General features: G+C 40.3%; 1 protein-coding gene across 1 annotated transcript; it reads left to right on the forward strand.

Moving 5' to 3' along the window:
• The first annotated feature begins 7939 nt into the window (after positions 1-7939).
• TMEM9B (TMEM9 domain family member B) lies at positions 7940-54823 on the forward strand. The gene is made up of 5 exons (XM_053720603.1): positions 7940-8147; positions 13194-13285; positions 22340-22448; positions 29077-29211; positions 53280-54823. The coding sequence occupies exons 1-5, from the start codon at positions 8058-8060 to the stop codon at positions 53433-53435; spliced, it is 582 nt and encodes a 193-aa protein (XP_053576578.1). The 5' UTR covers positions 7940-8057; the 3' UTR covers positions 53436-54823.
• The last annotated feature ends 17266 nt before the right edge of the window (positions 54824-72089 follow it).

Consider the following 72089-nt stretch of genomic DNA (forward strand, 5'->3'; position numbering starts at 1 on the left):
ACATCTAGAAAATTAATGGTATCGCTTTGTATCTCATTAGTAAAGTGTATCCCCATAGAGTCATCATCAAGACTTTTTATGAATGTCTGTAATTCAGATTCACTGCCTCCCCATATAAAGAGGAGGTCGTCGATATAGCGACCGTACCAAACCACTTTGTCTTTGTGAGGATTCCCATCTCCATAGACGTGGGATAGCTCCCACCAACCCATGAACAGGTTGGCGTAAGAGGGGGCAAATTTCGCCCCCATGGCCGTCCCACGCCTCTGGAGAAAAAAATCCCCCCCAAATTCAAGGTAGTTATGGTTAAGAAGGAAGTTGGTAACTTCCACCACAAAGTTCACAAAGTTTGAATTTAGTCCGTATTGTTTTTCTAAGAAAAACCGGATGGCTTGTAACCCCTTTACGTGTGGAATGGAGGTGTATAGCGATTTGACATCAGCTGTCAGCCAAACATAGTGTTTGCTCCAGACTACTCTTGAAAGGAGATTGAGTACATGCTTTGTATCTGAGAGAAAGCTCCATAGAGCACTCACCATTGGCTGCAAGACATGGTCCAGCCACTCTGACAGGTGCTCCAGCAGGGATCCAATGCCACTCACGATTGGCCTCCCCTGTATATTTTCAGTGGATTTATGGACCTTGGGTAGGTGATTAAATGTGGGGATGGTGGGATTAGACACTAAGAGATAGTCCCGTGTCTTGGCATCAATAAAGCCCAACTCCACACCATCATCTACAAGGGAGGCCAATCGCCGCTGGAACCTCCCTGTCGGATCACCCGGTAGAGCACTGTAGTCATCAGTATTCCTTAATTGCCTGTAAGCTTCCTCCTTGAAGCTACTGGCATTCAGTACCACTATGGTACCGCCCTTATCTGCGGCCCTCACCACTATATTTTCATTGCTGGCTAGACTGTCTAGGGCCTTCCTCTGTAGTGCTGATATGTTGTTATGTTTGCCCCTCTCTGACTTGTAATATAACTTAGTGAGGTCCAATTCTACCCTCTGTTGGAATTTCTCCAAGACTTGGCCTCTGTTCTGGATCGGATAGAACGAGGACTTACACTTAAAGGTTGGAACCTGTACACTCCCAGCCTCACTGGCCTCATCCCCTAGTATCTCTAGAGACCTAATGTCACAGATTTCCTGAAAACTGAATTGAATGTCGGGCCCTTGGCCTACCAGGCCCCCTGACCTATTTCTGGTCATAGATGCGTGGCTCTCATCACTTTCTCCCTCTTGGGAATGGTAGAACTTCCTTAGTGTTAATTTCCGAATTAGCTTATTGACATCAAGTAGTGTCCTGAACAGGTTAAAATCTGCAGTTGGCGTAAAGGACAGTCCCAGGCTCAGTACCTCCAGTTCATGTTTGGTCAGCACCACATCTGAGAGATTCAGTACATTCTGTAGTTGCCTCGGCCTCTGCCCTTTCTCTGGGGGTACCTCCTTTGATCCTTGTATTGGTGGCTTTGATCCTTGCTGGCGCCTCCCCCCCCGTCTGGTGTTCTTTGGGGGACGTGAAAAACCTGTTCCAATTGTGCTCTCTCCACTTCTGTAGCCTCTGTAGTACTCGTCTCTACACATCTTATTTCTTCCCTATAGTGTGAGCGTGGCTGTGGAGCTTGTGTTTTTAGTATAGAGGGTGGTAGAGGTATTGAATTGTCCTTTGGTCTGGTCACTGGTGTCTTAGGTGGTATTTCTTCACCACCCGATGGTTACTCTCTATCTAAGTGACTTTTCCCTTGTTTTTCTGCTCTATTACGTGTATACGTGGGGTCTTGGCCAGACTCCTGGGAGGGTATCCGAAATCCTAGGTGGCATCTACACCAATTGAAGCTATTGGCACACAAACATTGTTATCAGCTTTTAAACACATATATTTTTTGTGTGAGCGTGCTTGCGGTCAGGTATGAGTGAAGGGGGTAGTACTGAAGTAGCTTCACTGTTCTCACTGAGGAATGCACAGGAAAGGAACACTGCTCCTGTGGATTATAACAAAGTGTTTTCCACTGACAAATCTCATTATAGCCTGGTTGCCCTATTTGAGGAATTAGAATTTCTACTCCTAAAAGAAAACAAACTCATTTGGGATATAAAGACTTTGACTAAGTATCAGGAATTGGGCATTATACCCAGGGGACTAAGGCTAAACAAATTTCCTACTTTTGTCACAGATGATAAGATATTCATTGATCTGTGGAATGGCCACCTGAGTACCTGCTCACAGAAACTTATGCAGCTGATCTGCGAATACAAACAAAAGTCCCTAGAGGAGATAACATTAAAAATTAAAGAGGTTCAGAGGGAACTGAACAATAGGAGCAAGGAACCAAGCTATCTAAAGTTTGACAGCACACTCCAGCAAATAATAGCAGAAGCGAAAACACTGCTATTAGAAATAAAACACAGTAAATACCTTAGGGACCAGCTAGACTACGACTTGAATCGTGTCTATGTATGGAATAAAAAGGATAGACAAACTCTAAGGAAGGAACAAAATAGAAATACATTTTACCCAAATAAATCAAGGGGGAACAATAGACACAGGCGAAGCAGAAGGAGAGTGAACTTTTTTGAAAGTGAAGGGGAATCGTGTGATGAGGGGTCTGGATCGGGTGGTGAAGAAATACCACCTAAGACACCAGTGACCAGACCAAAGGACAATTCAATACCTCTACCACCCTCTATACTAAAAACACAAGCTCCACAGCCACGCTCACACTATAGGGAAGAAATAAGATGTGTAGAGACGAGTACTACAGAGGCTACAGAAGTGGAGAGAGCACAATTGGAACAGGTTTTTCACGTCCCCCAAAGAACACCAGACGGGGGGGGAGGCGCCAGCAAGGATCAAAGCCACCAATACAAGGATCAAAGGAGGTACCCCCAGAGAAAGGGCAGAGGCCGAGGCAACTACAGAATGTACTGAATCTCTCAGATGTGGTGCTGACCAAACATGAACTGGAGGTACTGAGCCTGGGACTGTCCTTTACGCCAACTGCAGATTTTAACCTGTTCAGGACACTACTTGATGTCAATAAGCTAATTCGGAAATTAACACTAAGGAAGTTCTACCATTCCCAAGAGGGAGAAAGTGATGAGAGCCACGCATCTATGACCAGAAATAGGTCAGGGGGCCTGGTAGGCCAAGGGCCCGACATTCAATTCAGTTTTCAGGAAATCTGTGACATTAGGTCTCTAGAGATACTAGGGGATGAGGCCAGTGAGGCTGGGAGTGTACAGGTTCCAACCTTTAAGTGTAAGTCCTCGTTCTATCCGATCCAGAACAGAGGCCAAGTCTTGGAGAAATTCCAACAGAGGGTAGAATTGGACCTCACTAAGTTATATTACAAGTCAGAGAGGGGCAAACATAACAACATATCAGCACTACAGAGGAAGGCCCTAGACAGTCTAGCCAGCAATGAAAATATAGTGGTGAGGGCCGCAGATAAGGGCGGTACCATAGTGGTACTGAATGCCAGTAGCTTCAAGGAGGAAGCTTACAGGCAATTAAGGAATACTGATGACTACAGTGCTCTACCGGGTGATCCGACAGGGAGGTTCCAGCGGCGATTGGCCTCCCTTGTAGATGATGGTGTGGAGTTGGGCTTTATTGATGCCAAGACACGGGACTATCTCTTAGTGTCTAATCCCACCATCCCCACATTTAATCACCTACCCAAGGTCCATAAATCCACTGAAAATATACAGGGGAGGCCAATCGTGAGTGGCATTGGATCCCTGCTGGAGCACCTGTCAGAGTGGCTGGACCATGTCTTGCAGCCAATGGTGAGTGCTCTATGGAGCTTTCTCTCAGATACAAAGCATGTACTCAATCTCCTTTCAAGAGTAGTCTGGAGCAAACACTATGTTTGGCTGACAGCTGATGTCAAATCGCTATACACCTCCATTCCACACGTAAAGGGGTTACAAGCCATCCGGTTTTTCTTAGAAAAACAATACGGACTAAATTCAAACTTTGTGAACTTTGTGGTGGAAGTTACCAACTTCCTTCTTAACCATAACTACTTTGAATTTGGGGGGGATTTTTTTCTCCAGAGGCGTGGGACGGCCATGGGGGCGAAATTTGCCCCCTCTTACGCCAACCTGTTCATGGGTTGGTGGGAGCTATCCCACGTCTATGGAGATGGGAATCCTCACAAAGACAAAGTGGTTTGGTACGGTCGCTATATCGACGACCTCCTCTTTATATGGGGAGGCAGTGAATCTGAATTACAGACATTCATAAAAAGTCTTGATGATGACTCTATGGGGATACACTTTACTAATGAGATACAAAGCGATACCATTAATTTTCTAGATGTGACCCTCAGAGGTAGACAGGACCAGTTCATTAGCTCAGAGACCTACCGCAAACCCATTTCGGGCAACTCACTGCTACACGCAGCTAGTTGCCACCCGCCAGGAGTATTTAAAGGGGTAGCGAAGGGTCAGTTCATTAGGCTGAAAAGAAACTGCAGTAATGCAGAGGTTTATGAGAAACAGGCCAATGAACTGACCCTACGCTTGAAAGAGAGAGGCTATAGGAGTTCTGTCATCACGAAAGCGAGGAATATTGTTAGAGGAATACCTAGGGAAAGACTCCTTATGCCTAAATCCTGCACTCAGGAAGGGAAAGACAACAAAATTGTCTTCCTAACTGAGTACTCAAGACAATATAGGGAAATTTGCCAAATAGTGAGGCATAATTTCCATATGCTATCTGCAGATGACAAACTCCAAGGAGTGGTCAGAGATGGCATAAGGTATTCCTACAAGAAAAACAGAACAATAGGAAACATTGTGGCACCCACACGAATTAAAAAGACAGTACAAACCACTTCTTCATGGTTGAGTTGTAAGGGTACATTTCATTGCCACCATCGTACATGTGTGGCCTGTGAAAAGCTAGCCCCTGGAAACCAGTTCACCTCACTAATGACGGGTCAGAACTTCATGATAGATTCTTGCCTCAACTGTAGGTCCACATATGTAGTTTATGTTATTTCTTGCAGGGAATGTTCCCTTCAATATGTGGGCCTCACGACAAGAGAGGCCAGAACCCGTATTAAAGAGCACCTTAGTGATATAAGGGCGGGGGTACTCACTACAGCTTTGATCCAACATTTTGCTGGCACACACCAGAAAGACACCAGTTCATTCACATGGACTATTATCGAGAGGGTGGCTCCCTGCAGGGGTGGAGTTGACAGGGTCCGCAGGCTAGGGGAGAGGGAGGCCTTCTGGATCTTTAAACTCAGGACAAGAGTTCCAGAGGGCCTAAACTCAGAATATGACCTTATCAATTTTTGGTAGGGCCTATCCTCTCCTCTCCCCCTCCAGGCTTACCTGGTCCATACCATGTCACCCTAGGAGAATAGGAGCCTAACAGCACCAGGTACTTTAGTATGGCTTTTCGGGTCCCTGGTACTTTAGCTCACCCTCTAGATTCACTCCACTATGGCTAATAAGGTTCCCTGTTATAATAAGGCTACCTGCTGACCTGTCTGTTAAGGAATGCATATAATTAGAGCACTTTTTTATCTATAGACAATATTGACCGTACTATACATATATTTTTTCAGGCTAATAGCACTATTGGCATAATTATGTATAGTATGCCTAGGGTCTGGTCACTATAGCTCAATATTTATATAAGTTGTATAATCTGGTTGCAAACGACATTTATTCTGTGCTTAAACCACCTGTATATTTGTATTTTTGTTTCAGCAACGATGGAGCAGTTTCCCAGCAACTCAAATGTTTTCGGCTGGGTCCGGGGTCCCTTTATACTCTCTCTGGTCGGAATTGAGTATATCAACAATTATCATGTCATGTTTGCTAATCTAAATTGTCTATATCTATTAGATTTATGCTACATATAATGCATTAGAACTGTTTATATTTATATTCAAGTTTATGTTTATTTGTTTATTTATTTACATTTCTATTCTTGTTCCATACGTTTCACTGTGAGCCGTAAACAGTGCATATTTCCTTGCTGTCCTAGTTGATCATAGCTACACAATCCAATCGTTCCATTGGAGGATTAACTAATGGGAGTGTTCCCATCTACCAATAGGATGACTAGCTACTGTTTTTAAGTTCACCTCATTGTGTTTTAGTCAGGTAATGAGTAAGGCTGTAAGCTGAAACGCGTATACCTGTTTCTTTAAGCTAGTCCTATTGATTTTTGTCAGTATTTACCCCGGGGTGTGTTATCCCCTCTCACGATTTTGTTCTGTTTGACAAACGTGTTGTTTTTCTTTTCTTCACTTTGAGCGCCATGGCGCTATGTTTGGCATTTGTAAATAAATGTTATGTGCATTGAAACCGCTGCTTGTGCTCCTTTTTTCATTCCTTGTTCGCAAAAAATATGTGAACCCATTCAATAATAATAACAATATTCCATTAGGAATGAATTATATTTAAATAATACACTATATCTATTTATCATCTATCTATCTGTATATGTGTGTGTGTGTGTGTGTGTATATATATATATATATATATATATATATATATATATACTTACCAGAAGTCCCACTTTTACTGGGATTGTCCCGGTTTGGAGGCGATGTCCCAGTGTCCCACCCAGTTGTTCATTCTGTCCCAGTAGGGTTGCCACCTCGAGGTTTCAAATCATGTGTCCGGGTTTCAACCCACCTGAAACCCAGACACATTATTCAAAATGACTGGACTGTGACTCTCCAGCATAGATGGATGCTGGTACTTTGTTACATACAGTCCTGCTTAGCTTAACGTTCATGTCCTTCAAAGTTTACATTTAGTAATACAGTGAGCAGCATAGTTTTTTTTAAATTTTGTAGTACTACTTGGTTTATTTTTCTAAGAATTTAACACCCCCCCCCCCCCCGACCCTTGGTGTCATTGCCGGTAATACACCTTTAGGGGAATCATATGGGTATGACTAGGAAGTACAGACAGGCAGGATTTTTGGCCTGGATCTTGCTTTACTTCATGCAGGATAGCATTTTGGCTATAATCTTCCTGCATTATGGTGTAGAGTAGCCTCTTAAACAGCTTTAGCAGGTACTTACGTGTTTCTTTTTTACTTTCATTCAATGTTGTATTTATGCCTTATCAGTATTTGGCTCTGTTCCTTAATTAGACACATAAAACACATGTTACACTGCAGATACTAAATTGTGAAATTGATAATTATGAAAGTGATAATTATGCTTGATGTTTGGCATTATTTAGAATCTGAGATTTAGATTAATGATCTATTTGCCATGACAACGTAATGGTGCCTTTTTCACTAGGGGGTGGTGTTATGGTCTATTTAAACTGTGTGATTCACTTGTTTGACTGAGGAAGGGTAGAGTATCCACAAAACATTACACACATAAAAGCTACTACTTTAAAAGGATCGGTAATTGCCACGCCCCCTTGACCAGGCTCCTGACCACACCCCCACTGGCACCGCACCAGGTGGTCCCAGTTTCACCTCTAAAAATTATGGTAAGCCTATATATATATATATATATATATATATATATATATATATATATATATATATATATACAAACAACAAATGTTGTGCAAAAGAGATTTTCAGGGACATTTCCAGGGACAAAAAAAATCCAGGGACATACAACAAAATCCAGGGACTGTCCCTGGAAATCAGGGACTGTTGGCAACTATGGGTTAATGCCCTGTTATATTTTAAAATACAAGTTTCACGTTTTAGCACCTGCAGATTCTAAGACAGTCTTAATGCTCAATTTACAAAAAGAAGCATACAGTTACCTGGGTAATATATTTATAATGGGTATAATTTTTATGGACTCAATAGATGAGTACAAATCTGCGTATTAATACAAATTTACAGACTACCGGCTTTTATCCGTCTTGTTCTACTATGGTTGCAACAGTCGGAACCAACCTTTATCTCCAAGTTCCTGAGAGGAAGCTAATGTGTCCGTACACGTTCCCGGAAGTCAAGCGGAAGTGGAAATGTCTTTCTACTTTGTACAGTAGACGACATATATTTCGTGCAACTTTATTATTGTGTGTCCGTGTCCTGCTGTCATGGCTCGTCACCAAGACCTGACGGCCATTGTATTCAAAGTGGTGGTGGTTTACCTGATGCTTTCTTTAGTACAAGCTGCTGGGGAAAAGGTAGGCGTCTCTGCTTCACACTGCTATGGCTAAGCGGCCCCTCTTGAATCAATGCTAGGAACATCTGCATCCTGCTGCAGGGGGCAGTCATTCACCGTACCCTGTAGCACATCTAGGGATAGTTTAGCCGCCTGACATAATGATGTGCTAGGCAGTCATTCAGTACCCTGTAACATATCTAGGGATAGTTTAGCCGCCTGACATAATGCTGTGCTAGGCAGTCATTCAGTACCCTGTAACATATCTGAGGTTAACTCAGCCCCCTGACATAATGCTGTGCTAGGCAGTCATTCAGTACCCTGTAACATATCTGGCGTTAACTCAGCCCCCTGACATAATGCTGTGCTAGGCAACCATTCAGTACCCTGCAACATATCTGGGGTTAACTCAGCCCCCTGACATAATGTTGTGCTAGGCAGCCATTCAGTACCCTGTAACATATCTAGGGTTAGTTTAGCTCCCTGACATAATGCTGTGCTAGGCAGTCATTCAGTACCCTGTAACATATCTAGGGTTAGTTTAGCCCCCCTGACATAATGCTGTGCTAGGCAGCCATTCAGTACCCTGTAACATATCTGTGGTTAGTTTAGCTCCCTGTCAATATGCTGTGCTAGGCAGTCATTCAGTACCCTGTAACATATCTGGGGTTAGTTTAGCTCCCTGTCTTAATGCTGTGCTAGGCAGTCATTCAGTACCCTGTAACATATCTGGGGTTAGTTTAGCCCCTGACATAATGCTGTGCTAGGCAGTCATTCAGTACCCTGTAACATATCTGAGGTTAACTCAGCCCCCTGACATAATGCTGTGCTAGGCAGTCATTCAGTACCCTGTAACATATCTGGCGTTAACTCAGCCCCCTGACATAATGCTGTGCTAGGCAACCATTCAGTACCCTGCAACATATCTGGGGTTAACTCAGCCCCCTGACATAATGTTGTGCTAGGCAGCCATTCAGTACCCTGTAACATATCTAGGGTTAGTTTAGCTCCCTGACATAATGCTGTGCTAGGCAGTCATTCAGTACCCTGTAACATATCTAGGGTTAGTTTAGCCCCCCTGACATAATGCTGTGCTAGGCAGCCATTCAGTACCCTGTAACATATCTGTGGTTAGTTTAGCTCCCTGTCAATATGCTGTGCTAGGCAGTCATTCAGTACCCTGTAACATATCTGGGGTTAGTTTAGCTCCCTGTCATAATGCTGTGCTAGGCAGTCATTCAGTACCCTGTAACATATCTGGGGTTAGTTTAGCCCCTGACATAATGCTGTGCTAGGCAGTCATTCAGTACCCTGTAACATATCTGGGGTTAGTTTAGCCCCTGACATAATGCTGTGCTAGGCAGTCATTCAGTACCCTGTAACATATCGAGGGTTAACTCAGCTCCCTGACATAATGCTGTGCTAGGCAGCCATTCAGTACCCTGTAACATATCTAGGGTTAGTTTAGCCCCCCTGACATAATGCTGTGCTAGGCAGTCATTCAGTACCCTGTAACATATCTGAGGTTAGTTTAGCCCCTGACATAATGCTGTGCTAGGCAATCATTCAGTACCCTGTAACATATCTGGGGTTAGTTTAGCTCCCTGTCATAATGCTGTGCTAGGCAGTCATTCAGTACCCTGTAACATATCTACGGTTAGTTTAGCCCCCCTGACATAATGCTGTGCTAGGCAGTCATTCAGTACCCTGTAACATATCTACGGTTAGTTTAGCCCCCTGACATAATGCTGTGCTAGGCAGTCATTCAGTACCCTGTAACATATCTAGGGTTAGTTTAGCCCCCCTGACATAATGCTGTGCTAGGCAGTCATTCAGTACCCTGTAACATATCTGGGGTTAACTCAGCTCCCTGACATAATGCTGTGCTAGGCAGCCATTCAGTACCCTGCAACATATCTAGGGTTAGTTTAGCTCCCTGACATAATGCTGTGCTAGACAGTCATTCAGTACCCTGTAACATATCTAGGGTTAGTTTAGGTCCCTGACATAATGCTGTGCTAGACAGTCATTCAGTACCCTGTAACATATCTATGGTTAGTTTAGGTCCCTGACATAATGCTGTGCTAGGCAGTCATTCAGTCCCCTGTAACATATCTGAGGTTAGTTTAGCCCCCTGACATAATGCTGTGCTAGGCAGTCATTCAGTACCCTGTAACATATCTGGGGTTAGTTTAGCCCCCTGACATAATGCTGTGCTAGACAGTCATTCAGTACCCTGTAACATATCTAGGGTTAGTTTAGGTCCCTGACATAATGCTGTGCTAGGCAGTCATTCAGTCCCCTGTAACATATCTAGGGTTAGTTTAGGTCCCTGACATAATGCTGTGCTAGGCAGTCATTCAGTCCCCTGTAACATATCTGGGGTTAGTTTAGCCCCCTGACATAATGCTGTGCTAGGCAGTCATTCAGTACCCTGTAACATATCTAGGGTTAGTTTAGCCCCCTGACATAATGCTGTGCTATGCAGTCATTCAGTACCCTGTAACATATCTTGGGTTAGTTTAGGTCCCTGACATAATGCTGTGCTAGGCAGTCATTCAGTACCCTGTAACATATCTAGGGTTAGTTTAGCCCCCCTGACATAATGCTGTGCTAGGCAGTCATTCAGTACCCTGTAACATATCTAGGGTTAGTTTAGCCCCCTGACATAATGCTGTGCTAGGCAGTCACGTAGCTGGTATTAGTTGTGCTCCCCCTGGCACTCTGCTGGTAAAAGTGAGCTCCTTCTCTAATACTGCCTGGGATAGGCAATCCAAATCCTGTCACGCAGTTGGGAATTGCACCTCGGTCATACTGTAAGGAATTAAACTGCCCGTCGAATACCTGGGATTTGGTAGGCTCCTCTCATATTGTTGCGGATAAGCAACCTCAATAATCTCACACAATTGTAAATAGGTGAGCTCCTCCTGTGAAACTACTGGGGATAGGCACTTCTAATCACACCAGAAGCCACATGACCTCCCCTTGTCACTCTACGTGACTGAGCCCCTCTTGCAATGTGTCTGATCTCTCCTCAAGCCTCCTATTGTAATTGGGTTCTGAGATATCACTATGTATCCAATATATTATATTACCACTTAGAAGTAGGGCGGCTTTTTTTAGTTTTTACGGATTGATCTGTGCTTATTTGATGCAAGATGAAATTATCTAATATTACAAATACTACTGCTCTTTAGTTTTAGGTTTCTACAGTAATTTTCAGCTGACAATCTATTAATATGTTTGTCTCTGATACATTTCAACATAAAATGTAATGTGTTTCTAAAATGTCTTAAGTCTGTTTATGCACTGTAAACATATTTAAAGGGATAGAAAGGTCACAAATGAAATGTATGGGTACATTAAAATTTTTAATAAAAAAGTTATTACTGTTTTTTCCGGCATATGCACATATGCTGGGGTACACCAGCATATATTCAACACACAATCTCAGAGAGTCAGCAGTGGCTTGTATGACACTGACACAATATACACCCCCACCAGTTCTCTAAGCTATGTGAATCCTGAGCCTGTAGTCATATGTAGTATGTGTGCGTATGTTGCAGACACTGTACTGTTACTAGAAGAATTCTGCTAATGGAAGTAAATTGTAAAATTGCCTCTATTTAAAACTGAAATGCATTTATGCAAATGTTTTAAATGTTGACCTTTCTATACCTTAAATATTAAATAAATGTGTTATCTGATACATTTTCTACCAAGCTGAATTTTGAGTTAAATCTCTAGTCAGTAAGACCAATTTAAATTGTGTTTTTCATTTTTAGAATCTTTTTCAGATTATTTTTCCAGTTATATCAAACCGTTACTAATTTGGTTATATATCATTATAAATGCATGGATAAATCATTAAAATTAATTAAATTATTGGGAGGTGAACTATCTCCAGTTTAATAGGTTGATTGTTCCTTTTCTCCTTCCAATAAAGTACAGCTGAAAAGTTAATTACTAATAATAAATTAAATAGTTTTATTTACTACAATAAAAATAACATTGTATTTCATTTTTAATGCTTGCCCCTCCCTCCTCACACTTAAGTCCTCGTGCAGATTTATTCCACTCAGAATCAATGCACTACTGTGAGCTAGCTGCTTGCCCCGGTAGAGCATTGCTCTCTTTCAACAAATACCAAGAGAATGAAGCAAATTTGATAATAAAAGTAAATCTGAAAATTGTATGCTCTATCTGAAATCCAAAGGATTTATTTCATGATAATGTCCATTTAAAAGATTTCTTTCTGTTATAATTTTTAAGCTAAACAACTAACATATTAAAGTTAATAAACATTAATTAAATCCTACTGACCTATATTTTCTCCAAAACGAAGTTTCATAACGTTCTAAAAGTTATATCTTTTATTCGCCGATGATGTCACGTTATCCTGCCCACTATTTTCAGCACTGCATGTTCAAAATACTTAAACCAATAACTTTGTGTTTAAAGCGCCATTTTGAAACCTAGGTATTGTAAACGGATTGGTATAGAGCAAAGGATACCCACGGAGTGGGTTTGGAAAACAATTAAATTTGCAGACAAGATTTCTGATATATGGTAGACGAGATATGTTAATGAAATGCTATTGATAAAAAGCGTATTTGGGGTAGATAGTTAGTAACAGGCATAGAAAATATTTAATTACAGTGGCCCTTTAAGATATATTTCTCAACTCTTTGTTTGTATAAGTTATTTCTGCAGATACAAATTCAGAGTCCTAAGAACTACTAAACCAATAATATGTGATATCTTCAAGATGGAAAAATAGCCCTCTGGGAGAGCATTACATCCATGGGTATACAGCATCTCGCTATATAATTAATAACTAATCTATATTCCTGCATGAATAACCTTTTAGATTAAAAGGTTTTAAATAGAAACCATCTTTAAATAGATTGTTCCTCCAAAAAATGTTATAAATTTTAAAAAATCCTATTTGTAAAAAAAATCATTGACTTTTATCCACCTTTTCTGCTATGTTGATGCATGAAGCGTGTAACGTGAACTGTTGCATCACAATGAATTGTTTATCTCTAATATTGATTTGTTGTTGCAGAATTTTGAGGACGCCCGGTGTAAATGTATTTGTCCACCATATAAAGATAAACCTGGAAATATATTCAACAAAAATGTGACACAAAAAGATTGGTGAGTTTCTTTATATATATTTTAATCTCTGCAGTATTGTGTTTTAATAAACAAATTAACAAACGAATAAAAAAATTATATTTTTGCTGTGGAAGCCAAAGATTCTTTACCCTGAGGCGATTAGATCCAAATAAAAGTTTGAAATGACCAGTTGTGATATTGTTATGGTTTTTCTTAGATTTCCTCATTGTTAAGGGACCTTACACTCATAATTTAATCCATCTAGAAAAGGAGTAAAAACTGTCCTTGTCCCAAACTCCCTAGAGAGCCCAAAAGGAAATGATGCACCATAGGCTTTATTCACAATGGTAAGGGGCATAATACGTGCTCTTAATCATTACAGCATGTCATTGTACCACTATCGACCCTGCTCTGCTTAACCACCACAAAAGGTGTTAAACGCAAAGTAGCAGTGCCGCTCTGGGTTGTGCGACTAGCGCGACAGATTAGATGAACGTTGGGTTCTGCTTGGGACCAGCAGTGCACCGTCCATGGGTCCCAAGCAGCACCTTTACTGTGTGTTTAACCTGCTTTATAAGACTGTCTCCAGCCTTGTATAGCTTCAGACGCTCACTGAAAACCCACCTATTCACAGAGGCTTTCCAATTCATGAACTGCTTGACTCACTGCTGCAACTACAATCCATGTGACAAGCTACCCCAAATCTTATGTCACTACACCCTCAACCTGTCGACTGTAAGCTCTCCGGAGCAGGGCCCTCTTCCTCCTGTACTAGATTTGTCTATGCTTTTGCATCTTTTTCACAAATCCTTGTTCTCTGTGGCTCCCTTTGCAGTGGTTAAGCACATAGGGCCCAATAATCTAAAACTCTCTGCTCTGGTGAGATTATCTAAGAAGACTTGTCAGTATTCCCTCAAATCCTATTTGAAAGGCAAATTGTAGCTTGAGATCTGTTTTGTTTTGCTGTGCAGACTTCTTTATGTGAAGGACAGACACTTGCATTGCAATGTAATGCTTAAAACTAAACAACAACGATATAGTGTGATTTCTCTCCATGCCAGCTCATTTCTGATCATTTGGCCCCTAGACCTGCTGGGGTCAGTAGGCTAAACTTACATGTTCTAACAAACTAGAGAATGTATGTTTGCACTGAAATGTTCCTTCAAATGTGCCCTTCTGCTGCTCAAGAGTATACATGCTTGTGCTGCTCAAGAGTATACGTGCTAGATGCAGCTTTGGGTTTCTGTATTCTGATAGCCACAGAGCTATGCTTGTGCTAGATGCAGCTTTGGGTTTCTGTATTCTGATAGCCACAGAGCTATGCTTGTGCTAGATGCAGCTTTGGGTTTCTGTATTCTGATAGCCACAGAGCTATGCTTGTGCTAGATGCAGCTTTGGGTTTTTGTATTCCGATAGCCACAGAGCTATGCTTGTGCTAGCTGCAGCTTTGGGTTTTTGTTAGGGTTGCACCGATACCGATAGGGTAGTTAATATACTGAGATTTCCAGCTCTGGCTAAAATGGCCCAAAAATATCTTTCTGCCCCTTGCAGTAGTGTGGAAAGTTGAACCTCCTTACTGATAGCAAAAACAGACTTATAGCTGAACAAGCAGAGATGCTTCTGTTCTGTTCCTTAAAAAGAACTTGCCACTAACTTTTGAAAAATTATTCTAATTGCTAGATTGCCTTTTATACTGCAAGTTCTCATCTTGCACAAAACATACTGTACTCTGAGGAACATCCATACCCTTAGATTATATCATTGCAGGAAGAGTACTCATAGGAAAAATTAAGTTAATCCCAATGAACACTCATCCTGCAATTATAGGACTAGATTTAGATTACATTCGATTGGTAAGCCTTACCAATGCTCTGTTCACATTTCCAACGCCATAGCCTTTAATGGAGTAGGACGTGTAATGAGAGCATTGGTAAAGCTTACCAGTCAAATGTAATCTAGCCCATAGTGTTGTTCGCCATGATTAAACAGTATTCTGTTCTATTTTTTACTGTATGGCACTTTTGGTTGGTTGCAATTTTATATTTGTTATTTATTGTTGTTGTTAATATATTTTATTGTAATATTTTTATTTCTAAACATGTTCTGTGAACTTTGTGACAAATAAAACCTGTTTTATTATTTCATATTGTCTTTTGAGCTACAGTCCTTCATAATTATAAAGAAGGAATCTTAAATAATTAGTCTGTAACTGTCACATGACATAAAAAAAAATATTGGTAATTGGTATCGGCGAGTATTTAAAAACAAGTATCGGTACTTGTACTCGGTCTTAAAAAAATGGTATCGGTGCAACCCTAGTTTTTGTATTCCGATAGCCACAGAGCTATGCTTGTGCTAGCTGCAGCTTTGGGTGTTTGTATTCTGATAGCCACAGAGCTATGCTTGTGCTAGCTGCAGCTTTGGGTGTTTGTATTCTGATAGCCACAGAGCTATGCTTGTGCTAGAGGCAGCTTTCGGTTTTTGTATTCCGATAGCCACAGAGCTATGCTTGTGCTAGATGTAGCTTTTTGTGTTTGTATTCCGATAGCCACAGAGCTATGCTTGTGCTAGATGTAGCTTTGGGTGTTTGTATTCTGATAGCCACAGAGCTATGCATGTGCTAGATGCAGCTTTGGGTTTTTGTATTCTGATAGCCACAGAGCTATGCTTGTGCTAGTGCAGCTTTGGGTTTTTGTATTCTGATAGCCACAGAGCTATGCTTGTGCTAGCTGCAGCTTTGGGTTTTTGTATTCTGATAGCCACAGAGCTATGCTTGTGCTAGCTGCAGCTTTGGGTTTTTGTATTCCGATAGCCACAGAGCTATGCTTGTGCTAGCTGCAGCTTTGGGTTTTTGTATTCTGATAGCCACAGAGCTATGCTTGTGCTAGCTGCAGCTTTGGGTTTTTGTATTCCGATAGCCACAGAGCTATGCTTGTGCTAGCTGCAGCTTTGGGTTTTTGTATTCCGATAGCCACAGAGCTATGCTTGTGCTAGCGGCAGCTTTGGGTTTTTGTATTCTGATAGCCACAGAGCTATGCTTGTGCTAGCTGCAGCTTTGGGTTTTTGTATTCCGATAGCCACAGAGCTCACTACTGTATCATTGCTTTGATACATATTTTTAGAAATATATTAAAATACATAAAAAAAATCCTGGCACCTGACTTTTTGGGCTGGTTCCTAGATTTTGAAATTTGTTGTCAAGCCTTTCCCCATTTTGTTCAGGATGACACTTAAAGGGTCAGTAAAGTCAAGATAAAACGTTCATGATTCAGATAGGACATGCAATTTTAAACAACTTTCCGATTTTACGATGATCAAATTTGCTTTGTTCTGTTGGTATTCTTAGTTGAAAGTTAAACCTAGGTAGGCTCATATGCTAATTTCTAAGCCCTTGAAGGGCCCCTCTTATCTCAGTGCATTTTATTAGCTTTTCACAGCTAGGCAGTGCTAGTTCATGTGTGTCATATAGATAACATTGTTATCACTCCTATGAAGTTATTTATAAATCGGCACTAATTGGCTAAAATGCTAGTTTTTAAAAAGCACTGCGATAAGGGGCAGTCTGCAGAGGTTTAGATACACTTTTTACCTCTGTGATTACTTTGTATTATAACAGTTAGTTATGCAAAACCAGGGAATAGGTAATAAAGGGATTATCCATCTTTTTAACCAATAATATTTTTTTTAAGTAGACTGCTGTTTTAATTAAATTCATATGGAAAGTCTTTATATTCATGAGCCAATTATATGTTTAATAAAGGATACATTGTGTCCGTGTAATATGAAAATGAGACTTGGATTTTCATATATGTGCTACTCTTAGGGAGGTTTAATGGTGGAAGAAAGCTGCAATGATAACCAAGATGAAGTTGAGAAGGGTTTTCAGGTATACCATAGTTATATAAAGAGCTGCTGGATAACCCATCTATTGATATTCTGGTAATAATAGGGGTATTCTGAAACCAATAGTTATTGAGTCTGTAAAGCTCATATTGAAGAACAATGCATCAGCCACCCTTGTTAGTCCATTTAATATGATAATTAAAGACCGATATTCTAGCTGGACATAAAAAGCAAGATTTTTATTTCATTCAAAGCTGCATGTGAGCGTAATATAGCAAATTGGTGAATTTATGACAAAATGAATGATTTTAGTAGTGAGGTGGCAAACTCTAGCTCCAGTGTGAATATTTGTTGGATGTAATATGTAAGTTCTCTTTATTTTTTTGGGGTCAAAACCTAGACTTTGTCATATCTAAAGCCACAGGTATAAAAAGTAATTTTCCACAGGATCCCAGAAGGGACGGCAAAACCATGATTTAAAGGGATATGAAACCCAACATTTTTTTCTTTCATAATTCAGATAGAGCAGCCGTTTTAAACAACTTTCTAAATTACTTTTATTAATTTTATTTGTTCTCTTGGTATCATTTGTTGAAAAGCAGGGTCATACGCTTAGGAGCCGGCCCATTTATGGAGCACTTTAACCCTTTCGCTGCTAAGCTTTTTTTTTTTTTCTTTCTTTTTTCACCCCAGTGCTAAGCCAGTTTTGAGCTTTTTTTGCTTCTTACATTTAAACCCTACTGTAGTCAAATTGTAGTGAGTGTCCCACACAAATTATAATTTTATGTATTATTTTTTTTCAGCAGGACTAGTAGATTCACTATATGCCATTATTATATTTATAATTCATGGTATGTGAGATAGCTGCGGCCAAAACTGTAAAAAAAAAAAAAAAAGTATAAGTTTTGGGTAGATTTTCATAAATGTTGAATGGCCAGGTGACCATTGCCGTTACTGTGATCACCTTACTAAATTGTCATCAAGGGAAGCCACATGTGAAATAGGTTCCCATATCGGCTTTTGGGGGTTATAATATAGATTAGAGAGGCCCCATTGTGCAGCACAGAAATAAAATAACTTATGTTGCAAGATGTTCAGTTACTACAGTGATCACCTGACTATACAGACAAAATGAATATATTATTTTTTTTTAAGAGAGTGACTTGTCTACTGGAAACATTTTCTAGACATAAATAATTATATATATATATATATTTTTATTTTTTTTTTATTATTTTTTTTGAGTTTTCAAAATAGCTTTATTGAACTTATCAATACTACAGGTGAAATAACCCAGGTAGATATAAATTAACAGCGTGAGGACACATATCGTCATTAGAACAGTATATTATTACACAATTTAAAGTGCATAAAACTCTGTACAAAACACAAAGGTTGGTCATAATCCATTATCACCACACTCACTGACCCGAAAAAAGGGGGGGGAAGGGGAGAAGCCCAGAAGTGAGAAAAGGGGGAGGAAAGAGAAGGGGAGGGGGGTGGGTGTAATTAGTCACGGGAAGGAATATCGCGTAAGCCCGCCCTCCAAAATCAAATAGGCAATTCCCAAAATAAGGCCTTGTGTCACCCATGGGAGGCTAACAGGGGGACAGGACATTAGGTTTCCAGGTTGTGTCGTAAGCGTCTTTCCAGTAAGCTCAAAAAGGTCAGAGTTGCCCAGTTTATAAAATATGTCTTTTTCCATGGTGTATAAATAGGCCATATAAGAGCAGACCCTTGTCCAGCTAGGCGGGGACTCAGTTTTCCAATCGCAAACTATAAGGTGCTTAATGGACATAAAAAGGTAGATGCTAATGTATGCATGATGCTTAGGGATAGTATGGACACCTATGTGTAGAAGGGCAACTGCCGGCGAGTTACGTAACGAGACTCCCAGTTTAGGGAGGACTCTAAAACATCTTATCCATAAAGGGTGAATTTTGGGGCATTCCCACCAAATGTGCAGGGAGTCTCCTCTCTGACCACAACCCCTCCAGCAGTAAGGGGACGCACCAGTAAATATTTTAGCTAACCTGGTGGGTACATAATACCAATGAGCCAACAGCTTGTAATAAGTCTCAAATAAGGTTGTGCAATGTATGGCCTTTTTGGTACGCTCAAGGATGTATCCCCAAACCTCCTCCGTAAATGATTCCTCAAGTAGGGATTCCCACTTCGCAAGGTGGGGAGTTGTTTCCGAATTTGTGTGTGAGTCTAATAGAGTATAATGTCTGGAGAGAGGTGGAAAAAGCCTATTTCCCTGACTCCAAGTGGTCTCCCACCGGGTTAATGGTCGACCCAACCGAGGCTTAAAGCCCCAGGAGGTCAAGAAGCTTTTAATTCTATGATGTTCAAATTTTAGGATATGGGGTAAGGTTACATCTGTCCCTAACTGAGAGAGAGATCTGAATCCACTTTCCGGTGACGCATGCCAGAGGTCAGAGACCACATTAATTCCAATTTGTGCCCATTTCAGTGGGTGGGCATCCTGTAAATCTGCCAGCAGGCCAGGTATTGAGTTGATGGGAGATTGGTGGGGAGCGATATGTCTAGAATGACTGATTAAATTATTTTTTCTTCATTGTGCATATAATGTGCTATTACCAACCAAACCCCTGGTGTGTTTCTTTTACTTTATTATTTTATTTTTTAAATCTGATTTGTACTACTGCTCCAAACAGGCAACTCACTTTCAAATGAGGGTTCTTGGAGCTTTGTAGCTGCTATGGGAACTGAGATTGAGGGGTTTGGATCCCCATTTCGCTCCCTTGCAGCTACCAATGAATACTGGCTCAGCCCCTTTGTGACATCACCACGTACTTGCATAGTGATGTCGGCTGGTACTCCCATGAAGCCTGGGAGTGCTGCCCACTAGGACACCAATGATCCCCGTAAACAGCGCTTGATCAGCGATCCCTCTGCATGACGAAAAGGACTTGTTATGCACCTACAGGTTGCAAAGTGCAGATCAAGCTATAGCTCGTCATGTGCATAGAAGGGGTTAAAATGGTATGCTCTATTTGAATGGCAAAATACATTTTTGGGGTTTCATATCCCTTTAAGTCACTACTCTGTTCCAGTTGAAAATTAAACATACCAACTAATTTGGGATGAAGGTGATTTTAAAAATTGAATATTAAGTGATAACCAAAAATAGCCATCAGGGGGTAGCCAAGATGTGTACCAGAAATTAAAATCTGAGATGTGGGCTACTAAGCTTTCCATTGTAAACCACTACAAATAAATTTAGCCAATCAGCATATCAAGGACTCAAGTAAAAGTTCTGATGGGCAGTCTCTGAAAAAGGTCTTGTTGCAGCAGAACATTTATCAATTTAAAAGCTGTACCTTCTCAACTCCTGTTAAACAACAGAGTCTGTTTGTATATGTGTCCCCAGATATTAAGAAGCTAGAAATCTTTCCATAGGAAACTACTACAAATTTAGCCAATTAACATATCAATGACTAAAGTAAAAGTTCTGATGGGCAGTTTCTGGAAAAAAGTCTTGTCAGGAAGGAACAATATAATGTGAGAACTGGAGAATATTTATTTTCTTGTTTTTGTATGACTATATACCATTAATAATCTGAAAGTCCTATCGTTCTACCTTACCTTGGAGAAACAAACAAGTGACTCTTTGTGTCAGATGTCTTTCTCCTGTGTATAGTGAAAGCAAATGCATAATGAAAAGAGAAGACCAACTATACAGCAACATTAATGCCAAGAAGTTATTGTGATTTAATTTATTTGAATTATCTCAGATCCACCCCCCTCCCCTTTTTATATATTTTTTTTTTTTTTTTTTTATATATATATATATATATATATATATATATATATATAAACTCGTGGTTGAAGACTGCCTTTTTCATTAGTGACTATCCACATATTTTTAGAGCTGCAAGGATTTGATTTTCCACCTCAAAAGGTTTGTTTGTAAGCTGTTTCTTTCAAGAGTTTGTCAATGTTTCCTTTAGAATGAGTTCACCTGTTTGTTTAAAACTCTGGTCCAGATCCAAACCTTCAATATTCAGTTGTCTGAAAATATATTTCTGCTCTGCTTAAAATGCAAGGAACTGATGACTGTGTGTAAGGTGTGTCTTGCAGTGAAACTACTGCAGTCAGGTTCTGCAACATTTCATCTAAACATTGTGAGTAAATAACATTGTGGGTAAAAAAAAGTTTTTTTTAAATGCTCTTTCTACAAGGGTTGTTTCTAATTGAAAAGAGATGCTAAATTTGCTGCTACTTATTCTTTAGAAAATTGCAGTACATGGTTTACCATTGCAAAGCTTTATGGAGTATGTTATGGAGGGGGAATCTTGTGATCAGTTATGTCAAGTAACATTTACAGGACAGAACAATATCGGAAGAGAACGGCAGAGTTTACCAAATACCAGCCAAAATGGTGCCTAGAAAAAAAGTACAGATAAAAACCAGAGTAGGAAATGTGCAGGGGCATAGCTTCTCCTTTCCCGTTCACACACAGCAATGTGTTTCGTCTGTCTAGCTGCTGGTTGTCCGCCTACCTTGTCTTCCGCAATTCCAAGCACACAGCTTTGTCACAGTGAGACAAAGTACTGCAGGTGGGTTGCAGGGCACAAGAAGGAGGTAATCAAGGGGGGAATTTGCCAATGTCTGCATTTAAAGGGCCACAAAATACAGTTGAATTGCAGAATTAACAAGTGCATTATAAAAAGATAATGCAAGAACACTTACTCTGAATTTCAAATAAAACATTTTTATTTGCGGACAAATTTATCTCCCCCCGATTGCCAGCCCCTTGTATCATGTGACAGCCATCAGCCAATCACAGACTAGTATACGTATACCCTGTCAAAGTGTGTATATAAAAAAAAATGTGTTAATAGAAGTAAATTGTAAAGTCTCCAAAACTGCATGCTCTATTTGATTTATGACACTTTATTTTTTTACCGTCCCTTTTCTTGGAAAGCAATAGATTACATAATTGGTATGATCATACGAGTGAGAGAATATCACTGTAGTTTACCTATTGGGGCAAACGTTGCTAGTAAGGTTAATTCCTCCATCACAAGATAATGAGGAAGAAGCAGTGTTTTCCCCATCCCTCAATAGATACAGAGGATGATACTGTGTCACAGTTCTATAAATACAAATAAAGATTCTGTTTGCATTGTGATGTGAGTCTTAGTGTTTATCTACGCTGTCAGTCTGTCTGTGCTTGACCTGTGGCTAACAAGCAATTTTATTTCCTCTCCCAATATGCAGTGACTGTCTCCATGTGGTTATACCCATGCCTGTACCAGGACCAGATGTTGAGGCTTACTGTCTACGCTGTGAATGTAAATATGAGGAGAGAAGCTCGGTCACAATAAAGGTAAATCTATAGATCTACAATCTCTTGAGATGCCAGTTAAAGTGATGGTAAATCCAAGCATATAACAAATGCTGGGATTTACCATCACTAAAAATCAAGTGGAAGTTAAAGGGACAGTCAAGTAAAAAAAAAAAAACTTTCATGATTTAAATAGGGTATGTAATTTTAAACAATTTTCCAATTTACTTTTATTACCAATTTTGCTTTGTTCTCTTGGTATTCTTAGTTGAAAGCTAAATCTAGGAGGTATATATGCTAATTTCATAGACCTTGAAGGCCACCTCTAATCTGAAAGCATTTTGACAGTTTTCACCACTAGAGGGTGTTAGTTCATGTGTTTCATATAGATAACATTGAGCTCAGGCACGTGAAGCTCCTAAGAGCAAGCACTGATTGGCTAAAAATGCAAGTCTGTCAAAAGAACTGAAATAAGGGGGCAGTTTGCAGAGGCATAGATACAAGGTAATCACCGAGGTAAAAAGTATATTATTATAACTGTGTTGGTTATGCAAAATTGGGGAATGAGTAATAAAGGGATTATCTACCTTTTTTTAAACAACAAAAATTTTGGTGTTTACTGTCCCTTTTAAGTGATCAGATATGTAAAAAAGGTACTAAACTCGCTCTTTCTGTACTGCTAAACTCAGTGTCTCTGTCCGCCCACGGCACATCGATATCCTTCAATGAGGTGACGTTTGCACCTCTGAACCAATAGCCGTGCATGTCAACTGACAGTGTTCTGTATGCACGCACGGCTATTGGTTTAGAGGTGCAAGCGGCACCTTATTGGTAGAAGAGCGATGTGCCGTGGGCGACCGGAGTCAGGTCAAGCACTCACGTAACCAATGTCTCAATCCTAGTGCCCACTGTGCATCCACTGCAGTAGTATAGATAATCCGTAGAGAAAGGTGCACTCACCAGGACTTGATTAAAAATACTTTATTTCCAGTGACGTTTTCGGGGTTGCCCCAGTCCTCAGACCTAAAAGAAATCCACAACAATGAGCTTACCTTAAATACCCTCCACCACGGTCTTACTGTCTAGTTGCTACCCGTGGCGTCCTGGTTGCTAGTGACGTCATCATGCAAGACCACGTGACCCACTGTTCGTGCGTCCGTAGTCATAGCAACCTAATGCACCAGATGGAGCTCTAAAAGCACTCCTAAACACCGTTAATAGTGACTGTAAATAGATGAGTGTATCTATATTAAAAATACATGATGATACATTACTGCCTGGTCTATCTATAATCAACCTTTTAGATAAATATCAAAGTCTATACATGGATTACAGATCTCCTAACTCTGGGGGTGTATTCTACTCATCAGAAACCATAGGAGCCCCATAATATGTCTTAATCTGTATGGAGCTATTCTGAGCCTCTCTGTAGTAAATTCCATATTCATACTAAGGAACCTGGACTCCCATATATAATAGTACCAAACATAAGGGAATTTAAACTGACACAATACATACATTCCCTATTTGATTCCATGCTACCCTACACTGCTTAGCTTTACATTTAAGAAATTGATCAAATTAACATAGCCAGTGTTAAACCCTCAGAATGTCAACATCCTACTACATAAAGCAGCGCCAGTCCAAGAAAGTGTTTGTTTAGGCTCCTAGGTGTCAGAATACCCAGTGTATAAATTCATCTTGATTCACATTGGAGAAGGGTCCTAGCTCTATCCCCTCCTCTCACGGGTGGTTGGAATGTGATCTATGATGGTGTATCTGAGGAGATGTACTAAAACCTGCAAACAAGCACCTCCCCAAGTGCCTCAAGGCTGTGGTTGACAAAGCTGACAAGGAGCATTAAGATGGCATGTACTAGGGGGTCTGGAACTGTGTAGCCATTGGCGGCCAGTCAGTGAGCTCTTAACAAGAAGAAGGTGCTTCATAGGGTGGCCCACAACAGCGTCTGCAGAAAGGGGCCTCCCAAATATGGGAAGCCGATACTGCTGCGCTGCAGCAAAGAATAACCACATACAAGTATAGAATGCTGGAGAGAAGAGACAACCCTGGGGGCAAAGGCAGCGCCAGTGTACAAAGGGAATTGGATGTTTGTGAAGATAGTAGGGTGCTATAAGGGTATCTGTTGCTGGGATCTGGGAGTAGCAGCCTGGCTCGGCAAATGATTGACTGCAGCCTTGTAGCACAATGTGAGCCTGCAATAAAGTCCTGCGGCCACTGAACCCGCCCAATGCACACACACTTACCCCCTGCATGGCCTAGAAAGGATACAGCAGCACCAAGCTAAATTTTAGATGAGGGACATCTGTGGGTGTCATGTTGGCAAGTCTTCATTCTAATACAGAAACAACAATAACCAGCAGCACTTTCTGAGGTTAAAATACCTTTATTATAAAAGATGGGTCACCAACAAATAAACAAGCAACGTTTCGGATGTTCAATCCTTAATCATGCCTGATCAGTAACAGGAAATGCTATGATTTATACACCTTCGTTTAACATGTCCACCAATCACAAACATTATCTCTTACTCTCTCTAGTGTACAGGTGCAGTATTAAACATGATTCATAACACCTACAACGTGTAGTAACTTCCTAATAATTAGTACATCATTTGCAATTTATATTCCTAATCCAATGTTCAAATATAAGCATTACAAATCCCAATTAAAAAAAAAAAAATTCTGATAATATATACATATACAGTGCTGCAAGAAGAATAATAAAAATACAGAAAAATCTAATTCCTTATTCATTCAACGGTTGCATTGAGTTCACTTTGCTATAAAATCTTTAAAACAGAATAAAATCATTATTATAAAGAGTGCGGATAAGGGAGGAGCTATAACTGTGTTGAATAAACAAGATTATGTAATGGAAATTAAAGGCCAGCTCTCACAAGAACAGGTATATCAAAAACTGACAAGTGATCCTACATTTAAAATTCAGAAGGAACTTAATAGGTTGGTTGGGTTAGTGGTAGTAAATAATCATAGCAGAGGATACTGCACATTTTCTGATCAAGGAATATCCACGTATCCCTATTTTCTATACCCTGCCAAAAGTGCACAAACAGCATAAGAATTCTCCAGGGTGCCCCATTGTGGCGGGGATAGACTCCATCTTTTCAGGTGCAGCAGTTTTCCTGGATGAGATACTAAAGTAATTTGTGACATTTTCCAACTCAAACCTTAAAGTGAAGCTAAACTTTGATCAATGAAAGCCCGTTTTTTTAAAATACTATTAAAAACATGGGCACTTTCATTCATCAAAGTTTAGAAGGCAGCCATTTTGATTAAAAACGTACCTCTCTTCTTTGCACAGCCAGAGCAGCTTCCCCCACACAGAGATCCTCTCTTCACACGTCAGTAATGACTAATCCAGCTTCCTCCAATAACGGCTTTCCCCCCAGGGTAGTCATTGCCTGAGGCCATGCCGTGATTGGAGGAAGCTGGATTAGTCATTGCTGACGTGTGAAGAGAGGATCTCCGGATGGGGGAAGCTGCTCTGACTGTGAAAAAAACAAAGGTAAGTTTTTAATCAAAACGGCTGCCTTCTAAACTTTGATGAATGAAAGTGCCCCTGTTTTTAATAGTATTTTAAAAAAAAACGGGCTTTCATTCATCAAAGTTTACCTTCACTTTAAAGATACTAGTGATTTTTATTTTTTAACAAACTGCAAAGTTTGGTGTTGCATACAGACAAGTGTATATTGTTCACTTCAGATGTAAGCCGTCTCTATCCTGCAATAAAGCATGAAAGCGGTATAGCAGCAGTGATAAGAGTATTGAATAATAGTGCACAATATACAAATGCTCAAAATGAATTTTTTGAACAATTACTTAGGATGGTTCTGTATTTCAATTATTTCATGTTTCAAGATACGTTTTATTTGCAGAGACAAGGTACAGCCATGGGTTCCAATGTTGCCCCCACATTTGTGTGTGTATGTATGTGTGCGTCAAAACAGACCAGCACTCCAGAATCCAATGTTAAATTGGGGGTGCAGCAGAAAATTTGTACAGCAATAAGAGAGAGTGCACTCACCAGTAGTTTTTCATCTATTTATTCTTTTAGATGTTAACGTTTTCAGGGAGTTTAACCCCTTCCTCAGACATACAGAATATGTGTTTTCTTTTTTCTGTATGTCTGAGGAAGTGGTTAAACTCCTCAAACATTAACATCTAAAATAATAAATAAATGTATATATTATTCATTAGATATGCAGCCACATGGTGGCGCTACATAGATGACATATTCGGGGTGTGGTATGGCGACATTGGGACCCTGGAAGAATTTGTGCAGGACCTGAATGATAGTACGAACATGATTAAATCTACACTCACAGCTAGTGAGGAATGTATCCGTTTTTTTGGATACTACTGTTTATCTCAAGGATGGTAGGCTCTGTATAGATTTGTACGTGAAGTCCACGGATAGTCTTGCACTACAAAAGTTTTCATCCGAGAAACACAGTACGATCCCTACCTAGAAGTCAGTTCGAGAGTGTACAGGATAGTGTCTGACCAGAAGAATTTAAAAACAAGATTTAATGAGGTGATAAAAAAATTACAGCCAGGGGATATCCAACTGAACTTGTAGGCAAGAAATATGAAATTTGGGGCTTTTTTTTTACTTGCAATATATCTATACAAATGTCATGCGGCTGATCTACATTGGGGAGAACACCCGCAAGGTCAGAGATGGAATCAATGAACATAAGAGTCAGTGGCGTCACTAGGGTTGGTGTCACCCGGTGCGGTAAGTCATGGTGTCACCCCCCCCCCCCCCCAAGAAAGCAGACACACACAAAAACACAGGCAAACACACATACAAACACTCAGACACACTTAAAAACATACTCAGATGCACACACAAACACTCGGAAACACACTCAGACACAAACACAATCACACACACAAAAACACTGAGACACACAAAAACTCAGACACACACACATACAAAATATGTAAACTGCACTGCATTAATTATGAAGCTCATGCCTAGAGCTGCTCACTGGCTCAGCAGAACATCAAATGAAAGATAAACAGAGCACTCTAAAATAAATCACTGAAGAAAAGGTTTAGGCGTGCAAACTATGAAAATTCTGCTCTCTGACTCTGTTCCAAGTCTGTCAGTGCACAGCCCTGGGCCACATGTCACTGAGCAGTGAGCACAGATAGGCAGGCAGGTTTAGGCTAGCAGCGCAACTTTGCAAGCCCCACGGCACACCCACAACATTCATAGTGAAATTGGGCAGGGGAGGAGCAAAGTACAAACAAGCAAAAGCAGCCGGGAAAACTATTTGTTGAAATTGCAGCACTGGCTCAAGGGGCAAAAAAATTGTGTGTCTACAACTTCCCCAGTCCCACTAATGTTCACAAATGCCAGCCTCTAATAAAATAATCTATGCATCTCAACATTGTATTTCTTTGAATTTCAATAAAATTAAAAAAAAAAAAAAAAAAAAAAAAAAATTTTTTTTTTTTTTTTTTTTGGTGTCACCCCCTGGAGGGTGTCACCCGGGTGCGGCCCGCCCCCCCCGCCCCCCCCTAGTGACGCCACTGATAAGAGTAACATTAGGTGTGCAAGAATAAGGCGACCCCGGTCTCTACTCATTTTTTGAGATTTGGCTACAATATTAGTCAGCTTTGGTTCCAAATTATATACACAATTCTCCATCCATGTGGGGGGTTGGGGGGGGGGTGTAACAGGGAGGTCTTACTTAAAAGGAAAGAGGCATTTTGGATCCATAAATTAAACTCAATGCAACCGTTATGAATTAATAAGGAATTCAATTTTTCTGTATTTTTATCATTCTTCTTGCAGCACTGTATATGTATAGTATATATGATCAGTATTTATTTTTATTTTTTTTAATTGGGATTTGTAATGCTTTTATTTGAACATTGGATTAGGAATATCAATATGTTGCTACACGTTGTAGGTGTTATGAATCATGTTTTCAATACTGCACCTGTACACTAGAGGGAGTAAGAAATATGTTTGTGATTGGTGGACATGTTAAACACAGGTGTATAAATTAACGCATTTCCTGTTACTGATCAGGCATGATTAAGGATTGAACATCCGAAACGTTGCTTATTTGTTGGTGACCCATCTTTTATAATAAAGGTATTTTAACCTCAAGAAGTGCTGCTGGTTATTGTTGTTTCTGCATGTGGGGGAATTTGCAGCGTCCTGGATACAGCGTGCACTCACACAAGCAGATGCTTTACTTGAATTGTGTTTGTACAGACACTTAATTCTAATGCGCCAGTGGCTCCCTCACTTGTTGTGCTCTGCTTTAGAGGGAACGGTACTGGCGACCGTGGTTTGAATAACCATGTCTTAGAGGTAACCGTGGCCACCTTTATTTAACTGGGAGTGATTTATGCATTATCTGTGTCCCCCCACATGATTTCCTGAAGGAGATGCGTCCCCCTGGTTCCTACACCCAATAAATAAATAGAGAGGTTTTGAACTAATTTGTTGAGCCCTGTTTTAATAAAGTTACACTGTACAGCACACTCGTTTTAAACTAAACGTGATTAACTTCTTTATTAGGTATTTAATTTGGAGTTTAGCATCCATTTGAATAGAACTTGCAAATGTTGTACATATAACCCAGTTTGCTCTTCTTGCCTTTCAGGTTACAATTATAATTTACCTGTCCATACTCGGCCTTCTTCTGTTGTACATGATTTACCTAACTCTGGTGGAACCCATGCTGAAAAGACGTTTGTTTGGTCATTCACAGCTCATACAAAATGACGATGATGTAGGGGTAAGTAAAATGGGTATTTAAAGAGATCGACAATATAGATTATTGGAAGACCAAGGCAAAATGTAATATTTGTATTTATTTAAAAAAAAAAAAAAAATATATATATTTATTTATTTATTAGGGCTGGGCGATATGGGCAAAAATGAAAATCGCGATTTTGTACATGTTTCTCAATGTCCAATACACTCTTGGAGCATAAAAATACAAACCACAAAATAGTTAAAATAAAATTATCTGGCTGTGCTGTGGTTACATAGTAGCCACTAGCCAGTTCTTAGGTATTCTGACACAATATTGTCATGTTTTCTTGGGCAGTCATTCTAACTGTGGTATGATTAACATATGAACTTTCCCATACATCAGAAAAAAATATATCTTTCAATAACAAAGCCTCTTCTTTAAAAGAAAGTCTTGTTGAAGGGTTTAAAAACATTTCAGAATGTGCACCATGGAAAATAGATCAGACAGTAGAGTAAAAGTGCACTTGTACTTCACTGTCTGAGCTATTTTCCGTGGTGCACTTTCTGAACTGTTTGCGTCAATAAATACTTTCTTTAAAAAAAAGAGGCTTCATTTTTTCTACATAAACCGGCTTTATTTTACCTGTGTAGGCAGCTGTGACTGCTGCCATCAGAGCTGAGGCAAACCTGCAAATTCTTCCATAGCGCAGCTCCTGTATAGCCGCTCTACTCCCCCCACCCCCTCCTTTCCCTACAGAAGCCCACGCGCAATGAACAGTTACAGCCAACCCTCCTGTACGTCATAGGTGATGTCATGGGGGGAGGGCTAAAAATTGAATACTCTCACGGTTTTTAAATTGCGGCAATTAATCACGGTTTTAAATTGCATATGCGATTAATTGTGCAGCCCTAATAAATAAATAAAAAATAATATATATATGTAACAAAAACTTGCACTCGCTAGTCTTCTTTTCAAAAACACTTTACTGTGACGTTTCGGAGACAGAGTATCCCCTTCCATATATATAATATATATATATTCCCTTCCGTGTTTTGTTTATGTCTAAGGTGATTACATATTCCTGTACACCCTTCCCTTGTTCCCAGTTTGTTTGGATTTGTAAGCTTGCATTGTGTGGCTGTTTTAGGGTCCCAGGTATTGGAAAGGACCTTGACGAGGTACCTGGGCTTGTCCCATTTGGCCAGATGCGGTAACTAACCTTTCCAGTTTTGCTTTTAAATCTTAGCTGAGAGCTTGTAACTGAGTGCTGGGTTTTCTCTGTGTGTTGTGTTGCCAGTGGCACCCAGGGCTGAGCATGTTGCAGGGTCATGGGATGTGTACATATATATAATATGTGTATATATATATAATCTCCTCTCTAAGGAAACTAATACATTTGTAGACTGTATTTACTGGGTAACAAATGTATTGAAAGCCTTATGCATTTGTACTTAAGAAAGGGAGAAACATTAGTTTGCACTGGTTAGGCTTTATAAACACTAGCATTACAGGGTGACCTGAAACCAATGAAAATCTCCCCATCTGCTGTAATGTGTCGCATATTGCTTTGCTAGATTAAAGCCGGTGTTCCACCAGTGCGATGCACTGGGCTGCCATATTCGTTAAAGAAAGGTACCTTTCTTTATCCAGTATGGCCACCTTACGAATGTGTCAATCTGCAATCTGTAAGGTCATAAATGAACAACAATATACTTTCATTAGCAAAAATGCTTCTAGTAAGTTATTACTGTTTTTCTGCAGCATATGCATATATGCTGTTAGAGCCCCTGTATTCAAACTCCTCACCTTCTCAGAGAGCTGGAGGTGGTGTGTATTGCTTCTAAAGACATAATTTGTGTCATGCAAACCATTGCTGACTCTTGGAGCAGGCATGGTGAATACTGGTGCACGACCTTCACAGGATATGTGCATATGCTGTAGAAAAACAGTAATAACCTTTACTAGAAGTATTTTTGCTAATGGAAGTATATTGCAAAAATGCTTCTATTTTGAATTGAAATGCACATTTAAATTTTGACCTTTCTAGCCTTGGTTGTTGTTTTTTTTATTTACCTATCAAAACTATATCTTATTTTTAGTAGACAACCCAAGGTATTGATCTTGGCCCCTTTTGGTATATTGCATGCCATTGTTTTGCCACCAAATGCAATTAAATTAAAAAATTGTTTACTTTTTTCACAAATGTTGGGCTTTTCACTGCATATGCAGCCATAACACAAATGGTTGTAAAAGCTTCTTTGGGATCCCCTTTGTTTAGAAATAGCAGACATACATGGGCTTTGCCATTGTTTTGGGTAATTAGAAGGCTGCTAATTGAATTTGTGCACCACACTTCTGAAATTCCAGGCAGTGAAGGGTTAAATCAGGTAGCTTGTAAGGTTAATTTTAGCTGTAGTGTATAGATTACCCTCCCAAACAGCCCCACTGGTCACCACCATCTTAAGTACTGGCAGACAGTCTGCCAGTACCTGACAGCTGTGACCGCAGCATGAGGCAGAAGGTTAGACGTAGCTACTACCTTAACAGGATATGCTGGGGAAATTACCCTGTGACAAAGTACCTACGCCCAATAGGCAGAAGGGGTTAATGGAGCTCCTTACAAAGCATGATGGTTCATAGCTCTTTTATTATATTTGTTTACAAAGTTGCTCTGCATAGCCAATGTGCGGAGCAATATGTACATGTTCTTTTTAGCTTATGTAGCAGGTGGAACTGTATCTGATTGGCTCTACTGACAGTCTTTTGAAGTTATGGGGGTGATTGGCTCTACTGACAGTCTTTTGAAGCTATAGGGGGGGTGCACAACCAAGGAAGAGGGAACAAACTACCAGTTTAGAAGTTCTACAGGTAGCTTTTATTTTATTGTTGCAATGCTTTTAGTTTAAAAGTCCTTTGTGACCTTAAAGGGATATGAACCAAAAAAAAAAGTATATTGTGACTTAGAGCATAACATTTACCACCCATTCCCCCAGCTTTGCACAACCAACATTGTTATATTGATATACTTTATAACCTCTAAGTTTGCCTGTTTCTAAGCCCCTGCAGGCCGCACCTTATCTCAGTGTTTTTTTGTTGTGTTTGTTTTTTTTTAGATTTTTACAATCTTGCATTACAGCCAGGCAATGCTAGTTCACATGTGCCATATACTGTAGTAGATAGGTGTGCTCACTCTACAGAGAATGATAGGTTCACAAGAACCGGCACTTGCTGACTAAAATGCAAGATTGTTTAAAAAAAAAGCTCAGCTCTGCAATAAGGGGCAGTCTGCAGAGGTACAGAGGTTTAGATGCAAGGTAATCACAGAGGGAAAAAAGTGTATTAATATAACACAAAACTGGGGAATGGGTAATAAAGGGATTATCTTTTTACACAATAACAATTTCCAAGTAGACTGTCCCTTTAAGAGACATAAACATCTTGTATTTACAACACTTCTGTGAAGTATTAAAATAAACATCCAGCCCAGTACAAATACAGAATATAATAACACCTTGTTTGCTGTAATTGTTTTTCACTGCCACCCACCACTTGCCTTATTTGGATCAGCTAATCCAGACTTGCTACTGGAGTAGACCAGGCTAACCATGGGCCTTTTGTTGGCAAAACCTTTAATTGTTTTGCATTATTTTATCCCATCTCTCTCCCCCCCCCCCCCCCCCCTTGTTAGGTCAATTAGGGACAGAGATTTATCGAAACCGAACTAATTAAAGGTACAATCCTGATATAAAATTAATACGATAAATACTATACAGTATTACTTTATTTAGAATCTATACCATCAACACTATAGTGAGGGGTGCTGGATGCCGATCATTACACCAACAAATCACACCGTAGTATCCATAAATTAATCTGGTCTTATCTGAGGTCAGTACACGTCTGACGCGCATTCGCCATCCGGCTGTGTGATACTCACTTTACTGCCACGAGAATAGTCCGGAATTGGTTATCATGACTCTAAAAAGTCACTGTATTTGTATCTAGATTAGGGATCTTTTGGTACGTGGTGGGGTGGCAGTAGTGGGACAACTGTAGTGGAATTGGATAGTTATTGGCTCCCTAACTATTATATTTGTAATTGTGGTTTATAGAAGTTGTTGCGAATTCTGGTATAGGGTCAATACGTGGGAACTTTTTGTTTTTAATTAGTAATTTTTTGTTATTTTATAATTAAGTTACGTTTTAACTTATTTAATTGCTGCTTTTATGAGTAAAATAAGTGAGTGCTAGTAGAGATGCACTGTTCCCCTCTATCTTTTGTCTAAGGGACAGATATGTTGCAGGGTTAGGCTTGTAAAGTCTGCAGCATGCACTTCTCAGTATTGTCAGCATTAAACCAAAGAAAAAGAGGGGGATGAATAAGTGTATTGCAATTGTTTTAATTACAGATAATGAAGCATTTTATACTACAGTCTCAAGGTATTTTATTTATCTTTTAATCAGAACGCTACAGACACAGGTTTTATGCACTTATACTAAAGCAGAAGGATTTTACACGTGACAGTTAGAATTGTGAGAGGCTGCTGTATATAATATTAGACCTTGGGCCTGTGTTCTGTGTATTGGGGATGTTTGCAATGTCATTTAATAGATGGCTTTATGTATAATTGTTAGCAGTTCAATGACCTGATAATCATTTATTCTTTTTGTTAGTTGACACGGTTATCACTATTTCCAAAACAGTCCGGAACCATGCGTTTGTTTACTGTAATTACGCAAAGCAGCTGTATGGGCAGAACGCCAAGGCATTAACCACATTACACCGTTTACTGGCCATTGTGTTCAGCTGTCTCAGAATTAATTTACTGGATTAATACTGAAACTATAGCTAAATAAACTTACCCTGTATGATTCCCTCTATTTCATAGAATACTGATGTCAGGTGCTCAGTCAGACAAAGGCGCTTGTGTTTTATAAACAAGTTATAACCGCTTCTTATGATTTGGTTGCATTTCTCATGGCCAAACTGCTTTTGGTTTATGGAAAAAAAGACTTTGATTTGCTGCTTATTTCCTACCAGTTTCTTTGAGTCTTTTGATGGTGTTCAATGTGGTTTTAATTATTTACTGTCTCTCTTGAAGTGTTATTCTTTTGGGACAAACAATCTTATAAGAAATATTAAAGGAACAGCAGTTCTGTGTAACGTAAACATGTGCTAAAATATTCCCTGATAGGTTTCATGGAGAATTTGTTAATGATTAAGTCATCCCACTGTTGTAGTGTTATATTAAGGCACTTCATGATACTGTTAGTTAGTTTTTGTTTACAGTTACTTAATTGCTTAAAAATTACTACACAACATACAAGTGAATCTATCTTGATTCTGGATGTAAAATAATGAAATTAGGGAGATTAAAGGGATAGGTGAAAAATTAAATGTGCACAAGTGTGTTTCAGTCTGAAATAGAAGCATTTTTGCAATATACATAAGTGGAAATGCTTCTAGTAAATGTTAGTACTATTCTTCAGCAGCATACACACATATCCTGTGAGTGTGCGTGCACCAGTATTGTAACACCATGCATGCTCTGAGGTGTGCCTGTGGTGTGTGTTACGTTTTGAAGATGTAATTTGTGTCATACAAGCTACTGCTGGCTCCCTAAGAAGGTTGGTATTTAAATACTTGTGCAGGGGCCCTCACAGCATATGTGCGTATGCTGGAGTAAAAGTAATAACTTTTATTAGAAACCTTTTTGCTAATAGAAGTATATTGCAAAAAATGCTTCTATTTCAAATTGAAATGTATCTATGCACATGTCATTTTTTGATATTTCTATCCCTTTAACTACTGATTTGTACTAAAATCAGACATAAATCAACTACAGTCCAGGGGTCAACAAATCTGTTTAAAATTTAGGAGCCAGTCAAAGGTATTTGTATATAGATATATTGAGAATAGCCCAAAAAGTTAGGAGCCAGGGGTAGAAATCTAGCAGCCAGTGGCTCCCTGACTCCTGGGTTTCTCGAGTCCTGAACTTCATTACTTTGGTTATTACCTTGTAGTTTATGATTCATATTTGGGAGGTTAATTACTGATTTGTACTAAAATCAGATACAAATAATAACTACACAACTTTAGTTATTACCTTGTGATAACCAAATTATTGTATGATTCATAGAGCAAAGTGTATAGTTATTGTAGTTGGATAAAACCTTAAAGGACAGAATGCAGATATTTCTTTCCTAAGATACGGTGAGTCCACAGAGTCCTCAATTACTGTTGGGATATCACTCCTGGCCAGCAGGAGGCGGCAAAGAGCACCTACAGCAAAGCTGTTAAGTATCCCTCCCCTTCCCACAATCCCCAGTCATTCTCTTTGTCTTCAGTGCAAGGAGGAGGTGAAGTTAGGTGTCTGTTGATGATTTCTCTACAATCAAAATTTTATTATTTTAAAGCCAGAGCAGGCTTGCTCTGTTCTTTCCTGACAATCTGGGTATAGCTGTACTCCCACATGTAGTCTCTTTAGCAGCACTGTGGTGGCTTTAAAGCAGTTAGGAACTTGTTGGGTGGGCCTCACTGCGTTTTCCTAACAAGTTGCTGCCCTTACATAGACAGCCAGAGTATGCTTACTCTATTCTCTCTTGTGTTCACAGGTCTCTGTGAGGAGTGGCTTCCTCTCATACCGGGTGAGCTGTCCTCCTGCCGGACAGCCAGAGGTGCAGGTAAGTGCCATTTTGCTACTCCTGGAGCAGTATTTTTGCGTGCAGCGATTGCGGCCCAGCTATCTGAGGTGGTTTCTGAGGTGTTAGCTGCCATTCCCCAGCTTCAGGGGTGACGCAAGAGGAAAATTAGAGAACCATAAAGTTTTGGATCCTGTCCAGACTAACAAAGTTGCTCTTTCTCATAAGTCTGAAGAGGAAGATACTTCGGTAGCTTCTGAGGGTGAAATCTCAGATTTGGATAGTGTAATTCCTTCTTCTGATGCTGAAATTGTTTCCTTCAGATTTACGCTTGAACACCTTTGTGTATTGTTAAAGGAGGCTTTAGCTACCTTGGACGACTCCGACACACCTGTCGTTGTCAACCCTAAAAAATCTAGCAAATTAAATAGATATTTTGATGTTCCCTCCTCTGTGGAGGTGTTTCCTGTGCCAGACCGTGCTTCTGAGATCATTGCTTGGGAATGGGAGAGACCTGGAATTCCTTTTTCCCCGTCTCCAGTGTTCAGAAAAAATGTTCTCGGTGGCTGACTCCTTTAAGGAGTCTTGGCAGATTTGCCTTTCTGGACAGACACTTTCAGTTTGTGGCTCTTCCTTTTGGCTTTGCCACAGCGCCCAGAATTTTTTCGAAGGTCCTGGGGGCTCTTTTGGCAGTGATTCGGTCTTGGGGAATTGCAGTAGCGCCATATCTGGATAACATTCTGGTACAGGCGCCATCTTTTCAACTTGAAAAATCTCACACAGAGATATTGTTGTCTTTTCTTCGCGCTCACTGATGGAAGGTGAATTTTGGAAAGAGTTCCCTTGTTCCATCCACAAGGTTGGTCTTTCTAGGAACAATTATAGATTCCCATTTTAATGAAGATATTCCTGACGGAAGTACGAAAAGCAAAGATTCTGTCCTCTTGCCTATCTCTTCAGGCTGCGGTACATCCATCAGTGGCCCAATGTATGGAGATGATTGGTCTGATGGTGGCTGCATTGGACATAGTTCCTTTTTTTGCACGATTCCATCTGAGGGCTCTGCAACTATGCATGCTCAGTCAATGGAATAGGGATAAGCAGATCTGTCTCAAAAGATAGCTCTAGATCAGAGGACAAGAGATTCTCTTCCGTGGTGGCTGTCTCAAGAACATCTGTCTCAGGGGACATGCTTTCAGAGACACTCATGGCTGATTGTGGCCACGGTTGCCAGCCTGGTAGGCTGGGCAGCAGTCTGGGACTCGTTTAAGTCGCAGGGACTTTGGTCTCAGGATAAATCTGCTTTACCTATACATATCTTGGAGTTGAGAGCGATCTTCAATGCCTTGATGGCTTGGCCTCAGCTGGCTTTAGTCCGGTTTATCAGGTTCCAGTCAGACAACATAACCTCGTGGCTTACATCAACCTTCAGGGAGGAACTCGGAGCTCCTTAGCCATGAAGGAGGTGGATCGGATCATTCAGTGAGTGGACAACTGGGAGGCGGATTTCCTGAGCAGACAGACTTTTCATCCCGGGGAGTGGTAACTCCATCCCGAGGTATTCTCCAGATTAACCATCAAATAGGGGATACCGGAATTGGATCTGATGGCATCTCAACAGAACGCCAAGCTTCCAAAGTATGGTTCAAAATCGAGGGATCCTCAGGCCTTCCAGATAGATGCTCTGGCAGTTCCTTGGAACTTCAGGTTGGCATACCTTTTTCCTCCATTTGCTCTCCTTCCACGAGTCATTGCTCGTATCAAGCAGGAGAGAGTGTCTGTGATTCTAATAGCTCCTGCGTGGCCTCGCAGGATCTGGTTTGCAGACCTCGTGGAAATGTCATCTCTTCCACCGTGGAAACTCCCTCTGAGGAAGGACCTTCTACTTCAGGGTCCTTTTCTTCATCCAAATCTCGTTTCTCTGAAACTGACTGCTTGGAGATTGAACGCTTGGTTTTATCTAAGCGTGGGTTTTCTAAGTTGGTCATTGAGACCATGATTCAGGCTCGTAAGCCTGTTACTAGAAGGATTTACCATAAAATATGGCGTAAATATCTTCATTGGTGTGAATCCAAAGGATACTCTTTGAGTAGGGTCAGGATTCCAAGAATTGTATCTTTTCTCCAGGAGAGTCTGGAGAAGGGTTTATCTGTCAGTACCTTAAAGCGACAGATTTCTGCTTTATCTGTTTTTTGCTGCACAAGCGTCTGGCGGCTGTGCCAGATGTGCAATATTTTTGTCAGGCCTTGATTAGAATTAGGCCTGTGTTTAAATCCGTTGCTCCTCCGTGGAGTCTTAATCTTGTTCTTAAATTTTTGCAACAGGCTCCCTTTGAGCCTATGCATTCTATAGATAAGTTGATATCTTGGAAAGTTTTGCTTCTTACAGCTATCTCTTCTGCTCGAAGAGTTTCTGAACCTTCTGCTTTACAGTGCGACTCGCATTATCTTTCATGCCGATAAGGCTGTTCTTCGCACAAAGTTTGGTTTTCTTCCAAAGGTTGTGTCGGACAGAAATATTATGGTTCCTTCCTTGTGCCCCAATCCTTCTTCTCATAAGAAACGTCTGCTTGCACAACTTGGATGTTGTGCGTACCCTAATATTTTATTTGCAGGTGACTAAGGACTTTCGTTAGTGTTCTGCATTGTTTGTTTTTCTGGAAAACATAAGGGTCAGAAAGTTACGGCTACTTCTCTTTCTCTCTGGTTGAGAAGTATTATTCGTTTTGCATATGAGACCGCTGGACAGCAGCCTCCTGAAAGAATTCCAGCTCATTCTGCTAGGGCTGTTTCTTCTTCTTGGGCCTTCAAGAACGAAGCTTCTGTTGAGCAGATGTGCAAGGCTGCTACTTGGTCCTCTTTGCATACTTTTTCAAAATTTTACAAGTTTGATACTTTTGCCTTGGCTGAAGCCTCTTTTGGGAGAAAGGTTCTGCAAGCTCTGGTGCCTTCTATTTAGGTATTCCTGTCTTAGCCCTCCCTAGTCCTCCGTGTCCTTTGGCTTGGGTTTTGGTTCCCAACAGTAATTGAGTACTCTGTTGGCTCACTGTATCTTAGGAAAGAAAACAAAATGTATGCTTACCTGATAAATTTATTTCCGGATACGGTGAGTCCACGGCCCACCCGGTATTTGTCAGTTTTTCTGACTAAATCTCAGGCACCTCTACACCTTGTGTTTCTTTTTTTCTCCATTTTCCTCCAGTCGAATGAGTGGGAAGGGGAGGGATACTTAACAACTTTGCTGTAGGTGCTCTTTGCCTCCTCCTGCTGGCCAGGAGTGATATCCCAACAGTAATTGAGGACTCTGTGGAACTCCCCGTATCCGGAAAGAAATTTATCAGGTAAGCATACGTTTTGTTTAATAGTGACGGTTTGTAATACCAGCGATTGGAAATTTGGCAAAAAAAGTACAAATTGTAAAATGGTGTATCATTTTTTTAAAGGGATATATAACCCCAAAAATATATATTGTGATTCAGACAGAGCATACCATTTTAATAAGTGTCCGATTTACTTTTTACAGATTTTGCTTCTTTACCATGATATTCTGTGTTAAAGAGATACCTAGGTAGGCATCTGAAGCACTACATGGCAGCAGTGTTAATTTTGACAGAAAATTTTGATTGTCTAGTTTTTGTCTTTTGACTAAAATGCCATTTTAGTTTTAGTCTTATTTTAGTCATCTAAAATATTTTAGTTTGTCGGCTTAATCTCCAGTAGATTAGTCAACTAAAATCTAAGGGGTCTAGTTAAAGTGTAATGCATTATTTAAGCATTTCTCTATAATTTCCAAACTCATTTATGTATTCCAGGAGTAAACATAACACCTATTCTTATTTATGGTATTAAAGGTTTAAACATGCAATACAGACACAGATTTAGCCCTTGTGATATATAACATCTTTATTAAACTTTAAAATTAAATAAAACCAAGTTCCATAAACAAACAGAAGTGCAACTATAAAATAACAAACTGTAATCTGTATTGGCTGTAACGCCATTGCACATATTACCGAATATAAAAACTTTTAACAGTTCTCTGTTAATAATTAAAACAAAAGTCACACAACAAAAATGTTCTGCAGCTAGCACAGCATAACTTAAACCCATACTCGTGGTTTATGCTTATTTCTATAGGAAGAATCAATTAATTGTTCACAGATTCTAAAAAATTTCGGCAACGAAATGAGTAGAACTTCCAAACTCATTATATACTCCTGGAGTAAATGCTTATTAACCTGTTTTTATTTATGGTATTAAGGTTTGAACATTGTGGTATATAACATGTCTATCTGAAAATTAAATAAAACCAAAAGAGCAGTAATTAGATATCCATTGGGTATAACACCTTGCATAAAGTGTTAATTTTGACAGCAAATTTTGATTTAGTTTTAATCATAGTCTTTTGACTAAAATGTCATTTTGATTTAGTTTTTGTCGTATTTTAGTCATCAGAATTTCTTTAGTTTTATCCTCATTTTAGTCTAGTTTTTGTCGACAAAATGAACACTGCTTGGCATCTAGTGCTCTTTTAAATGGATATCATTCTTGCAAAACTGCTGCCATTATAGTGCTCCAGAAATGGTCCGGCTCCTAAGCATTACGTCCTTGCTTTTCAACATAAGATACCAAGAAAACGAAGAAAAATTATAAAGAGAAGTAAATTAGAAAGTTGTTCAAACTTGCATGCTCTATCTGAATCATGAAAGAAACATTGTGGGTTTCATATCCCTTTAATGCAACTGGCCCCAAAAAAAGTTTAAATTGATGGGTAAAAAATAAAATGTATCACTTAAATTTTAAACCTTTTTCTTATGGCTTCTTTATTCCAATATACTACAAAGGGCACACATTTTAGAGAGAAATTGATAAGACCAGATATGACTAAACACACATTATGGCTCACTGACTGCAGTCAAAGGAACATGCCCATTAAGTTAACTCTGTTAGACCATTTACAATAAATCCGCAATTTAATTCTGGTATATATTAAAATGTCATTGAGGATTCATTTATGTAGGAAAAACAAGATAAATTAACTAAGAAATGCATAATGCTTTGCTGATCAAAGTGTTTATATTAACAGCATAGAAATGTCAAAAGTCCCCTTGACAAAGCATTTTAAAGAAGCAGGCCATATTGTATAAGTACTGAAACACAGTGTCAAAACTAAACAGAGGTTAAGGTATTCGCTTATCCATGTGTTTCAAATGAGGACTATTAAATCATACATTTTCTTTGTCTTCTCATATGTTTATTTATTGATGTGCTTGGTAGTGTCTCAAACTATTTATTTGATTTTGTTATGGTCTTGTTTGATAATTTATTTCAAAATTAAATATATTATAAATTTACAACTTGCAAAAAAATAAAATAAAAGGAACCGTCTATTCAAAAATTAAACTTATGTGATTCGGATAAGGCATGACATTTTAAACAACTTTCCAATTTACTTTTATCATCAAATTTGCTTTGTTCTCTTGGTATTCTTTGTTGAAAGCTAAACCTAGGTAGGCTCATATGCTAATTTTGAAGTCATTGAAGGTCACCTTTTGACAGTTTTGCGCAGCTAGACAACGCTAGTTCGCACATATAACATTGTGCTCACTCCTGTGGAGTTATTTCTGAGTTAGCACTGGCTAAAATGCAAATCTGTGAAAAGAACTGAGATAAGGGGGGCGGTCTGCAGAGGCTTAAATACAAGGTAATCACAGAGGTAAAAAGTGTATTAATATAACTGTGTTGGTTATGCAAAACTGGGGAATGGGTAATAAAGGGATTAGCTATCTTTTTAAACAACAAAAAATTCTGGAGTAGACTGTCCCTTTAAATTACTAGTCAGACTCATTTTAAATCATGGTTTTCTTCATAAAGGTTTCATTTTTAGAATAACTTTTCAGATTATTTTTCCAGTTATATCAGGAAATTACATAGATAATTATGAAATTATTGGGAGGTGAACTATTTCCAGTTTAATAGGTAGTGAAATGTTGCTCCTTTAACAAAATATACCAAGAGAATAAAGCAAATTTGATAATAGAAGAAAAACTTAAAGTTGTTTAAAATTGTGTGCTGTATCTGAATCATGAGAGAAAAATTTGAGGTTTAAGATTTATTTCTCAACTTCTTTGTTTATTTTATAAATCTTATGCTGCGAAGAAGAGGAATTGTTATTTCCGCGGAACAAATTCATAGTTTTGAGAATTACAAAAATAAGAATATGTGATAATCTCTTCTAGACAGAAAAATGCCAAAAATAATCTTACAGAAACTTTTGAGAGAGTGACCTTGTGAATGGATTAATGGAATTCATTTTACTAAACATCTTAAAGTGATTGTAAGCTTTCATATTGTACTGAACAGTATATACAGTTATTCTTCAAAACAGGGGCCCTTTCATTGATGACATTTTATTGACGCTTTATTTGTAAAATATTTACCATCTAGTGATGGTAAACATTGCGCCGTTCCTCTGCCTGCACAACCTTTTGTCTTCTGGGGCTAGGAGGCTGGCACTGAAGAGGTTAAAGACTCCCTGCGTTTAATTTGGGAGACAAAATCCTTCATAGAGTATATTTTCTGGCAGTGGGCAGGCACTATATTGGCATGTGATTATGGAGACTGAGGAGTTAATCTTCTTCAAGGCAAGGAAGGAGTTAAAGGAGCAGTCTAGTATAAATTAAACTTTCATTATTCAGATAGGGCTTTTAATTTTAATCAGCTTTCCAATTTACGTTTATCATCAAATTTGCTTTTTTTCTCTTGATATTCTTAGTTTAAACTAAACCTAGGTAGGCTCATATGCTAATTTCTAAGTCTTTGAGGGCTGCTTCTTATCACATGCTTTTTAAATCTCTTTTCAACACAAAGAGACAAAGTACACGTGGGCCATATAGATAACACTGTGTTCAGGCACAGGGGGTTATTTAAGATTTAGCAGAAAACAATGCTAAATGTAAGACAATAGCTAATAAACAGTCAGTCATGTGATCAGAGGGCTGGAAGAAGGTTCCTAGATACAAGGTAATCACAGAGGTAAAAAGTCTATTAATATAACTGTTGGTTATGCAAAACTGGGGAATGGGTAATAAAGGGATTATCTATCTTTTAAAACAATAACAATTCTATGGTAGACTGTCCCTTTAACCCTCTATTGGGGCCTCAGAATTAGTTTTAAGCTTCACTGGCTTTACTTCAAAGAACATTAAATAAACAGAGTTCTTGTTTAACATTTTTTAAGCAAACTTTGAGGGTTAATCCTACGTTTCAAGTGCAGCATCTTTTTGGTGCAATGCCTTGTCTAATTAGACTCGCTGTGCTAGCCCGCAGGGCGTTGTGGCCGAACTCTTGGTCAGCTGAGAACTTCCACGGCCATATTTGGAATATGTTTATAATTACCTCCAAGTCCAAGCTTCTGGCGTTTCCTTACAAGATGAGACCTTGTTTGGGTCTGGTCTGGCAGATTAACTTCTGACTAAATAGACTAAAGGAAAGTCTTTTTTTTTCCTCTTACTAAAGTCCAGTTTTTCTTGGTAACCAATCAGTCTTGGTCCAGGGGGAAGTAATCTAAGCTTTCTTCCCAGGGTCTGTTTTCTCTTTTCTGGAGTATCTGCAGTCCAGGTGTGATGGGAGGCATTCTTGAACTGGGTTCAGGACCTTCCTCCCTGGGAGTGATAGTTCCGGTAAGGGAACAGGGTCTAGGTATTCATTCCCAGGTTTCTCAGAGTACCGTTCTTCAAAATAGAATTCCTTTCTTCTTTGGTTCATGATGAACATAGTCCTGAAGGATGTGTATCTTCATGTTCCCATTCTATGGGATCTTCTCTAGTTCCTGAGATTCGCTATCCTAGAAAGACTCTTTCAGGTCTCAAGGAGTTACAGGGGTGCCCTTCCTGGACTATATATGGTTCCGGTGCCATTTTTTTCTTCGAGCAAACTCTTTTGAGAGATCTTGTCTCTTCTACGTTTCCGTGGATAGGAATGGAATCTGGGGAAGAGTTTCCTTGTTCCAACTACAAGGGTGATTTCTTAAGGTCAGAAAATCAAAGATTTCTTCCTCTTACCTCTCTCTATCTACTGTTCAGCCAACAACAAGATCTAGTGCTCCAGTAGATAGTTTAGCCATCTTGCAACCAGAGGGTTGGGAGTTTGAATCCAGCTGCAGCTGACTTTCCCTTCACTTTTCAGTGGCTCAATGTATGGAGGTAATTGGTCTGATGGTTACATAAACATCATTCCCTTTGCTCGAGTCCATTTGAGTGCTCGTCAGTTATGTTTGCTCAGTCAATGGATGACCATTCGGATCTCTCTCAGAGGATAGATCTCGTTCAGCATTAAGAATCTCCCGTGGTGGTTTTCTCAGGAGTATCTGTCCCAGGTTGTATGCTTCCGGAGGCATTCCTGGGTGATTGTGACCACGGACGCCAACCTGCTGGGCTGGGGAGCAGTCTGGGACTCGTTAAGGCGTTTGGACTTTGGACTCGAGGAGTCTGCTACCCCCATAAAAATCTTGGAGTTGAGAGCGATTTTCAATGCTCTGAGGTTTTGGCCTCATTTGTCCTTAGCCCAGTTTATCAGTTATACAGAGGAACTCAGGTTCCTTAGCCATTAAGGAGGTGGCTCGGATTGTTCAGTGGGTGGAAACTCACAATTGCTGTCTATCTGCCATCCACATTCCTACTGGGAACGGATTTCCTGAACAGACAGTTGTTTCATCCTGGGGAGTGGGTTCTCCATCCGGAAGTGTTCTCCAGGTTATCCTTCAGTTAGGGGGTGCTGGAGTTGGACATGTTGGCATCTCAGCAGAACGACAAGCTTCCAAGATAAGGTTTTAGGTCATGAGATTCACAGGCCGCCCTGATAGATGCACTGGCGGGTCCTTGGGATTTCAGTCTAACATATCAGTTTCCTCCGTTTGCTCTACTTCCACGAGTCATTACTCGTATCAAACAGTAGAGAGCATCGGTAATCCTAATGGCTCCTGCATGGCTTCACAGGATCTGGTATGCTGACCTAGTGAAGATGTCATCTCTTCCAACTTGGGGGTTTCCTCTGAGGAAGGACCTTCTCACTCAGGGTCCATTGCTTCATCCAAATCCTTGTTTTTCTCTGAAGCTGACTGCTTGGAGATTGACCGCTCAGTTCTGTCTAAGCGTCGCTTTCGGAGTCGGTCATTTAGACTTTGATTCAGACTCGCAAGCCTGTTACTAGAAATATTTACCATAAGGTATGTCGTAAATACCTTTATTGGTGGGAATTCCAGGGCTACTTTTGGAGTAGGGTCATGATTCCTAGGTTTTTGTCTTTTCTCTTACTTGGTGTATTCAGTCAACGGATTCATCCTTACTTGTGGGATATTCTCAATCCCTACAGGAAGTGGCAAAGAGAGCACACAGCAAAGCTGTCCATACAGCTCCCCTCAGGCTCCGCCCCCCCAGTCATTCTCTTTGCCGCTCTAACAAGTGGCATCTCCACGGGGGTGGTAAAGAGTATGTGGTGTTAGGGTGGCGGATATTGTGACTAAGGAGTGGGAGAGACCAGGTGTACCCTTTGTTCCCCCACCTATCTTTAAGAAAATGTTCCCCATAAATGACCCCAGGCGGGACGCGTGGCAGACGGTCCCCAAGGTAGAGGGGCTGTTTCAACACTTGCTAAGCGTACAACTATACCAATAGAGGACAGTTGTGCTTTCAAAGATCCTATGGATAAAAAATTGGAAGGTTTGCTGAAGAAAGATTTTGTTCAGCAAGGTTTTCTTCTTCAACCAATTGCCTGCATTATTCCGGTAACTACTGCAGCGGCTTTTTGGTTCGAGGCCCTGGAGGAGTCGCTCCAGAGGGAGACTTCATATGATGAGGTCATGGATAGAATTCATGCTCTAAAGCTGGCTAATTTTTATCACTGATGCCGCTCTCCAATTAGCTAAGCTAGCGGCGAAAAACTCAGGTTTTGCCATCATGGCGCGAAGAGCGCTTTGGCTCAAATCGTGGTCGGCTGATGTGTCGTCCAAAACGAAACTGTTAAATATTCCCTTCAAGGGGAAAGCCCTATTTGGCCCAGAGCCGAAATAAATTATTTCAGATATCACTGGGGGCAAGGGCCATGCCCTGCCACAAGATAGGCCGTTTAAGGCCAAAAACAAGGCTAATTTTTGCTCCTTTCACAACTTCAGGAGCGGACCTGCCACAACCTCTGCTGCCGCAAAGCAAGATAACGCTTCCCAGCCCAAAGCAACTTGGAAACCCCTGCAGGGCTGGAATAAGGGTAAACAGGCCAAGAAGCCTGCTCCTGCTACCAGGACAGCATGAAGGGGTAGCCCCCGATCCGGGATCGGATCGAGTAGGGGGCAGACTTTCTCTCTTCACTCAGGCTTGGGCAAGAGATGTTCCAGATCCCTGGGCATTAGAAATAGTTGCTCAGGGGTACCTTCTAGAATTCAAGGATTCTCCCCCAAGGGGAAGATTCCACATTTTTTATTTGTCTTCAGACCAAATAAAGAAACAGGAGTTCTTACGCTGTGTAGAAGATCTGCTAAAGATGGGAGTGATACACCCAGTTCCAATTGTAGAACAAGGTCTGGGCTTTTACTCAAACCTGTTTGTAGTTCCCAAAAAGGAGGGAATTTTCAGGCTAATCCTGGATCTAAAAATTCTAAACAAATTCCTCAAAGATGGAAACCATTCGGACAATCTTGCCGATGACCCAGGAGGGTCAATATATGACTACCGTGGATATAAAGGATGCGTATCTACATATTCCTATCCACAAAGATCACCATCAGTTCCTAAGTTTCTCCTTCTTGGGCAAACAGCTAGGGCCCCTTCTAGCGGTACTAAGACCGCGGGGCATTGCAGTAGCACCTTACCTAGACGACATATTAATACAGGCGTCGTCCTTTCACAGAGCCAAGGCTCATACGGTCATCGTTCTGGCCTTTCTAAGGTCTCACGGGTGGAAGGTGAACGTAGAAAAGAGTTCTCTGTCCCCGCTCACAAGGGTTCCTTTCCTGGGAACACTAATAGACTCGGTAGAAATGAAAATCTTTCTGACAGAGGTCAGGAAGTCAAAACTGCTGAATACTTGCCGAGTTCTTCATTCCATTCCTCGGCCTTCCGTGGCTCAGTGCATGGAAGTAATTGGTTTAATGGTTGCGGCAATGGACGTAGTCCCTTTTGCCCGAATTCATCTCAGACCATTGCAGCTGTGCATGCTCAAACAGTGGAATGGAGATTACGCAGATTTGTCTCCTCAAGTACAAATGGACCAGAAAACCAGAGACTCTCTTCTCTGGTGGTTGTCTCAAGATCACCTGTCTCAGGGAATGAGTTTCCGCAGACCGGAGTGGATCATTGTCACGACCGAGGCCAGTCTGTTAGGCTGGGGTGCGGTCTGGAACTCCCTGAAGGCTCAGGGACTATGGTCTCGGGAAGAATCTCTTCTTCCGATAAACATTTTGGAGTTGAGAGCGATATTCAATACGCTCCAGGTGTGGCCTCAACTAGCGGAGGCCAAATTCATCAGATTTCAGTCGGACAACATCACGACTGTAGCGTACATCAATCATCAGGGAGGAACAAAAAGTTCCCTAGCGATGAAGGAAGTATCCAAGATCATCAAATGGGCGGAGGATCACTCCTGCCATCTTTCTGCAATTCACATCCCAGGGGTAGACAACTGGGAGGCGGATTTTCTAAGTCGTCAGACTTTCCATCCGGGGGAGTGGGAACTCCACCCGGAGGTTTTTGCTCAGCTAACTCAGCTATGGGGTATTCCAGAATTGGATCTGATGGCGTCCCGTCAGAACACCAAACTTCCCCTTTACGGATCCAGATCCGGGGATCCCAAGGCGGCATTGATGGATGCATTAATAGCGCCTTGGTCGTTCAGTCTAGCTTATGTCTTTCCACCGTTTCCTCTTCTCCTTCGGCTAGTAGCCAGAATCAAACAGGAGAAGGCTTCGGTAATTCTGATAGCGCCTGCGTGGCCACGCAGGACTTGGTATGCAGACCTAGTGGACATGTCATCGGTCCCACCATGGAAACTGCCATCGAGGCAGGATCTTCTAATTCAAGGTCCTTTCAAGCATCCAAATCTAGTTTTCTCTGAATCAGTTATAGATACTCTGATACAGGCCAGAAAGCCTGTCACCAGGAAAATTTACCATAAGATATGGCGGAAATATCTTTGTTGGTGTGAATCCAAGGGTTACTCGTGGAGTAAGATTAGGATTCCAAGGATATGGTCTTTTCTCCAAGAAGGATTGGAGAAGGGTCTGTCAACTAGTTCCTTAAAGGGACAGATATCTGCTCTGTCTATTCTGTTACATAAGCGTCTGGCTGCTGTACCAGACGTTCAGGTGTTTGCACAGGCCCTAGTCAGAATCAAGCCTGTTTACAAGCCTGTGGCTCCTCTATGGAGTCTAAATTTAGTTCTTTCAGTTCTTCAAGGGGTTCCGTTTGAACCTTTGCATTCCATAGATATTAAGTTTTTATCTTGGAAAGTTTTGTTTTTAGTAGCCATTTCTTCTGCTTGAAGAGTTTCTGAATTGTCTGCTTTGCAGTGTAATTCACCCTATCTGGTGTTTCATGCAGATAAGGTTGTTTTGCGCACCTAACCTGGTTTCCTTCCAAAAGTGTTTTCTAATAAGAATATTAACCAGGAAATCATTGTTCCTTCTCTGTGTCCTAATCCAGTTTCTAAGAAGGACCGACTTTTACACAATCCTGACGTGGTTCGTGCTTTAAAATTCTATTTAAAAGCAACTAAAGATTTCAGACAAACATCTTCCTTGTTTGTTGTCTATTCTGGTAAGAGGAGAGGTCAGAAAGCGTCTGCTACCTCTCTTTCCTTTTGGCTGAAAAGCATCATCAGTTTGGCTTATGAGACTGCGGGACAGCAGCCTCCTGAACGAATTACAGCTCATTCCACTAGAGCTGTGGCTTCCACATGGGCTTTAAAGAATGAGGCTTCTGTTGAACAGATTTGTAAGGCAGCGACTTGGTCTCACTGCATACATTTGCCAAATTTTACAAATTCGATACTTTTGCTTCTTCGGAGGCTATTTTTGGGAGAAAGGTTTTGCAAGCAGTGGTGCCTTCCGTTTAGGTTACCTGACTTGTTCCCTCCCTTCATCCATGTCCTATTGCTTTGGTATTGGTATCCCACAAGTAAGGATGAATCCGTGGACTGAATACACCAAGTAAGAGAAAACAGAATTTATGCTTACCTGATAAATTACTTTCTCTTACGGTGTATTCAGTCCACGGCCCGCCCTGACATTTAAAGGGCCATAATACCCAAATGTTTAAACACTTGAAAGTGATGCAGCATAGCTGTAAAAAGCTGACTAGAAAATATCACCTGAACATCTCTATGTAAAAAAGAAAGATATTTTACCTCAAAAGTTCCTCAGTAGCCACCTCCCATTGTAAAGGATTTCTAAGCAGAATATTAGTATGTCTGTCCTGGGACAGCCGAAGGGATGAGCTTCGTGAACTCTCATATTATTTCACCAATCAGGTAAAGGAAGCTTACTATGAAATCTCATAAGAGTTAAGTCAAATCCCATGAGATCACAGTAAGAGTTCATGACCTCAGCACTGCTGATGCTGATTGGCTGCTGTTAATTTCTTCATTTTTTTTATTTTTTTACCTGCAGCTGGGAGCAGCCGAGTATAACTTTTTACACAGAACTTACTCTGCTGAGCTGAGGAAATTGTGAGGTAAAATATCTTCCTTTTTTACATAGAGATGCTCAGGTGATATTTTCCTGTCAGCTTTTTACAGTTATACTGCATCAGATTCAAGTGATTTAGCATATGAGTATTATGTCCCTTTAAGTCAGGTTCAAATTTAATTTATAATAACTACAGTCACCACTGCACCCTATGGTTCTCCTTTTTCTCCTAACCGTCGGTCGAATGACTGGGGGGGCGGAGCCTGAGGGGAGCTGTATGGACAGCTTTGCTGTGTGCTCTCTTTGCCACTTCCTGTAGGGATTGAGAATATCCCACAAGTAAGGATGAATCCGTGGACTGAATACACCGTAAGAGAAAGTAATTTATCAGGTAAGCATAAATTCTGTTTTCTCCAGGAAGGTCTGGAGAAGGGATTGTCAGTAAGTACCCTGGAGGGTCAGATTTCTGCATTATCTATTTTGCTACATAAAGTTTGGCTGATGTGCCAGATGTTTAATCTTTTTGTCAGGCCATAGTCAGAATCTGGCTTGTGTTTAAGCCTGTTGCTCCTCTGTGGAGCCTTAACCTTATTCTTAAAGTTTTACAACAGGCTCCATTTGAGCCTTTGCATTCCATAGATATTAAGTTATCATCTTGGAAGATGTTGTTTCTTTTTGCTATCTCTTCTGCTCGGAGAGTTTCGGAACTCTCGGCCTTGCAGTGGGATCCGCCTTACCTTATTTTTCATGCTGATAAGGCGGTTCTTCGTTCTAAGTTGGGTTTTCTTCCTAAAGTGGTTTCAGATTGAAATCTTAATCAGGACTTTGTTATTTGTTGTTGTGCGTGTTTTGAAATTCTACCTACAGGCGACTAAGGATTTTCCCCAGTCTTTTGCCCTGTTGGTATGCTTCTCAGGGAAGCATAAGGGTCAGAAAGCTTCTACTTCTCTTTCTCTATGGTTGAGAAGTATAATTTGTTTGCCTATGAGAAGGCTGGTCAGCAGTCTCCTGAGAGAATTGTTATCCATTTTCCGCACTTTTTCTTGTCATTAAGGAATAATGATAAAAAAAGAGAGGCGCCGAATGTGTGTATCAATAAGGTTATAAATCTTGATAGGACACAAGTTTATGCAGGGTACATTGTTTTTGGGAGGAGAGAGTACAGCCATTTTTGTATCTACCAGAAGACTGCTCCCCCTAATACCCCTGGGAATAGGTTCCCTCATCTATCTTAGAGACATTGGACTTGATGATATACAGTATCTCACAAAAGTGAGTACACCCCTTACATTTTTGTAAATATTTTTTTATATCTTTTCATGTGACAACACTGAAGAAATGACACGTTGCTACAATGTAAAGTAGTGAGTGTACAGCCTGTATAACAGTGTAAATTTGCTGTCCCCTCAAAATAACTCAACACACAGCCATTAATGTCTAAACCGTTGGCAACAAAAGTGAGTACACCCCTAAGTGGAAATGTCCAAATTGGGCCCAAAGTGTCAATATTTTGTGTGGCCACCATTATTTTCCAGCACTGCCTTAACCCTCTTGGGCATGGAGTTCACCAGAGCTTCACATGTTGCCACTGGAGTACTCTTCCACTCCTCCATGACAACATCACGGAGCTGGTGGATGTTAGAGAACTTGCGCTCCCCCACCTTCCATTTGAGGATGCCCCACAGATGCTCAATAGGGTTTAGATCTGGAGACATGCTTGGCCAGTCCATCACCTTTACCCTCAGCTTCTTTAGCAAGGCAGTGGTCGTCTTGGATGTGTGTTTGGGGTCGTTATCATGTTGGAATACTGCCCTGCGGCCCAGTCTCTGAAGGGAGGGGATCATGCTCTGCTTTAGTATGTCACAGTACATGTTGGCATTCATGATTCCCTCAATGAACTGTAGCTCCCCAGTGCCGGCAGCACTCATGCAGGCACAGACCTTGACACTCCCACCACCATGCTTGACTGTAGGCAAGACACACTTGTCTTTGTACTCCTCACCTGGTTGCCGCCACACATGCTTGACACCATCTGAACCAAATAAGTTTATCTTGGGCTCATCGGACCACAGGACATGGTTCCAGTAATCCATGTCCTTAGTCTGCTTGTCTTCAGCAAACTGTTTGCAGGCTTTCTTGTGCATCATCTTTAGAAGAGTCTTCTTTCTGGGACGACATCCATGCAGACCACTTTGATGCAGTGTGCGACGTATGGTCTGAGCACTGACAGGCTGACCCCCCACCCCTTCAACCTCTGCAGCAATGCTAGCAAGCAGCACACATATGTCTCCCAAAGACAACCTCTGGATATGACGCTGAGCATGTGCACTCAACTTCTTTGGTCGACCATGGTGAGGCCTGTTCTGAGTGGAACCTTGCCTGTGAAACCGCTGTATGGTCTTGCCCACTGCACTGCAGCTCAGTTTCAGGGTCTTGGCAATCTTCTGATATCCTAGGCCATCTTTATGTAGAACAACAATTCTTTTTTTTAGATCCTTTGAGAGTTCTTTGCCATGAGGTGCCATGTTGAACTTCCAGTGACCAGTATGAGAGAGTGTGAGAGTGATAACACCAAATTTAACACACCTGCTCCCCATTCACACCTGAGACCTTGTAACACTAACGAGTCACGTGACATCGGGGAGGGGAAATGTTGCCAACGATTTAGACATTAATGGCTGTGTGTTATTTTGAGGGGACAGCAAATTTACACTGTTATACAGGCTGTACACTCACTACTTTACATTGTAGCAAAGTGTAATTTCTTCAGTGTTTTCACATGAAAAGATATAATAAAATATTTACAAAAATGTGAGGGGTTTACTCACTTTTGTGAGATATTGTAAGTATATCAATACATTATGTATGGTATTTGCTGAACAATAATCACGTTTACATCATTAAAGGGACACTGAACCAAAACATTTTCTCTTGTGATTCAGATAGAGCGTGACATTTTAAGCAACTTTCTAATTTACTCCTATTATCAAATTGTCTTCATTCTCTTGGTATCTTTATTTGAAATGCAAGAATGTAAGTTTAGATGCCGGCCCATTTTTGGTGAACAACCTGGGTTGTTCTTGCTGATTGGTGGATAAATTCATCCACCAATAAAAAAGTGCTGTCCAGAGTCTAAACCAAAAAAAGCCTAGATGCCTTCTTTTTCAAATAAAGATACCAAGAGAATGAAGAACATTTGATAATAGGAGTAAATTAGAGAGTTGCTTAAAATTGCATGCTCTATCTGAATCACGAAAGAAAAAATTTGGGTTCAGTGTCCCTTTAAGTTGTGGGTATACCATAGCATTTGTTTCATTGTTTTTAGCGCCTCCTATTTGATAGTATAATTGATCTATTTCCTGTCATGTAGTGCTCCAGACACCTACCTAGGTATCTCTTCAACACACAATATCATGAGAACAAAGCAAATTTGATAATTGAAGTAAACTGGAAACTTTTTAAAAATTGTATGCTGTGTCTGAATAAAAAAAAAAAAAAAAGTTGACGTTTCATATCCATTTTTAATAAATGTTATCTGTGCCAGGTGCTCCCTATTAAATTTGCATTTACTTGAGAGTGTATCCATTCCAGCACATGCTTCAGGCATGTGCACGCTACCTACCAACAAAGAATAACATGGGAATGAAAAAAAAAATGATAATAGAAGTAAATTGGAAACTTTTTAAAAATGGTATCATCTATCTGAATCATGAAAGAAATTTTTGGGGTTTAATGTCCCTTTAAGTCTAAGTCTGTAGAATGTAATATGTTTCTTGTATTTTGTGTTTCAGGATCACCAGCCTTTTGCCAATGCTCATGATGTACTTGCGCGATCAAGGAGCCGTGCAAATGTATTAAACAAAGTGGAATATGCTCAGCAGCGCTGGAAATTACAGGTGCAGGAGCAACGCAAGTCTGTGTTTGACCGCCATGTTGTATTGAGCTAATCAGCAAGTGTACTCTGGGTCCTCATCACGTGGATTATAAGAGCCCTCCTCGCATTGTCTTCCCAATACCATCCCTCTTATCCAGTCTCGTTATCTTAATGAGGCTACTGTTTAGTGTTGAGGTTCCTCATGGGAAGATGTCTGCAATCAGAGGGGAGAAAAAATGTGAAATAAAAACCTGTTCGGTTAAATCTTGAAATTTAAATTGCATTTAATGAGAGCGGTGAAGCGCTGTGGATAAAATGGTTAAATTATTATAAACCCGCTTCATGTATGTAAATCTGTATCTATATATTCACTACTGATTTTGTTTCATTTATTTACTGCCAAATTTTGATTTATTAGATCTTAAAAGATTAATTGAAGCTCTTCAGCTTGATTGCAAATATATATTTATCTTGTGTTTCTGTAGCAAATGTCACATTGAATACTCTAATCGCACTGTTTACTGCTAGCTGGCTTGTTTATCCATTGCATGAACGTCAATGTCCCCTCTTTGAAATGACTAATTACTTTATTGCTGTTATCTCTTACTATAACTGTTTATGCCATTGATTGAAGGACTGTCTCAGTATTCCACTTTTTTTCTATTTAAAGACCATGGTATGGATGCCCCAAAATGTCTACACCTACCTTATACAACAGAACATACAAGCAGCTGGTTTTAGGGAGCAAGAGTTCTGCTACAGCCGCCACTTGCTTTGAAGACAATTGCTAACACGTATATGTTTGATTAGCTACAATATTTTTAAGATACTCTATATATGCACAATTTTTATAAGCTTTGGAAAGAAAATTGGCGGCGTTGGCAAAATTTTATGTTCTCAACACGGATTACCCCCGCAGTTTAAAATTTTGTATTTAGACAAAAATGTCAGGATAAAAAATCATTGCAGTTTGTTAAATGCTGACTATTTATTTACTGGCCAAGGTGAGCAACATTTATAATTCAATTGTTTAATGACATTTAGGATTTTACCACATTTATTAACCTGTAAAATGCATGTCTCTTTCCGTGGTTTGTGCTGAAAACTATCCCCAAATGAAATGTACTCTTAGACGTACGCAGCTAGGCTGCACTAATGCTGGGAGAGTCATCCGATGTCTAAAATGGTTTTATAGTGTATATAGTTGCTCACCCCCCTACCTTTCTCCAAAAACGAATGCACAGACCCTTAATTGTATATACGATAGTTTTGCCTTAATCTGCTATTTGGGTTCACTTGATAGAAATAAATTGAATAAACCTTATTACTGATGTCATTTGCAATGTTAGCATAAACTTAATGTAAATGGATGTGCATCTTCATCTCATTGTACCTATTTTGTATGACTGAGAATAATAAATATCTAAACCTGTGTTCTCACGTTGTGTTTAGTTGTACACAGCTTTGTGTGGTGTATTCTTTGTAAAGATAACACATTGACTTCACAAAGATAATTGTAAGATGGAACCTACAACATCACTATAACCTACGGTATTTTCTTCCTAATTGGAAAGTGTCCACAGCTGCATTCATTACTTTTGGGAAATAAGAACCTGGCCACCAGGAGACACCCCAGCCAAAGGCTTAAATACTCCTCCCACTTCCCTCATCCCCCCAGTCATTCTTTGCCTTTTGTCCCAGGAGGCCTGTTTGGGTTCAGTTCTGTCTGGTAGCTGTTCGGACACGTGGCACCGCTCTGCTTGACTGGTCCGGTAGAGGCACAGAGTGCTCATGTTATCCTCTGTGTTCAACTAAGCATTCTAGAGGACCGGTGGGTCCGTGAGGCAGTAAGGATTGTCTGTCCTTATAGCCTTCAATTTGGATGACTGGGTCAGTGGAGTTCTGCTGCGTCTCTCTCTCTTGTGTCTGGGGTTATCAGACCCTAGAGCTCCTTCCCATGTAGTGGAGGGTTGGTTGGCTTGTGCCCTCTTGCCTCCGAGTTGGGCGGTTTGGCCTTTTTAGTTTTGAGGCCCTGGGAATTGTCCTTCTGGACTTAGTTCTCAGCAGCTATTAGTTTATTGGGTAGTTCAGCTGCCTTGCAATGGATGGGTTGCAGAATATGACCAGCTGCAGCTATTGCACATTGACTGTGTACTGCCTAGCTGATTTTTATGAGACCTTTTGGTCTTCCTCAGTTGTCTCCATGTGAGTTGGGTCTCCTTTTAGGGACCTGGGTTCCCCTCCGGGATATGGTCGTTCCCTGTTAGGGGCACTGGATGTGGTCTCATTGGACTCTGCTCGGAGCTGGGGATGCTGTGCTTTTCTCTCTATGATCCTCTGATTGTATGGAGGTGATGCGGAGACCAGCCGTAGCTTGAGTGATTTTGGCCTCGGGGTATCCCCTTGCTTGTTGTCCTACGGCTGTTTGAGAGTCTATGGACTCTAGTTTCTTTGTATGACTTTTAACGCCTTAGCTCCTTTGGAGCATTGAACTTTGGCAAGGGGTGGTCTCTTCCTTGGGTCGGGACTTGCGAGTTATCTGAGTTGATCTGGATATTGCATTGATATCTCCCTGTGGTCTGTTTTTTTATCAGACAGGGTGTTAAGTTCTTGGATATTGTTTGTTTAAAACAATTGGGGGCTCAGATATGTTTTCTCCCTGGTGCTTCCGGTTGCTAAGGCTTCAATCAGTGTTTTCCCTTGTGGCGTTGTTGCCAGACGTTTTGGCTCTAGGGTTGGTTCGGGGTTCCCCAGTTCCCTGGAACTTGGGCGATGTCCTTTTACTTGGACTAATTGACCTGGTCACAGTTGGCCAGGTCGTCTGTGTTCTGATGCTCGTTGGGCTGGACTTACGCCTTTATGATTGGTTTCCCTTGGTCAGCTTGCTGTGGTAACCTTATGGATTCACTGCTCTTCAGGCAAATGGGTTTGCAGTGTCTCTGCTGCAACTATTGCACATTGAATGTGTGTTGGCAAGCTAATTCCTTAGGGGGATTCCTTCCAAATTCATCTTGGAGATTGATCTCTCCTTTAGCCTGTGGCTTTGTGTCTTGTGGGCAGGTGCTCTGCCTTTTTGGCCCCATCCCTTTTATTAGGGTGGGGGGCTTATTCTCCTGCTTATGGAGGTGTGGTACTTTTTCTATGGATTCTCTTGGATTCAGGAGGTGGAACTGAGAGTTAACCTTTCAGACAGGGGTGTTTTTCTATGGGTTGTTACGTTCCATCTGGAGTCTTGCTGGCTCCGTATCGAGACTATGGTGGGCCTTTTGTTCGATTCCTTTGGGTCTACGGCCTTGTTGTCTGTTTCTAAGGAGTCGGGTTGACACCCGTGCTCTGTTGGGATGGCTGTGGCCATTCTTCCGCTCGTTTCTGAGCTGGAGTTGGGGTTCTTCTGTTCTGTTTTCAAGACCTACCGATGCTTGGGCTGGCCTGGTTGGGAGTGGGTTCTGAGATGCGTTGTCATCTTCAGGATCTAGGTTGGCATTGTAGCTAGCCCCCTGGGTTTACAAGCTGAGGGTTCTGGGTGTAACCTCTCTCTCTTGGGGCTGCAGTGGGTCTCGTTGAGGTTATGTGCTTCCCCTTTTGGAGCCCTGTCTGTAAGTCTAGCTGCTTCAATTGCCTGGGAGTGTGCCCTCTGTCTGGGAGTTCTCCTTTTGCAATCTGTTCTCTTGCTGGCCACTTTTTACTTCTCGGCAAGTATTCTTCTGTGTCATCCTAATGAGGTTTTTTTGTCTGGGTCTGTTACACGTTCTATTTTTGTCTGAATACTATAGTATTCTTAGTTCTGACGATGTGAGTACTCCATCTTCAGTTTTCTTTCTGTGCTTTTGCACGATGTTGAGAGAGAGGTTTCTCTGTTATGAGGCCCGGTCCTAAACCTCTGGTTTCTGCTTGGTCTGGACGTAGCCTTCCCTTGTCTGTCAGGACCCATTTGGGTCTTTGTGAGCTGGGCTTGCTATTGGGGGTTTTCCTTTTATGGATTTTGTGGTGACCTTTCGGTTCCCCTTCGGTTCTTCTTTGCTTTATCCCTTGGTGAGGGATCGCCTGTTGGGCGTCGGTGTCTCCTGGAGGACTGTTAGTCCAAAAGCCTAGCTAGAGACCGCAAAATCGGACTCAACTGATCTATCTGCGGGTCAGTGCCCTTGGGGCCTTTCCTTTTCAAAGTTTTTTTGGCTTCGGACGAAGCAGGGTTTTTGTTGGGTAGTGGTTTCTGGCTTGGTGACCTCAGAATGGGCCGCCTATTGTACCCTCCCGTTTTGGCATTCAGTATCCTCTTAAGCTTGGGTATTGTTTTCCCAAAAGTAATGAATGCAGCTGTGGACTCTTTCCAATTAGGAAGAAAAACATAAATTATGTTTGCCTGATAATTTCCTTTTCTTCCGATTGGAAAGAGTTCACAGCTCCCCACCCTTTTTCTACGTGGGGCGTTTTTTTATTGTTCTGGCACCTTTTTTCACCCTGCTATTTCTTCTACTGTTCCTTGGCAGAATGACTGACTGGGGGATGAGGGAAGTGGGAGGAGTATTTAAGCCTTTGGCTGGGGCGTCTTTGCCTCCTCCTGGTGGCCAGGTTCTTATTTTCCAAAAGTAATGAATGCAGCTGTGGACTCTATTCAACGGAAGAAAAGGAAATTATCAGGTAAGCATAATTTATGTTTTTATCTCTATTTCTGCCCTGGAGCTGGCTTTAACTATGTTTTAACCTCAATAATTCAGTTATGAGATTATACTTAGGTTTTAGTATATGGCCTCCTGCCTTTAAAGAAGCCTTTAGACTGCCACCTCCTAATGACGCCTCTCCTAAAGACGAGACTTAGCCCTTTTATAACCACAAATAGCACCCCAATCATGTCAGTCTGCCATCTGTAGAAAACTCCTATAGTAGAACACCCTGTTTGTTTTCCTCCTGAAGACCTTACAAAAAGAGAGCGGCTCATTGTTTTATTTCTGTGGCAGCCTCTTTATGTTGGTTGGGTAAAAGATTTCACACCTTAATTTGCCAGGACACCTTTTGGGAATTGTTTTCTGGGACAATGTCAATGTCATCATATCCAGAAAAGTGGCTTTAAAGAGACATTGAACACTAAATACATTTTACAAGCATAGTATTGAGGTTATTCCCCACCCCCCCTCTAGTAATGGTTGCCTCAATGTTGTATTCTATCTTTCACTACCTTTCCAGTACTGAGGTTTACACATGTGCAGTAACTCTCCTTCAGCTACCTGCAGTGAAACCGAGGTTCCAAAATGGCAGCACCTATGATTGGAGGGAGGTGCATGAAATGTATTTAGTGCCACTTTAAACCAAGTCACGTGATACTGTTAAGACCAATCCTTTTTAAAGGTATAACTTGTAGGATTTATCTACATTTTGTATAATGACTAGAACTTTTGTCCAGACTGGCCTTACAACAAGCACTGTGCAAACCAATTTAGTAATAGAAACAGCGTTTTCAATAGATACAGACTTCACCAGAATCTTGTCTAAATAAGAGATAACTGCATTGCCAAAGGATTTAAATATGCTGCAAGAACCATGGTAAAAATCCATAGAGCTGTAGCCAGCCCAAAGTAAGAACCTGAGACTAGTAATGGAGGTTCTACAGAGTAGCCATTAGAGTCTGTTCAGATTAAAAAAAAAAAACATAAATGAAAACATTCTAACTTTGTGAAAGCACCATCACAACTCTGACTGAATTCAAAGATGTTTTTATTACTTCTAACCAGAGCTGTGTATATAATTAGACTTATGAGTGTGAAATTTAAAAAAAGGAAAAATACTATTTCTTTCCAATGGCATGGATATTACACAAATCCATTCCAATTACTAGTGGGAATTCAACTCCTGGCCACCAGGAGGAGGCAAAGAACACCCCAGCAGAGCTGTTTAATTATCACTCCTACTTCCCATAAGCTCCCAGTCATTCTTTGCCTTGTACATCGGGAGGATGTGCGAAGATGATGTCAGAGGATATTTAATCCTTTAATGGGTACTTTTCCCTGCAAACAAGGATCGGGGTCAAGCTGTGTCCATGTAATCCTCTTTAGTAAGAGTAATGGTGGCTTTTAGCAGTTAGAAGACAGCGAGGTAGTCCATGCTTACCTTCTAACATTTATGCTACCCCTTGATAGAAAACCAGGGTTGGTTGCTCTGTTTTTTCTTTTCCTACAGGTCCCTGTCAGAGGTCGGCTGAGTCTGTCATACCTGAGGAGCTGTTCCTGCCCTGCAGCTGGATCCACAGGTAAGTGTGCTTACCTTCTAGGTTTGAAGGACAGCACTTTAGGGGTTAATTCCTCAGTGGACTTGGATTGGGACATTATTATCACTTTTATGTTGGGATATCATTTAAGCGCAGCACTGCAGGCACTGTAACTATTAGGAGCATAAGGGGTTAATGTTATTTCCCCTTAGGTAGAGGTTGGCTTATGAGAGGGGCTGAGAGGTGAAGGGACAGAATGGCTCTCAAGACACTATATTTAAGCCCTATTGTTGTCTTTGTTTTTTACACAAATATCCTTTTAATTATTAGCAGCGCATCAGAACTTGTGGGCTTTTCCTTTTTGTTGCACAGTTATTTTTTTTCTTCTTCTAAGTGGTGCTCATGTGATCGCTTCATCTAAGCTTCTTATTCTCGGATAAGGTGTCTGACGATATAGATCGTCTTTGGGCACAATTATTGAGCATTTTCAGCAACTGCATCCGGAGTTACTAGTGGGACCTCCTGGTCACCGGAGCGGTAAGTCTCCTAAGGGTTTGTCCTCTTCTAGAATCGTTTTCGCTTTAGTAATTTAAGTGGCAGCATATTGTACCCATCTTTTTCTTGCTGATTACTGTGGGAAGCTTTATTAACATTATGGACACTGATGCAAATTTAGTTGTGACTTTTGATTGTTTGTATTGCCTGGAGGCTCAAATTATTCCTCCTGTGCAGTTTTGTTCCACATGCTTAAATAAAACGTTATTGTCTAAGGACAAAGATACCTCTTCTGAGCCATATGTCTCTCAGGATAATGTCCGTACCATGCCTCAACTTTCTCCTCAAACATCCCAAGCTTCAGCAGTTTCACATGCAGCGCCCTGCAGTTCCTCTCAACAAGTTCCTGGGGCTGTTTTATTACCAGGAGATTTTGCTGCGCAAATAACTTCTGCGGTTTCTGCAGCCTTATCAGCCTTCCCTATTTCTGGTAAGAAAAAGAGGAAATCTAAGAACATATGTCATCCAAAGAGTTCTGACTCCGCTTATTTTTTAAGAAGATTTTTTCTGTTGCTGACTCGTGGCGCACTGTGCCTAAGGTAGAGGGCGCTATATCTACTCTAGCCAAAAGATAGCTCCTCTTTCAAAGACCCTATGGATAAAAAGCAGGAGGCTTACTTAAGAAAGATGTATATTCATCAGGGTTTTCAATGACAACCAGTTGCAAGTATTGCTACGGTTGCGGGTGCAGCATCTTATTGGTGTGACTCCTTGTCCAACCTAATAACATCTTGGTTCAGGCTACATTTTTCATTTAGCAAAATCCCATACAGACTCTCTGTTGTCTATTCTTCGTTCCCACGGGTGGAAAGTAAATCTGGAAAAGAGTTCCCTGGTGCCAGACACAAGGGTATGCTTTTTGGGAACGATTATAGACTCTCTGTCCATGAAGATTTTTCTGACGGATGTCAGAAAATCAAAACGTCTCGCTTCTTGTCTTTCTCTTCAGTCCTCTATCCGTCCATCAGTGGCTCAGTGTATGGAAGTAATTGGTCTAATGGTTTCTTCCATGGACATTATTCCTTTTGCTTGTTTCCATCTGAGACCTTTACAGTTATGCATGCTCAGGCAATGGACCGGAGACCACTCGGATCTCTCTAGTTCTAGACTCCCTAACAAGGGACTCTATCTTGGTGGATTTCTCAGGACAATCTGTCCCAGGGAACATGCTTCCTGAGACCATCCTGGGTGATTGTGACCACAGATGCCAGCCTGTCTGGCTGGGGAGCAGTTTGGGGTTCTTTAAAGGCTCAGTGTCTTTGGACTCGAGAGGAGTCTTCTCTCCCAATAAACATCTTAGAGTTGAGAGCAATCTTCAATGTTCTAACAGCCTGACCTCAACTAAGTTTGGTCCGGTTTATCAGATTCCAATCAGACAACATCACCTCTATGGCGTATATCAACCACCAGGGAGGAACTCGGAGTTCCTTAGCTATAAAGGAGATGACTCACATTCTCCAGTGGGCGGAGTCTCACAACTGTCTCCTCTCTGCCATCCACATTCCAGGGGTGGACAACTGGGAAGCGGATTTTCTGAGCAGGCAGAACTTTCATCCCGGGGAGTGGGCTCTCCATCCGGAAGTTTTCACTATGACAACCCTCAGGTGGGGGGTTCCGGAGTTGGATCTGATGGCGTCTCGTCTAAACGCCAAGCTTCCAAGGTACGAGTCATGATCAAGAGATCCACAAGCAGCTCTGATCGACGCTCTGGCAGTTCCTTGGGACTTAAATCTGGTGTACCTGTTTCCTCTGTTTGCTCTCCTTCCTCAAATAATTGCTTGTATCAAGCAGGAGATGGCATCAGTGGGTTCTATTAGCTCCTGCCTGGCCTCGCAGGATCTGGTTCGCGGATCTGGTGAAAATGTAATCTCTTCCCCCTTGGAGGTTACATTTGAGTAAGGACCTTCTACTTCAGGGTCCCTTCCTCCACCCAAATCTAGATTCTCTGCAGCTTACTGCTTGGAGATTAAAGGCCTAGTCTTGGCTAGGCGTGTTTTTTCTGAGAAGGTTATTGATACCATGCTTCAGGCTCGTAAACCTGTTACTCTCAAAATTTACCAAAAGGTATGGCGTAAATACCTTTATTGGTGCGAATCGAAGGGTTTCTCTTGGAGTCGGGTGAGGATCCCCCCGCATTTTGTCTTTTCTTCAGGATGGCCTGGAGAAAGGTTTGTCAGTCAGTACTCTGAAGGGTCAGATTTCTGCACTGTCTATTCTTTTACACAAACGTCTGGCAGATCTGCCAGATGTTCAATCTTTTGTTCAGGCCTTAGTCAGAATCAGGCCTGTGTTTAAATCTGTTGCTCCTCCATTGAGTCTTAACCTTGTTCTTAGAGTTTTGCAGCAGGCTCTGTTTGAGCCTATGCATTCGACTGATATTAATTTGTTATCTTGAAAAGTTTTATTTCTCCTCGCTATTTCTTCTACTCGCAGAGTTTCTGAGCTTTCGGCTCTGCAGTGTGATTCCACTTACCTTATTTTTCATGCGGATAAGGCGGTCCTTCGCACTAAGTTGGGATTTCTTCCCAAGGTAGTGTCAGATCGCAACATCAATCAGAAGGAACACGTGTTGCATAACCTGGATGTTGTGAGTGCTCTAAAATTTTATCTTAAAGCAGCTAAAGATTTTCGTCAATCTACTGCCCTGTTCGTTGTTTTCTTTGGTAAGTGTAAGGGTCAGAAGGTCACTTCTTCTACTCTTTCTCTCTGGTTGAGAAGTGTTATCCGGTTGGCTTACGAAACATCTGAACAGCAGCCTCCTGAGAGAATTACGACTCATTCCACTAGGGCGGTCTCTTCTTCCTGGCCCTTCAAAAATTAAGCTTCTGTGGAAAAAATATGCAAGGTGGCCACTTGGTCCTCATTGCATACCTTTTCCAAATTCTACAAATTTGATACTTTTGACGCGGCTGAGGCTTCCTTTGGGAGGAAAGTTCTTCAAGCGGTGGTGCCTTTTGGTTTAGGTCTGCCTGTCTTGTTCTCCCGCCCTTCTATTCTGTGTCCTCTAGCTTGGGTATTGGTTCCCACTAGTAATTGGAATGGATATGTGGACTCTCTATGCCATTGGAAAGAAAACAAAATGTATGCTTATCTGATAAAAAAAAAAAAAAATTCCTGGCATGGAGAGTCCACGCCCCGCCCTTAATTTGAGTTAAGATGGCTTTTTTTTGTATAAACCTCAAGCACCTCTATACCCTTGTGTCATCTTCTCTTTCCATATTCCTTTGGCTGTATAACTGGGGGCTTATGGGAAGTAGGAAGCTCTGCTAGGGTGTTATTTGCCTCCTCCTAGTAGCCAGGAGTTGAATTCCCACTAGTAATTGGAATGGATTTGTGGACTCTCCTTGCAAGGAAATAAATAAATTTATCAGGTAAGCATACATTTTGTTTTACTTCTATTATCAAATTTACTTTGTTCCCTTTATATCCTTTGTTGGAAGCAAGTAGGTAGGCTCAGGAGCATGCACATGCCTAGTGCACTAGATAAGCAGTTTTGAAAGACTACTTTTAAAACTGTGAGATAAAGGCACTTAACCTTTAATGATAACCTAAATCAGTGTTTCTCAACCGCGGTCCTCAAGTACCCCCAAAAGGCCAGGTTTTCATTATAGGTGAACCAGTACATAGGTTAAATAATCACCTGATCAGTAGCCATGGTTACTAACCAGCTCTCACCCATCAGCTGATTATTTCACCTGTGCACTGGTTTGGCTATAATGAAAACCTGGCCTGTTGGGGGTACTTGAGGACCGAAGTTGAGAAACAATTATCTAATGGACAAGCAAGGACATTTGCACCAAATTAATTGTCATAAATGATAACAGACACTTCTGTACATCCTTTGACTGCTTTATACATAAAACAAACATTGTCCCTTAAATGTTTTGGATCTTATATACCCTAAATCTGTCTCCTAATAAATGATAAAGGACATTCGGGTGATTGTCCTTTGCATTATCACTAAATGTGCAGTGCCCTTCTATCACATTGTGCTTTATAAGAGGTGAACAACATTCTCTCATATTTAATTGGGACATCAGAAACAATGTTATCACAGATAGGGATTATATCCCCAATGGGAACGATAAATACCTCATACCAGCGATAGGGATTATATCGCAACTGGGCACAATAAATACCTCATACCACAGATAGGGATTATATCCCCACTGGGCACGATAAATACCTCATACCACAGATAGGGATTATATCCCCACTGGGCACGATAAATACCTCATACCACAGATAGGGATTATATCCCCACTGGGCACGATAAATACCTCTTACCACAGATATAGATTATATCCCCACTGGGCACGATAAATACCTCTTACCACAGATATAGATTATATCCTCACTGGGCACGATAAATACCTCATACCACAGATAGGGATTATATCCCCACTGGGCACGATAAATACCTCTTACCACAGATATAGATTATATCCCAACTGGGCACGATAAATACCTCTTACCACAGATATAGATTATATCCTCACTGGGCATGATAAATACCTCATAACACAGATAGGGATTATATCCCCACTGGGCATGATAAATACCTCTTACCACAGATATAGATTATATCCTCACTGGGCATGATAAATACCTCATAACACAGATAGGGATTATATCCCCACTGGGCATGATAAATACCTCTTACCACAGATATAGATTATATCCTCACTGGGCATGATAAATACCTCATAACACAGATAGGGATTATATCCCCACTGGACACGATAAATCCCCTGCAAAGGTACATGAAACCCTTAACCCCTGTGTGTAACATATCAGAGCATTTTCTTTGTGCACTTTAATTTACCTTTAAGAATTGTTTTTCTTCTAACACAAGAAAGTGTCCTTTGTGCAGCTCTTTCCTCTATCCCTCTAAAGCAAGAACTTGTTCATTTTATTCTATCTAAAAAGAAAACATATATTTTCAATTGGATGCGCCACTATAAACGCTTCTAAATAAACAAAAAAATTGTCATTATAATCAATGATCACAAAGAATTTCTTGATTTCCCCATAATGATAAAACAAGGGACAAGTCTATACTCAATTTATGTGACAAAAAGTTCTAAAATTCAAAGTCCAATTTGTATCCTTTAATTTGGTGAAATCACAGCAGCAGAATCTTCAATCACTCATTTAGCACCGGGTAACAAATCAAATAGAACCTGACAGCACCAGGTAACAAATCAAATAGAACCTGATGAAACACGTTGTGAAGCTTTAATGGTTTTATTAGATGTTGTCAGTAAGCTTATATCTGATAGCTGATACTGTCTAGGAGTTTATCTCTTTACACAGAGAACCTGGTTATACAGCAGTTATAGGACCGCGGAGATCACCAGAACTACCGGAGCGTGTGCTAATTATAACGGCACTAGAAGGTTCAGGAGGCAGGTTTAGCACTTTCTGGTGCTAATTATCTTGTGAGTTTGCTGGTTATTGGGGAACTTGTCCTATAACAGCGTTAACAATAATACACCATTGTGGCGCCTTCTTTTTTATTTCAAATTATTCATTTCATTGGCTGTGGGTATTGTAAGGTGCAAAATGACTACACTAGAACTAGACACTAACCTACCGTATGTATTTCTCACAGCTGATAGTACACTGCAAAATTGTTTTTCCCTTAATGTATTTTCAATGACTTGTTATACCAGCTGCAGAGCATAAAATGTATGAGAAATTGCCTTTTCATGATTATTTTTCTATATGAAATAGAAGATTTTGTGCTTTTAAACCACAGCCTATTACAATGGGTGGAGCTTGCAGGTAAAATTATATCTCATTATGTTATCACTTTGTGTACACACACATGCGTGCTTATCTTATATTTGTCTGTAAACCAAAGCTCAATACTTAAAGAGAATACTGGAAAATTATAATTGTATTACTTAACTTTCCTGCACGCCACTGAGAGTGTAATTCCTTCTGCTGGCTGTGTTTACTTAGCATACACTCCAGTGTAGAGACTTTCAGTATAGGTGGGGTTACCACAGGCTAAATTAGCTATTTCAAATAACGAAATAAGGATAAAGGAGCTACTTGTAAACAATTTAATACACTCCAGCAGGTAAAATGGATCATTGGGAACAATTTAAAGGTGAGAATTTTTGGAGGGTAAACCGTCCCTTTAATGTTATTCTGCCAGGAACATAGAAAGCAGTAATTAACCACCCCGACAACTATTTCAAATATTTTTGATACTAATGGGCACATTTATAAATGTTATAGACAAAAACAGCTCTAAATATATCAAAACCTGAGCTTTAGCATTCAATACCGATGCCAATCAGACACAAATACAGATATTACATATCAGTATCCTCAGAGTTATCCACCGGAAGTACATATATATGTGTTACAGTATATATAATAAATAGAGGATACTTGTGCATACTTTAATTTTATAAAATATCTTTTTGTAATTTAAAGGGACAGTAAACAACTTGAGATTTTTGTATAAAATGTTTAATTATGCAAAATGATACAACTTTGCAACATATTTTCATTATTTATTTTGATCCCTTTAAATGTAATTTAATTCTGAAAACTGTGCAATTTCTACTTCTTAGAACATGAAATGATCTCTGCTTTCTTCTTGAGGCTAACTCTGCCACATACACGTCCCTAATTGGCTTTATCAGATAATAACTGCAAAACAATGTTCTTTATACGAACTTTATGACAGTGACTTGCCTTGTTGTCTGCTGACTAAAGCCCAGATTGGCTCCCACAAATAAGGCAAACAGTGGGTGGAGTGAAAAACAATTGAATTAAAAAGGATGTTAATTTGTTATTAAAACATTAAGACTTGGCTGATATGTTATTCAGGGTGTGTACTGTCCCTTTAACACCAAAGGAACAAACAAGAAACACATTTCCTTTTTATTATGAATATGGGACGTTTGCAACTTTATAACAAGTTTTAGGAGCACTCTGCACAGAAATTCATGTTGTTTAAAGGGATAGGAAAGTCACAAATAAACTTGCATGATTCAGATAGAGCAGCAATTTTAAGCAACTTTCTAATTTACTTCTATTATCATTTTTTTTTCATTCTCTTGGTATCTTTACTTTAAAAAGCTGGAATGTAAGCTTAGAAGCCGGCCCATTTTTGGTTCAGAACCTGGGTAGCACTTGCTGATTGGTGTCTAAATGAAGCCATCCAATCAGCAAGCGCTACCCAAGTGCTGAGCCAAAAATGGGCCAGCTCCTAAGCTTACTTTCCAGCTTTTTTTAAATAAAAATACCAAGAGAATGAAGAAAAATTGACAATAGCAGTAAATTAGAAAGTTGCTTAAAATTGAGTGCTCTATCTGAATCATAAAAAAATATTTTTGACTAGACCCCTTTCAGTTCACTTCTATTTTCAAATGTGCTTCGTTCTCTTAGTATCCCTTGTTAAAAAATTAATACGCACATATCATACACTAGTGGGAGCTGCTGCTAATTGGTGCCTGCACACATTTGTCTCTTGTGATTGGCTAAATAGATATTTTCAGCTTCCTGTCAGTCGTGCAATGCTGTCCCTTCAGCAATGGATAACAAGAGAATGAAGAAAGTGTGACAATAGAATTAAATTGGAAAGTTGTTTAACCCCTTAATGACAACTGACGTACCAGGTACGTCATGCAAAAACGACCAGTTAATGACAAAAGACATACCTGGTATGTCAGTTGTCTAACAGAGTGCTGGAAGCGATCACAATCGCTCCCAGCAGCTCTCAGGGTATTGCAGTGATGCCTCGATATGGAGGCATCCTGCAATACCTTTTTAGAAGACTCTGATGCAGAGAGAGCCACTCTGTCGCCCTCTCTGCACCGGTAGCGATGGTGCCGTTCGTTGGTGGGTGGGAACGTAGCAGGGAGGCGGGTGTGCAGCCCATCGCTACCCGCCATCCGGTTCTTGTGAGTGCAATGTGCACGCTGGGAGCCGGGAGCATGCAGGGGGCCACTGACACCAATGAGGAGGGAGAGGGGGGAAAAAAGATTAAATTTTTTTTAAAATATAAAAGGATCTGGGAGGGGGATGTGGGTATTGTGGGGGGGCTGCTACACTACAGAAAAAGTTTAAAGCGCAAAAGAAAAAAAAATACTTTTGTTTTTGGGGGCAAACTGGGTACTGGCAGACAGCTGCCAGTACCCAAGATGGTGGCAATTAGGAAGGGGAGAGGGTTAGAGAGCTGGGGGGGGGGAATCAGGGAGGTTGAGGGCTAAGGCAGGGGTCCATCACAGCTAAAATATTTTATTATTTTTATTTAAAAAACAAAAACAAAACTCCTTTTATTTAGTACTGGCAGACTTTCTGCCAGTACTTAAGATGGCAGGACAATTGTGGGGTGGGGGAGGGAAGAGAGCTGTTTGGGAGGGATCAGGGGGTGGGATGTGTCAGGTGGGAGGCTGAACTCTACCCTAAAGCTAAAATTAACCCTGCAAGCTCCCTGCAAGCTACCTAATTAACCCCTTCACTGCTGGGCATAATTCATGTGTGGTGCGCAGCAGCATTTAGCGGCCTTCTAATTACCAAAAAGCAACGCCAAAGCCATATAAGTCTGTTATTTCTGAACAAAGGGGATCCCAGAGAAACTTTTACAACAATTTGTGCCATAATAGCACAAGTTGTTTGTAAATAATTTCAGCGAGAAACCTAAAATTGTGAAAAATGTAAAAAATAATTTTTATTTGCTCGCATTTGGCGGTGAAATGTGGCATGAAATATACCAAAATGGGCCTAGATCAATACTTGGGGTTGTCTACTACACTACACTAAAGCTAAAATTAACCCTACAAGCTCCCTACAAGCACCCTAAATAACCCCTTCACTGCTGGGCATAAAACACGTGTGGTGGGCAGCGGCATTTAGCGGCCTTCTAATTACCAATAAGCAACGCCAAAGCCATATAAGTCTGCTATTTCTGAACAAAGGGGATCCCAGAGAAGCATTTACAACCATTTGTGCCATAATTGCAGAAGCTGTTTGTAAATAATTTCAGTGGGAAACCTCAAGTTTGTGACAAAATTTGTGAAAAAGTGAACTTTTGTTTTTAATTTGATCGCATTTGGCGGTGAAATGGTGGCATGAAATATACCAAAATTGACCTAGATCAATACTTTGGGTTGTCTTCGAGTATTCCTGACAGATATCAGGGTTCCAATGTAACCAGCGCTAATTTTGAAAAAAAGTGGTTTGGAAATAGCAAAGTGCTACTTGTATTTATTGCCCTATAACTTGCAAAAAAAGTAAAAAAACATGTAAACATTGGGTATTTCTAAACTCAGGACAAAATTTAGAAACTATTTAGCATGGGTGTTTTTTGGTGATTGTAGATGTGTAACAGATTTTGGGGGTCAAAGTTAGAAAAGTGTGTTTTTTTTCCTAATATTTTATATTTTTTTTATAGTAAATAATAAGATATGATGAAAATAATGGTATCTTTAGAAAGTCCATTTAATGGCGAGAAAAACGGTATATAATATGTGTGGGTACAGTAAATGAGTAAGGGGAAAATTACAGCCAAACACAAACACAGCAGAAATGTAAAAATAGCCTTTGTCCTTAAAGGGATACTAAACCCAATTTTTTTATTTCATGATTCAGATAGAGAATGAGATTTTAAGCACCTTTCTAATTTACTCCTATTATCAATTTTTCTTTGTTCTCGTGCTATCTTGAGTTTAAAAAGCAGTACTGTAAGCTTTAGAGCCAGACCATTTTTTGTTCAGCACATGGGTAGAACTTCCTGATTTGTGGCTAAATGTAGCAAACCAATCAGCAGCTCTACCAAGATGCTGAACTAAAAAATGGGCCGGCTCCTAACCTTTTATTACTGCTTTTTCAAATCAAGATAACATGAGAACAAAGAAAAATTGATAATAGGACTAAATTAGAAAGTTGCTTAAAATGACATGCTCTATCTGAATCATGAAAGAAAAAATGAGGGGTTAGTATCCCTTTAAGGGTAAGAAAATTGAAAAATGGTCCGGTCATTAAGGGGTTAAAATTGTATGTTCATTTTGAGGTTTACTATCCCTTTAATTGCATAAAATATGACAATATCTGCTTTTTCATTCAGATGGACATTTTCACAAGCGCCTACATTTTTATGAACAGGGCAAATGTAGCCTTTGTGAAAAAGAATACTTAGGTATGCACAGGAGCACCAATGCACTGCTGGGAGCTAGCTGTTGAATGGTGGCTATGCACATATGACTACTGTTCAGCTAGTTACCAGAAGTGCGTTTAATCCATGCATGCAATAGTGCATAGTAAAATGCTCTATTATATTAGACAATGTTCTTTTTACACATACCCCTTTAATAAAATAACTGATTTTAAGTTAAATCAGTAAAATAAAGATAAAGTTATAGTTTAACTGCACCCTTTCTGGTTTTCAAAAAAAGACTTTAATTTGATCCAGTGCATCTACATTAGTATCACAGGGTTTTGTTAAAGGTCCTAATGAGAGCAGTGCTAAAAAGTGATACCGTTCAACAAATGTACAGCCTTAAAATGACTAAGGATGTTTAAAATGCACAAATAATGACACTGAGGTACTTAGCACTGAATGTGATTTGTGTTATGTTTTCCTGGGGAATAATATATCATTCCTGACATATATGCACCTGACATGTACCTCAGTCCGTTCTGGAAATGAAATCACTCTGTTATGGCATTTTGATAACAATGAAAGCACAAACAGCAGCGTTCACAAGGTGTCATTTATAAATAAATAACTATTGGGAGCAATACAGCTGCAACCTGTCTGAATTATTTGTTATATTTATTCTACAATATTTGGTATTTACACTTAAATGATTAGGGGAAATAATCCTGATTAAGAATGATACATATATATATATATATAGATATAAAGCTACTTTACACACTGTTCGTAGGACATAACAATTGTCTCAGTGTAAATTCCCAGCTTCATTCTGCAGCAATAATTACTATAACCTCCAGGTAAGTTTATTTTATACAAAGCTACTACATCTCTTAATTAATGCCACTTATAATGCAGTTTATATACATGGGCTGTGTTCAGTAACAGCTGTATCTACCTACACTGTTTTACTGCTAATTAGTTTGTGATTAAAGGGACATTAAGCAGTATATGACTGTAACATACAGTGTTTAATGATGTATAGAAAACACTGCAATATACTTTCATTATTTAGCTTGTACCTCTTTCCCTGTAATTTAAATATGAAAATTGTTTTCTCTTTTCTGCTGAATTTCTATATAGTAATAGGTGCTTCCATTAAGCCATTTTTGAGAAAGTGTGCAAACAAGGATGTGTGAAATATAAGATTGTTACAGTAATGTACAAACAAGGCTGTGTGAAATATAGTAGATGTGCACATTGGAAAAATTTGTTTCGGCCCGTTTTGGACCAATTCAGATTTTTCTAATTTCATTTCGGATCTATTCGAATTTGGATACATTTGAATGTATTCGTTTCGGATTCATTTGGATTCAAATAAATTCTGATGTATTCGGATGTATTAGTTTTGGATTCGATTAGTAAATTTGGAAGTTCAGTATGTGTTATGTTGATTCAGATGGTTCCAAGTTGCACAAATGGAATTATTTCACTGTTCTATCTCGCTAAATCTCAAATTTAAATTTTATAATCAATTGTGAATAGTCCATGGCCATTCGAATGTAACGAATAAATCTGAACTAATTTGGATTTATTAGTTACAAATCCATTCAGATTAGTTTAGTTTCGTTGCTAGGGTAATTCAGAAATTCGAATGAATTAGAATCTCCGAATTTGTCCGAATTTTGATTCGGAATGAAACGAAACGCACATGTCTAAAATATAGAATTGTTACAGTAATGTACAAACAAGGCTGTGTGAAATATAAGATTGTTACATTAATGTACAAACAAGACTGTGTGAAATATAGGATTGTTACAGTAATGTACAAACAAGGCTGTGTGAAATATAAG

Source organism: Bombina bombina, chromosome 7 (genome assembly GCF_027579735.1).
Source record: "Bombina bombina isolate aBomBom1 chromosome 7, aBomBom1.pri, whole genome shotgun sequence".
Taxonomy (NCBI): domain Eukaryota; kingdom Metazoa; phylum Chordata; class Amphibia; order Anura; family Bombinatoridae; genus Bombina; species Bombina bombina.

Coding starts and splice junctions, on each gene's coding strand:
- TMEM9B (XM_053720603.1), top strand. CDS start 8,058: ATGGCTCGTCACCAAGACCTGACGGCCATTGTATTCAAAGTGGTGGTG. Junction 8,148..13,193: donor TACAAGCTGCTGGGGAAAAG/GTAGGCGTCTCT, acceptor TTGTTGTTGCAG/AATTTTGAGGACGCCCGGTG. Junction 29,212..53,279: donor AAAATGACGATGATGTAGGG/GTAAGTAAAATG, acceptor TTTGTGTTTCAG/GATCACCAGCCTTTTGCCAA.